Source organism: Gossypium arboreum, chromosome 10 (genome assembly GCF_025698485.1).
Source record: "Gossypium arboreum isolate Shixiya-1 chromosome 10, ASM2569848v2, whole genome shotgun sequence".
NCBI lineage: Eukaryota > Viridiplantae > Streptophyta > Magnoliopsida > Malvales > Malvaceae > Gossypium > Gossypium arboreum.
In genome coordinates this window covers 120,014,645-120,086,733 of record NC_069079.1, presented here as the reverse complement: position 1 = coordinate 120,086,733, position 72,089 = coordinate 120,014,645, and the positions used below count along the sequence as shown (strand labels likewise).

The window sequence follows — 72,089 nt, the reverse complement described above, 5'->3', positions numbered from 1 at the left end:
CACGGGCGAGTGACCTCTGAAATGTTGAAATTTTTCTAAGATTCTAAAATTTTCATATGTTATCGGTTTAGTCCTGAATCATTTCTAAAGCATGTTTAAGGACTCGTATATCCTTATAAGGGACAATATGATTATGTTGAATGATATTTTTATATGAATGCACAAATGTATGAGTTATGTATGCTAAGTGATGTGTATTGATTGGTAACACCTCATAATCCTATTCTGACGATGGATACGGGTTTGGGGTGTTACATTTTATCTTTTCATAATCTCAAAAACCTCTTTGTTACGATTTTGTTCTCAAAACCTTGATGCTGGAAAAAAAATCTTTGAATTCTTGAATCCTTGCAATCAAGCCCTAATCCATCATCTTTATCAAAATCATTGAAGTTTGTGTCGCTTCCTTGTCAAATCCCTATAAATAATCAGTAAGTAGCTCATTCCCTACCAATCAGGACCTTTCAATTTTGGGTAATAACGAGCTTTAAAAAATCTTTCAATTCGTTATTGGATCTTTAAAGTTTTTGTAAAAAAACCCTCTCAAATCTTGAAAACCCCTCATTGATCATCCCATTTTGCCAATTGAAAGGCAATTGTAGGTGTTTGGGTTGAGCTTGAATGTGAGGTAGTTGTCTCGTGTAAAATGATGAGCAATTTTGTGCAAGTGTACACGTCATTCCAAGTAATAAAGTGATGAATGAGTACCCTTCCCATGAGGATCAGATTGAAGCACAAAATTGGTCAAGTTATTGTAATATGGTTAATGTTATGGCAAGAATGATGGATAAGATGCTATGGTAAACTAAGGTAAGTATGCAGTGATAATTCAAAGGAATGATGATGTATATGATAGTTGGAATTGATGAATAATTGGAAATGCTATGAAAAAAGTGAGAGCACAAATGTAATGGTAATAACAAGAGTGATTATCCGAATAGAATGTAAATAAAGAAATAAATAACTAAATATGTTGTGGCAAAGATACTATGATAAAGAATAAGGATAGAGTGATGTTGATTCGGAAGGTCGGGATTACCTAGAATTGACCCTTACTATCAATAATGCCTTGGCAAAATCTATTTTACTGCACAGAAGAGTTCTAAAATGGTCTACCTCTTATGAGAGCAAAACCTCAAGTTATCTTGCCCGTGTCTATAGGCTTTTTAAATATCTTGCATATGTTCATTCTATATGATCGTGACTCTATGTCTAAAGTCGACTACAAATGTCTATCAAATACTTGTTTATTTCATTTAATTTGCATCCAACCAATCTAACCCTTTTGAAATTAGAATCAGTTTATAAGTATGCAAATAGTCTTCTATGTCTAGAGATCGTTTACATTTTAATTAAGAAATAAGAACAATCAAATGATATAGTAAAGTAAATTAGATATATATTGCATCAACAAAAATAGTTTAAGGTTTCATCGAAAGTAATCCCAACCCTATGAGATTTAGCTCATGGGTTGGGAAATAAAATTCTAAACCAAAATATTATCCAGCATTGTGTTCAACTACTTCAATTCAGTCTTTTGAAGGAACACTAATGGAAATAACGAAAAAACTTTTGGAAATATCTTTCACTTGCCCAATCCACAATTCAGCAGCATAGCGTCCAGTGATAGTTAAGAAAGATTGCCTTCGACTTCCTTTCCTTTGCGCAGTTGAACCCTTATTCATGCCTAAGGATCTCTCCCACTTTTTGTTGTTCACTGTTTAGGGTTTCCTCCTTTGGATTTTATAGATGGATTAGGCTAGGGTCGGCTAACAACTTATGATTATCTTCTTCTCTTTTTTGGGGATTTATCAAGTACAAGTTTGAATTTGAGCTGGGACTGTTGCGCGAAAAATGTTGACTTGATCTTCTTGGCATTACCACGGCATCCGTGCTGGCAAACTGTCTGTACTTTGCCCTGACAAAACTTCACTCCTTTATTTTCTCATTCCAAAACCTGTTCCTGCCACACTAACACACAAAAAAAACTCCACCACAAGAAATTAAAAGCACCTAATTCCAACACAGTCCAAGTCCTAATGCAATATTAAAAATGCTAACTAAAATGCCCTAAAATGTACTTAAGTACAAGCAATTAGCTAGGTCTAAAGGCATGAAATATAACTCTTTTCAAGAGCTATTGTCGAGACCATTTTTAAATCGAGTTTTGGAAAATGGGAATCAACTTTAAGAAAAACGAAAACGGGAGTCGCCACCAATCTTTTTAGGTGTGATTGGATCACCTTATAAAATGTTTTGTTTTAAAACATTAATTTTGATCTACGAAAGTCGAGAAAATAGATTTGGGAGTCGGTTACGTACGAGGAAGGGTTAGCACCCTTGTAATGCCCAAAATTTGGTACCTAATTGATTATCAAGTGTCTTTAATGTCAGAAATTTGAAAGTTTTAAGATGCAAACCTCTTTTAATTAGAATGTCTCAATTTTGAAAATTAAGGCTCACTTATTTTAAACGAGTCAAAACATCACATCCAATAAGTTAGGACGCAACATTTTAAAACCTTTGAAACTAAGCTCGTCTTTCGAAAATTTCTATCTCAAAACAACAAAACGCCATATCCAGTAAGTTAGGACACTATGTTTTGAAATCTCGAAATAATTGTTTAAGTTTTGAAAACTCAAAATCACTTAGAAGGGTGCTTGACTATTCGAATTCAACGAGAAAAGTCGCAACCCAGTAAGTTAGGGCACTACCTTTCTCGAAGTTTCCAAACATCAAGCATTGCCTTTTATTTTTTTAAAAAAAAACCTTGGAATATTATTTTAAATGACGTTTTAGGATGACATATTAATGCTGTCGAGACCATTTTTAAATTGGGTTTTGGAAAATGGAAATCGAATTTAAGAAAAACAAAAACGGGAGTCGCCACCAACCTTTTTAGGTGTGATTGGATCACCAATAAATCATTTTGTTTAAAATCATTAGTTTTGGTCTACAAAATCAAGAAAATAGGTTCGGGAGCCGGTTACGAATGAGGAAGGATTAGCACCCTCGTAACGCCCAAAAATTGGTACCTAATTGATTATCAAGTGTCTTTAAGGTCGGAAATTTGAAAGTTTTAAGATACAATCCTCTTTTATTTAGAATGTTTTGATTGAAAAATTTAAGCTCGCTTATTTCAAACGAGTCAAAATATCACATCCAATAAGTTAAGAAGTAATATTTTAAAACTTTTGAAGCTAAGCTTGTCTTTTGGAAATTTCTATTTCGAAACAACAAAACGCCATATCCAGTGAGTTAGGACACAAAGCTTTGAAATCTCGAAAATAGTTGTTTATATTTTAAAAACTCAAAACATTTAGAAGGGTACTTGAATGTTCGAATTTGATGAGAAAAATCGCAACCCAGTAAGTTAGGGCACTATTTTTCCTGAAGCTTCCAAACATTAAGTATTACCTTTATATTTTGGAAAACTTTTGAGTAATTTGGTAAAAATGAATTTCTTTATTTAAAACGTTGACTCATGCAGAAAAATGGCGTTAATACATATCACAAGACAAATATACCAAAGGTAATAATTACAACATATTACAATTCATAATAATATAGGCAAATAAGAAATAACCTAAAATAATGAAATATACACATCATAAGATGATTATGCTAAAAGATAAACCTATATACAATGTTAGTAAATAGAAATACAAAACAATTCATAATAAATTAAAGAATTAAAAATAGAAGTGGAAATCAAAATTTATAATAATAAAACGTGACAAAATAACACTTAAAAAACAAATACGAATAATTAAAACACCAAATCAATATTGATAAAAGGTAAACAAAATAATAATAATATTTAATATATGTATATAATAATTAACATATTTAAATGAGTAATATATGTAAAAAAATTAAAAGAAAGGAATATAATAATATATAACAATTTAATATACATAGGAAAATATTTTAAAAAATATATAAAATTTTTTATTATTAAAACAATTAAAAATATTATACATGCTAAATATTTTAAATAAATAATATAAAACATTAAGATTTTTAAGAGAATAAAATATATAATAGATAATATTTTTTAAAAAAGGATTATATGCACAAAATATATATAAAATCTTTAAATCCATTTAACATATGATATAATATACATAATTTTAAAACAATTTATAATAAATACAAAATATATAAAATATGTAATAAATAATTTTAATAAAAAATAGAAGATGAAATATATACACAATATAATAATAATATAATAAATAATACAAATTTAAAAATATAATACTTAATAATAATTTCAAAATAGCATTTACTAAATAATATAATAATAATAAAACTGATATATATATAAGGATTAATGCATAATAAATAACAGGTGAAAATAATTGTATAATTATATAATAAAATATATAGGTTTAGAATAAAACAAATAATATATAATATAAAATTAATAAAAACACATAGGATTAAATTTAAAATTTTATAAAATTACAGGTAAATTAGAAATATAAAACTGAATCTGGGATTTAAATGAAACGCGCGCAAAAGGTGAGGGACTCATCGGGCAAAATACCCTATTCCCAAGGAACGACGTCGTTCCGTATCTTACCCAAAATGGCCCTAAAGATTAAATTGAATTGAAAGACAAAATTCTGGGCCAAATTAAAAATAAATTGGATTTAATTACAAAAATGAAAAAAGCGGAAGGACCAATTGGGACATTTCCCCAAATATCAAAAACACGCGGATCCTCCCCGGGTTACGGGTCAACACGCGGATCTTGAGGCCTTGAAACGACGCCGTTTCGGTCACTAAACGATCACCCCAAAACGACGTTGTTCGGGAAGCTTATAAATACAAAAAAAAACTTTAAAATTTCATTTCTATATTTGTTTTTAAAAAAAAAATTTAAAATCCTCTGAGAGAGGAAGGAAAAGGGGACCCTCGGAGCTCTGGCCAAGCCTCCGTCATCAGGCGGTTCACGCGCCTTACGAGCCCACGCGTCGTCCTTTACGCCGTCGTATGTGACCCTCGGAGGTTAGAAACCTCGATTTTTTACGCAAAAATGAAAGGTAAAACCCTTTTTCGCGTTTTAAAGCTATTTATCAAACTGTTTGTATATGTATATATGCTTTGAACACGAAAAATAAAAAATAAAATAGAAGATTCACCTCTTTGGAAAAAAAAACTGTTTGTATTTGCTTTTTATTTCTGTCTATGTATGCGTATCATTTATAAGTTACAAAGGGGCTTTTTATAGCCACTGTTTTTAGAGTTACAGATTAGGTAAGTATTTTTCTTTCAATTTCTTGCTATTTCTGCCGTGCTTTGTCGTTCTTCTTTCCCTTTTTGCAAGTACTCCCGAGGATTACGACGCCAATCGAGCATTGACTGGGCGTTGGGTTGCGGCGCAAGGGCTTTACGATGGGTGCTTGGGGCGCTAGGGTTTGCTGGAAACCCTAGCTTCTGATTTGGGGTCCGTGTGTTTGGGGTTCGTTGGGCCTACTAAAATTTGGGCCACGATTGTATTTTGGTTGTGGTGTATTGGGTCACTGTAACGGGCTATGGGGTAGTATTTTAGGTACTAATTTGGGCTTTGGCTTGTTTGGCTTTGTAACTATAAATGGACTGTTTAAAAAAAGACTTTTATTTTAATTTGGTTTATTCAACTATTTTAAAATACAGCCCTGGCAAAATATGGTTCATACAGCTATCACACCTCAAAACCTGAGTTATTGATTGTTCTCAAGCAAAATACACCAATATGCATGAATGCATCCATTTTGCCTTGGCAAAAGAAACCTTCTTGTACTGCTTAGCTATTCAAAAAATAATTTATAGCTCCATTCTTAGGAATCTTCTCTTTTCCTAAAACTGATTCGAATGTCGAAAGTTTGTTCAGCAAAGGCTGTGTAAAAATTTCTCCCTAAAAATAAAAATTCCTAAGTACCCATGCATTCTTTTTTTCGTCCCATAGCAAATATCTTTTTATTCACTTAGTTCATTCGTTACCTAAACAGAAGTCACTTACTTTAATCCCATATCAAAATATATTATTCACATTTTCATATATTTATTCTCTTTTTTCTTTCTTTCTTTCTTTCTTTTTTTCCTTTTTTTTTAATGGAAACCCTATTAGGGGATTTAGTAATGTCACAAAATTGTTTTTGAATTGACAATCGCGATGGAGCAAACATCAAATTGTAGAGTACCTCATCATGTCACAATTTAAGCCAAAATTCACTCATGAATCTAAGGCCTTTAACTAAAATGATGGATGGGGCATACAACTACCTCCTTAGCTACTCAGTTCTTCGCTATAGCAGAATGCCCCTAAAAATATATCACACACTCTTACTTAGACCTTTCTTTCTAATCAACAATACGATGGAGCAAACACATTGATGCTGACTTACATAACAACTCTAAGTATTGGAGTGCATACTTATTTAAACAAAATGTCATAGCAATTGAACTAATGTTCGCTTTCAAAAATCCCTAAGGGCATTAAAATATACTTACTATATTTCAAAAAAAGTAGAGTATAGTACATCCCATTTTTAGAAATCAATTTCCTAGCAACATAGCCTAAGCTAACTTCACTCAATCCATTGTTACATGTTCTAGGTATATTGAAAATATTTAAGCTCATCATCGAACATCATAAAGAAAAATAGTACTTCTTATAGACAAAACAACATTTCAATAGTTACTATGCCATGGCAAAATATCTTATATACCAAAATGAACATACTAAATACAAAATGCAACCTAGATGCATAATACACCCCCAAACTTATGGGATGCATTGTCCTCAAAGCATGTAAAATCATGAACAATATATAACAAGTATGAATATGCACACAAACAATAAAAAAATTGTATGCAATGCATGAGAGAAAAACAAAAACAAAAACAAAAACTTAACTCTCTTGCACTGGAAAGTTGGCACTTCATTCAATTTTTTTTGTGGACTACTGAGCACTGACTTTGTATCGCATCTTCCTTTTTCGTAGGCCAACTTCCTCACCTTCTATGTTAATCTCCGTTAGTTCATCGATCAGTTGATCGATTGCTTAATCCTGTTCAATCATGGAGGTGGGTGAAAATGTTGGTATAGGAGTTTCACCTTTTTTAGTGGCAGTAGCAGGTGTAGTGGCATAGACATTTGTTTCTTCCTTTCCTTCTTTTGCATCTTTCTCTAGTTCGGCAGGCTTAGAACTACTTCTTAACGAAATCAAAAAATTCAAACATCACAAAGGCTAACACTTTGCTTGTCACGCTCTATAGGAGCACCCTAGTAATGCTTCAAGCATTGTACATTAACCTTGAATATAGCCCCTGTTCTTATGTCTTTAACAACAACAGTACCATGCAGATACACTTGAATTACTTGAAAATGTCCTAAACATCAAGATTTTAACTTACAAGGAAATAATTTGAGCCCGGAATTGAACAATAATACATGCTGTCCAGGTTCAAATTGCCTTGGTAAAATTCTGGCATCATGCCATCACCTGGTCTTTTCCTTATACAAATAAGCATTCTCATATGCTTGTGTTCGAAGCTCTTCCATCTCATTCAATTCTAGCAGTCTCTTACCACCAGTAGCAACCCAATCCATGTTTAGCTTCTTAATTGCCCAAAACACTTTATGCTCAAGTTCAACAGGTAAATGACATGGCTTACCGTAAACAAGTTTAAAATGTGACATCCCTAATGGTGTTTTAAATACAGTTCGGTATGGGCATAGAGCTTCATCCAATCTAGTAGATCAGTCCTTTCAAGATGGATTCACCACTTTTTGCCAAATTTGTTTAATTTCTCTATTAGAGATTTCAGCTTTACCATTTGTCTAAGGGTGATATCTTGTGGCAATTCTATGTTTCACCCCATACCTACGCAAGGTATTGGGTATTAGTTTGCAATCAAAATGGGATCTCTCATCACTGATAATGGCTCTCAATGTACCAATTCGTGTGAAAATATACTTATACAGAAATTTCAATACTAAATTAGCATTATTAGAGGCTAGGGCTACTGCTTCTACCCACTTAGAAACATAGTCTACTACGAAAAGTATGTATAGCTTGTCCATGGATGGTGGAAATAAATCTATTCCTCATACATCAAACAGTTCAATCTCCAATATACTTTACAATGACATTTCTTGTCTCCTGACACATTTCCTATAAAATTCACGAGCATCTTTAACTAAACTTGGTCAATAGAATCTTGACTAGAGTATATTGGAAACTATTTTCATTCCTCCAAAATGTCCTCTATATAAGACTGAGTGACAATGTTGTAAATATTATGCATCTCATCATTGGGGATGCACTTCCGAATTATTTAATCTGCACAATGCTTGAATAAGGAATGATTCATTCAAATAGTACGGTTTGGTATCATGAAGAAATTTTCATCTTTTATGAGCATTGAAGTTAGGTGGCATTACACCATTTACTAAGAAGTTTTCTATGTCAGTATACCAAGGTAATTCCTTGGTGATGAGCAACTGTTCATCTGGGAATTCTTCCTTAATAAGTTTCTTGCTTTCATCTTCATTTATTGATTTTATTATTGAAAAATGGTCAGGCACTTGATTTTCGGTTCCCTTCCAATCTCTAATGTCCAAATCAAACTCTTGTAATAAGAGTATCCACCTAATTAATCTCAGCTTGGCATCATTCTTTCGTACGAAGTACTTGATAGCCAACTGATCTGTGTAGACTGTGACCTTTGTTCCTACTAAATAAGAACGAAATTTGTTGAATACAAAGACAATTGCCAGTAATTCTTTCTCTATAGTAGTATAATTAAGCTGAGCCTTTGTTAACGTCCTACTAGCATAATATATTGCATGTAGTACCTTATTTCTCCTTTGACCCAACACTGCCCTTATAGCATAATCACTGGCGTCACACATGAGTTCAAAGGGCAATGTCCATTCTGGAGCAACCGCAATCGGTGCTGCTACAAGTCACTTCTTGAGTTCCTCGAAAGCCTATAAATATTAGTCATCAAAATTAAAAGGTTTATTCTATTTAAGTAAAGTACATAAGGGTTTAGAGATTTTCGAAAAATCCTTAATAAATCTTCTGTAAAATCCTATGTGTCCTAGAAAACTTCTAATACCCTTAACACTGGTGGGCGATGGTAATTTTTCGATCACTTCCATTTTCACTCTTTCTACTTCAATTCCTTCTTGTGGCACCCTATGTTCCAAGACAATGCCTTCACGGACCATGAAATGACATTTCCCTCAGTTTAATACTAGATTTGTTTCTTCACAGCAACATAAAACCATCTTTAAATTCCTTAAACAATCTTCAAAATCATTTTCAAACATAGAGAAGTCATCCATAAAATCTTCAAGGAAATTTTCCATCATGTCCGAGAATATGGCCATCATACAACACTTGAAAGTTGCCAAGGCATTGCATAACCCAAACGAGATCTACTTGAATGCAAAAGTACTATATGGACATAATATTTGTCTTCTCTTGATCTTCAGGTGCTATGACAATCTGGTTATATCCTGAGTAACCATCTAGGAAGCAATAAAAAGCTTTACCAGCTAATTTGTTCAACATTTGATCGATGAATGGAAAAGGGAAATGATCCTTCCTAGTTGCCTTGTTAAGCATGTGGTAGTCCATAGACATCTTCATCCTGTAACAATACGAGTCGGTATGAGCTCATTGTTGTCATTACTTACTACTGTGATAACCCTTTTCTTGGATACACATTGTATAGGACTTACCCACGAGCTGTCTGAAATTGGGTAAATAATGCTAGCATCAAGCCACTTGATAATTTCTTTCTTGACAACTTCCTTCATAATTGGATTCAGTCGTCTCTATTGTTCAATGGATTTGTAATGACAATCTTTCAACAAAATTTTGTGCATACAAAATATAGGGCTAACTCCCTTTATATCGACAAAAGTCCAACCTAGTGCTCTTTTTGATCGTTGTAACACTTCTAATAACCTGTCCTCTTTCTTAGGTGTTAATTTAGCATAAATTAAAATTGGCAAAGTATTGTTATTTCCCAAATACGCATATTTCAAATGTTGTGGTAAAGGCTTTAGCTCTAGTACAGGAGATTCCTCTACAGATAGTTTAGGAAGCTTAAAAGATCAATCTGATAAATCTAGGGATTCAAATTTCTTCCCTAGCCTATCCACTATCTACTAGGCTTTCATAAATTCACCAAGCTCTTCAAAACATACTATGTCACCTTGCGTCATCAAATCGTCTTCATTGTCAGAATTGTCGTAGAAAAATTTTGCAACTTCATCCATTATTGTTTCCATCAAGTTAATGGCGTGACATTCCTTATTCTCATCCACACATTTTAATGCATCAAACATATTAAAAGTAACCTGTTGATCATTCACTCTCATGGTTAGCTCGTATTTCTGCACATCAATTAGGGTCCTGCTAGTAGCAAGAAACAGTCTTCCAAGAATAATTGGTACATCATGGTCAGCTTCACATTCTAAAATAAGAAAATCTGTAGGAAACATAAATTTATCCACCCTTACCAATACATCTTCAATTTTACCTTTTGGATGGGCATAAGATTGGTTAGCCAATTGCAACATCACTATAGTAAGTCTCACTTTCCCAATTCCTAGCTTCCTAAAAAAAGACATAGGCATTAGATTTATACTTGCGCTTAGATCACATAATGATTTTTGTACATAATGATTTCCAAATGATCGTGGGATAGTGAAACTCCCTAGGTCCTTTAACTTTGGAGGTATCTTTTCATCAACATTTTTGTGCACCCTTCAGTGAGAGCAACAGTCTTAAATTCTCCCAACCTGTATTTCTTTGACAATATGTCTTTCATGAATTTCACGTAATTGGGCATTTGCTCCAAAGCTTCGACTAGTGGTGTATTAATATGGAGTTGCTTCAAAACCTCCAAAAACCTTTTAAACTAAGCCTCTTGTTTGGAATTATGGAATCGTTGTGGAAAAGGTAGAGGTGGTCATCCTTCTAGTTGCTGATATTTTTTTGTTATGGCATTTTTGTTGGCAACCTAATCTGGTTCAGCCACAGCATTTTTCTGCTTAACCTTTTTAAGTGCAGTATGTTTTTCAGATGATTCTGGGATTTTTACCTGGTTGTTACTTGCATTATCCTCTCTTGTCGCGGCATCATGAACAACATCACTCAACTGAGTCCCGCTTTTAAGGGTGATAGCCTTGCACTGCTCCTTTCTTTGTATTCTTGAATTCTCGTTACCATTTCACAATGCTCTTTGTGGTCTTGAATTTAGAACATTTGCTATTTCCCCACTTAAGTTTCAAGCACTTGGAAAGATGTATCTTGACTCTGAATTGCAACATCATTCTTGGCCATATATTCATTTAACAAAACTTCAATGGAAGTAGAAGATGATGCTTGACCGTATTGAGTATTTTGCCTCAACATAGGTTGAACATAACCAGGCGGCGCATTGTTGACATTCTGTCTTACGGCATTGTTGAAATTTCCTACACCTTGATTACCCAAACTAAAATTCAGATATTGCTTCCACCTTGAATTGTAGGTGTTGGAATATGGATTACTATTTCGATTGGAATTACCCATATTGTACACTAACGCTGGGTTTGATGGGCAGTCGTCAAACACATGATTTTCCCCACAATAAAAACATGATATGGATTATTAGGAAGTCTTGAAATTATTTGAAATTTTATTTGTATTTATTAGGAGGGTTTTACGATGAGATTGAGTATAGTTCTTATATATATCTGATAAAAAAAGGTTTATTTATTTTAGAGTATGTTAATTATTTACAGCTGTTATATTTTCTTGATAATTTCGTTGGAAAATTTATTTGTATAAAACAGGTTTAGATTTGAAAATTGATTTCAAAAAGATCGAGCCACTTCGATGGTTGATGTGATCTCTTCGACTCAGGTTTATCGTCTAGGCTGGGTTAGGAGAGTTACAATGGTTAATTTATAGGGTTCTACTCCTTAATACTTTTCTGGTTGTCAGTATTACATTTTGTTTGTAGATGTGTTTTCAAGGCACACGTGGATATATTTTCTTCATAAGAAATCTGATGTGTTGCAAATGTTTTTGAATTTCAAAACTCATGTTGAACTTCGGCTAGGTGTCAAGATCAAACAACTTCAGACAGATAAGAGAGGTGAGTTTCATAGCTTTGATTCATATATCAAGGGTTGTGGTATAGCTCATCAACTCACTTGTCCGCACACATCTGAGCAAAATGGGATGGTGGAAAGGCGTCATTGGAAGATTGTGGAAACTGGTTTGGTTATGCTTGCTCATGTATCCTTACCTTTGTCTTATTGGACTGATGCCTTTTACGTTCCAATGTTTCTCATGAATTTGCTTCCTACAAATGTGTTAAGTGGAATATCTTTGAGTGAAAAGCTTATTGTCAGAAGCTTGATTATAAGATGCTTCATGTGTTTGGGTGCTTATGCTATCCTTTGCTGAGACCATACAACCGTCACAAGTTATAGTATGGGTCCACACCTTGAACATTTTTGGGCTATGCACCAAATCACAAAGGTTATAAATGTTTGGATAAGACTAGTCGAGTGTACATTTCTCAACATGTTCAATTTGATGAAGAGGTTTTTTCCATTTGCCAAAGTTTCATTTTTGAAGTTTGGTGTAACTTTTGATAGTTCCAGTATTGTTACTACTCTTCCAGTTGTTATTGTTAGAATTAAGTGACCCAAATTCTTATTTAAATAAAATACGATGGAAAATAAAATAAAAGTAAAATCCATATAGAACTAGACTTCTTTTATTTTATTTTAGAATAAGGTTTTTAAACCTTATTAAACTCCATCTATTTTATATTGATTAGGATAAGGTGTTTCAATCCTACTAGAATATGGCTTTGCAAGCCTATAAATAGACATAGTCTATTCCTCTTGTATTTGAGTAAAAATTTTTTGACATAGTGAATTTTCTTCTCCTCTGACCGTGGTTTTTTTTCCCGAAAGGGTTTCCACGTAAAATTTATGTGTTCTTTATTTTTATTTATTTTATTCTATTTTATTTTTCACAAATTGGTATCAGAGCTTCCGGGTTATTCATCTCGATCACGGTAATGGCGTCTTTGAAGTATGAAATTCCGCTGTTGGATCGCAACACCGATTTGCGTTGTGGCAAATTAAGATGCAAGCGTTCTTGCAGATGGATCTAGAGGATGCCCTGCTAGGGATAGATAAGATGCCTTCGACATTAACAGATGAAGAGAAGAAGCGTAAGGATCGAAAGGCATTAACACAATTACATCTGCATTTGTCCAACGAAATTTTGCAGGATGTGATGAAAGAGAAAACTCGCCGCTGCATTATGGAAGAGGCTAGAACAAATATGTATGTCGAAAACTCTAACAAGCAAGTTGCATATGAAGCAGCGTCTTTATGCTCATCGTTTGGAGGAAGGTGCGTCTGTACACGAACACTTAACAGTGTTTAAAGAAATTCTCTCAAACTTGGAGGCCATGGAGGTTCAGTATGATAAGGAAGATCTAGGGTTGATTCTACTTTGTTCGTTGCCCCCGTCTTATTCAACCTTTAGAGACACGATTTTATATAGCCGCGAGTCTCTCACAGTTGATGAGGTTTATGATTCTTTAACCTCGTATGATAAGATGAAGCATCTTGTGCGTCTCATTGTTCGTGGGAGACAAGACCGGAATGTTGATGATGATCGTGGTAGAACACAGGAACGGAATCCTCGTGGTAAATCTAAGGGTAGATCGAAATCTTCAAACAGAGGTAAAACTTGCAACTTCGCAAGAAGAAAGGGCACATTAAATCTGAGTGCTATAAGCTACAAAATAAGATTAAAAGGAGGTGCGAATCAAAAGGAAAACAAATTTAAAATTCGGTGAAGGCGATGTTGTAGAAGACTACGGCGATGGTGAACTTCTAGTTGCTTCATCAATGATTCTAAAGTAAGCGAGGAGTGGATACTTGATTCAGTCTGCACCTTCCACATGAGTCCCAATCGGGATTGGTTTACAACTTATGAAACGAAGATCTGAAGGTGTTGTTTTAATGGGAAATAATGCTTCATGTAAAATCGCAGTGTTGGAACAATTAAAGTTAAGATGTTTGATGGAGTTGTCGAACACTTAGTGACGTGCGGCATGTTCCGAATTGAAAAGAAATTTAATTTCATTGAGTACTCTTGATTCAAAAGGGTGCAGATACACGGTGAAAGTGGGGTTTTAAAGATTTCAAAGGGTCCCTTGTTGTGATGAAAGGGCAAAGAAAGATTGCCAAGTTATATGTTTCTGTGGTTCTATCATATCTTGGTGATGCAAATTGCTTCCTCTTCCTTGTCGATGATGATATTACTAAACTTTGGCATATGCGCCTAGGGCATATGAGTGAGAATGGCATGGCGAATTAAGCAAAGAGGACTTCTTAATGGGCAAGGAATTTGCAAACCTGAATTTCGTGAGCACCGTGTTTTTGGGAAGCAAAGAGAGTTCGATTCACTAGAGGAATCCATAACACGAAGGAAACGTTGGAGTATATCCATTCGATCCGTGGGGCCCCGAGTGCCTTCGAGAGGTGGAGCTAATTATATGCTAACCTTTATTGATGATTTTTCCGAGAAAAGTTTGGGCGTTCTTCACGAAGTAAAAGCGATGTGTTTTCCACATTTAAGTCTTGGAAAATTATGATTGAAAAGCAGACGGAAAAGCAGATAAAATACCTCCGCATGCACAATGGCTTAGAGTTCTGTTCTGATGAGTTTAATAGATTGTGCAAGTCAGAAGGGATCATGAGACACTTGACAGTTCGTCATACTCCACAGCAAAACGGCGTTGCAGAACGAATGAACAGAACGATCATGGAGAAGGTTCGATGTATGTTGTCAAATGCCAACTTACCGAAGTCATTTTGGGCAAAATCAGCCTCTACTGCATGTTTTTTGATCAACCGATCTCCATCCGTTGCCATTGAGAAAAAGACTCCACAAGAGGTATGGTCTGGTAATCCTGCTAATTATTCTGATTTAAAGATTTTTGGGTGTCCTGCGTATGCTCATGTTGATAATGGAAAATTGGAACCGAGATCCATTAAATGCGTTTTTCTTGGTTATAAAGTTGGTGTAAAAGGCTATAAGTTATGGTGTCCGAAAATAGAAAAGTTGTGATTAGCAGAGATGTTGTTTTGATGAAAGCGCTATGCTACCTAACTTATCTCTTAAAGACTCTTCCAATAAAGAAAACCAAAAGCGGTGGAGCATCGATTAATACTGAATCAACTCCTCAAGCCGTACAAAATTGAGAATAGAGTTGCTTCTTCACCGCAATACTCTATCGCCAAAAACAGGACAAGAAGAGAAATTAAACCTCCAAAGAAGTATGCCGAGGTTGATCTAGTTGCTTATGCTTTAAATGTGGTGAAGATATAGATGCGAATCAAGAGCCATTTAATTATTTCGAGGCGATTAGTGTGAAGACTCGAAAAGTGGATGTTTGCTATGCAAGAGGAGATGGAATCACTCCACAAAAAATGAACATGGGATCTTGTAAAACTTCCTAAAGGTAAAAAGGCTGTTCGTTGTAAATGGGTGTTTAAAAGAAAGAAGGGACTCAGGAGTTGAAGAACCGGATATAAAGCAAGGCTTGTTGCAAAGGGTTACATCAAATTCCGAGTGGACTTCACAGATGTGTTCTCTCCGGTTGTTAAGCATAGTTCGATTCGAGCTTTGCTTGGTATTGTTGCCATGCATGATTTGGAGCTTGAGCAGTTAGATGTAAAAGCGCATTTTGCATGGAGAACTTGAGGAAGATATTTACATGCAACAACCGAGAGGGTTTTATAGTCTCGAAAAAGAGGACTATGTTTGCTTGCTGAAAAAGTCCCTTTACGGTTTGAAACAGATCACCAAGACAAGTGGTACAAGAGGTTTGATTCCTTTATGACTTCTCATGATTTCAAAAGAAGTAGTTTTGACAGTTGTGTCTACTTTAAGAAAAAAGTGATGGTTCTTTTGTGTATCTACTTCTTTATGTTGATGACATGTTGATAGCGAGAAAAGATAAAGAGAGATAAGAAAGGTTAAAGCCCAACTAAGTGAAGAATTTGAGATGAAAGATTTAGGACCAGCAAAGAAGATACTTGGAATGGAGATTCTCAGAGATAGAAAAGCAAGTAAATTGTACCTAAGTCGGAAGGGTACATTGAGAAAGTTCTTTTGTGTTCAATATGCAGAGTGCTAAGCCTGTTAGTACTCCTTTAGCGACCATTTCAGACTTTCATCGGCCTTATCTCCTCAATCGATAATGAGATTGAGTACATGTCACATGTTCCATACTCTAGTGCGAGAGGATCTCTCATGTATGCTATGGTTTGTTCACGCCCGATTTATCATATGCGATCGGTGCAGTTAGCGAGATACATGGCGAATCTGGTAAAGAACACCGGAAAGCGATTCGATGGATTTTAAGATACTTACGAGGCACTACTAATGTTTGCTTACAGTTTGGAAGAACTAAAGATGGAGTTATAGGGTATGTTGATGCTGATTTTGCTGGAGACCTTGATAGAAGAAGATCTCTCACGAGTTACGTCTTTACAATCGGAGGTTGTGCAATTAGTTGGAAAGCCACTTTGCAAACTACGATCGCTTTGTCTACCAATCGAAGTTGAGTACATGGCGATTATCGAGGCTTGTAAAGAAGCTATTTGGTTGAAGGGACTATTTAGTGAACTCAATGAAGACCTTCAAATCAGCACAAGATTTTGTGATGTTAGAGTGCCATCTTTCTTACAAAAGATCAAATGTTTCATGAGAGAACAAAACACATTGATATTCGGTATCATTTTGTTCGTGATATTATTGCTCGTGGTGATATTGTTGTGAGCAAAATTAGCACTCATGAAAATCCTGCAGATATGATGACTAAGTCACTTCCTATAACCAAGTTTGAGCATTACTTAGACTTGGTTGGTGTTCATTGTTGAAGTTAAACCCTTAAGGGGTTTTTGGAAGAGGTGAAGAACTTGTTTATTGAAAGTTCGCGATGAAGAACTTGTTCATTGAGAATTTGTGTCAAGGTGGAGATTGTTAGAATTAAGTGACCCAAATTCTTATTTAAATAAAATACGATGGAAAATAAAATAAAAGTAAAATCCATATAGAACTAGACTTCTTTTATTTTATTTTAGAATAAGGTTTTAAACCTTATTAAACTCCATCTATTTTATATTGATTAGGATAAGGTGTTTCAATCCTACTAGAATATGGCTTTGCAAGCCTATAAATAGACATAGTCTATTCCTCTTGTATTTGAGTAAAAATTTTTCGACATAGTGAATTTTCTTCTCCTCTGCCCGTGGTTTTTTTTCCCGAAAGGGTTTCCACGTAAAATTTATGTGTTCTTTATTTTTATTTATTTTATTCTATTTTATTTTTCACAGTTATGTTTCCCTCACTTGTGAGTACTCATCCTATGGTTTCTATACCAGCTCTTTCTGAATCTTCTATGCAATCTCCTCATAGGACTCTATTGTTTCAGGCTTGTCCGTATCAAAATCAAATGACAGTCAGCATACTCAGATTGTAATTCCTTTTGCCACTTCAACAATGCAAGGTTCGAATTAGAGTAATATTCATCCTATGATTTAAAGTTAGGGTTTACAAGCCAAAGGTTTACACTACTACTCTTAGCTCTATTTAGTCAATTGACATTCATGAAGTTATGGCCATTCCTGAATGGAAGGATGTTGTTCATGATGAGCTACAAGTCTAGTAAAAAAAATATTTTTGATTTATTGTCAACACCAGCTAACAGATTCCTTGTTGGCTGCAAATGGTTGTTCAAGATAAAAAAGAAACCAGATGGTAGTGTGGCTCGAAACAAAGTTCATCTGGTTGCTCAAGGTTTTTCTCAAGCTATTAAATTGGATTATCATGAGACATTCGGTCTCAAAGCAAACATAGTTCGAACTATTCTTGCGCTAGTTGTGTCGAGAAAGTATAAACTACACCTAGTTGATGTCAATAATGCTTTTCTAAATGGTATTTGGCTGAAGATATATACATGAGACAATCACCTAGTTTGGAGGTCTTGGATGTCAATGGGAAGCGTTTAGCTTGTTGACTGAACAAAGCTATCTATGCTCTTAAGTAGGGATCGAGAGGATGGTTTGAAAAATTAAGGGTTTTTTAGTTCAACAACTGAAATTTTAGGTTTCACGAGCTGATTCATCATTATTTTTCAAACAAACTCTATCTAGTTGTATTTTTCTTCTTGTATATATTGATGATATAACCGTGACAGGTGATGTATGCTCTGAGTTAGATGATGTGATTCGATGTCTGAACCAAACATTCTCCTTAAAGGATTTAGGTTGAAATATTTTCTTTGCCTTGAAGTGGATTCAAATGAGGATTGTATGCATGTGTCTAAGCAAAAGTATGCTCGAGAACTCTTGGAGCAAGCTAATATGGCTAATGCTAAATCAGTTAATAAACCTATGGTAAAATCCCCTATGCTCACTTCGTTGACTGGTTCTCCACTTAAGGATGGTACCAAATATTGGCAGGTTTTTGGTAGTTTGTAGTACCTGTGTCTGACTCGACCTTACATAGCATTTGCTGTTAACAAAGTTAGCCATTACATGCATTGTCCACATGATGTTCATTGGACAGTTGTCAAACGGATCCTATGTTACATTCGAGGTACACTAACTCATTTTCTGGTGTTTTAGCCTTCGAGTGTCTCCTTAACAGGTTTTTCTTATGTTGATTGGGCTAGCTCTCTTGAGGATTGTAAGTTAACATCGAGGTTTTCTGTGTATCTTGGCAACAACCTCATCGGGTGGACTTCTAAGAAGCAAAGTGTTATATCTCGATCCACCTAAAAAGTCGAGTATAGAAGTCTAGCTAATGCAACATCCGAAGGTACATGATTTCGTTGTCTACTGGATGAAATATGTGTGAAGATTAAAGGTACACCAGTAATTTGGTGTGATAATTCTAGTATGATGTCTTTGGTAGCAAATCCAGTGCTACATGCTCGTCTCAAACATGTTGAGCTTGACTTACGTTTTGTGTGTGACAAGGTGCTTAACGAACAACTTCAGGTCAACAATGTTCCTTGGAATGATCAAGTAGCTGATGTGCTTACGAAACCGTTAAACATTGGTGCTTTTTCTTCTTGTCGTGAGAAGATGAATGTGATTGCTGCTGATGTTTTTCAAAGCGAATATGTAGGAGGAATATCAATAGTAACTAAGTAATGTAAATTAGTTAAGAACAGTTCATTATTAGTTAAGTAGTTAAGGATTAATGATTCATTTTTGGTTTATAAGTATTGGAGATCAAATTGTATTTGTCAAGTCAGATTAATAAATTTCCTATTTTTCATATTTCTAATACTTTCAAAGAAATAAATAATTTACTATAGAACATACTTAATTCCCGTAAACGAGATTTAAATTCTTTTTATTACTATAATATGTACGTTTGAAACAAATAAAACAGTGATTTAAAAGTATCGTGAAACTTTTAAATTTTACTAAATATACTACTCACGTTATCAAAAATATATAAAGCTCCTCTGCACGTGAATTGACTTTTTCAATGCACCAAGTTGCTTAAAATCAATGCCATTCACATTCTGACAAAACAAAACCCAAAAGCCATATATATTTTCTCCGATGATGCCTTCCACTCTACTATTTTAATGCAATTAATTATTGATTGAGGACTTGGATTTTGGGTCTTCAAAATTTTTTTTTTCTTTAATAAGATTTCAATATTGCAGCCTGATAAGAATGAAACGTTATCCGATAAACAAATAATAATATACGTGATCATATTTTAGTTTGCTTATAAAGTTCAAGTCAATTTATTAATTTTTTTTAGTGAAGATTATTTTCATTCAAACGGAAACAACCGTACAATTATAATGTATGTACCACCTTAAACTCAGTTTAGATATTATGGTTAGATCTGGAGATGCTACATAAAATAATTATAAATCTAATTTTTGTATATGTTAAAAAAACATCGTAAAATTTTGTTACTTAAAAACTTGTTTTATTAGAAAACATTTTTGACATAACAATCCAAATTTTACGAAACACTTAAACACAATTTAAAATAGTTAAGAAGAACGAAATACTAATATAACCGAGCTCTCGACGCACCAACCCGCCTAAGCCTATGAATTACCTAAAAGTGACAGACAAACAGAGAATGAATTTTTGTAACTCAGTGTGTAACAACCAACTCAAACAGATAATTATTACCAGACAATTTAACAGTACAGAATCTTAACAAAGCAATTCAGATACAAACATACATATATAATTCCTACTCCCAACTGCTACACACTATCTCCGATCATCCCAACACACCATATGGGGTTTGAAACAATCATCCAACTCTATACACCACTTAGTGTCATTAAGACACTTACAGAATATTTGCAGCAGTGCTGCCAATGTAGAGGGCGAGACGTCGCCTCTCACAGAAACACTTCCTCCACATAATATATATAACCCATTCCAGAATCAAATATGATCATAGAAGAAATCATACATAACATATCAGACACAAATCACGTATATAACTTTGCTCTCGATTTTATTTATCATATGACATCCTGTTCTCGGTTTTAATTATCATATGACATCCAGATACATATGTGGATAGCAGAAAATATACCAACAGATGACCAAATTTCATGTTTTATAATATATTTAATCACATATCGACCCTATGGAAGGCCCACAGTTGATCAGTATGACCTTAGGGGAAATTTCTGAATTTTGCATTGATGATATGTTTTGATGATATAAATTGTGGTACCAATGAGGGTACATTGGTTAGGCACCTAAGATGATTGTTTTGGCATGTTTTGAGTACGTTTGATCGTATTTTGAATAAGTTCAATGATTGGTTTTTGAGTTGCTTAATACCCAAGAAAGTAGGAAATGGTAAACTTGTTGTTTAAGGTACATTTTAGCTCCACACGACTAGACATACGGGCGTATGACTTGGCCGTGTGAGACACATGGCTTGACAACATGGCCATGTGTCATCTGTTGAGTGCTTAAGGTGCAATTCAGATAGCACATGGCCTGGCATACGGGCATGTGACCTTTCTTAATTAGTTACACCGGTTGGGACACGACCGTGTGTCTCAAGTTCGAATGTTTCATGGGCATAGACACGGGCTGGGATATAATCGTATGTCCCTATTTCGATTGTTATGAGACACAAACATGTGTCTCAGCCGTGTGAGGCACACGGCCCAGCTATACAGTCATGTGACCCCTATTTTCAAAATTTTGTGAATTTTTCCTGAGGTTTTCAAATGATTTCAAATTGGTCTCGATTTGTTTCTTAAGTATTTTTAAGGTCTTGAGGGCTCGATTTAGGGACAATATGTGTATGCATGAATGATTTAAGTTATGTTTATGCTATTGAATGAAATTAATTATAGATGTTATGATTGTAAGGTAATGCTCGTACCCCTAATTCATGTCGAAGAAGGGTTAGGGGTGTTACACTACTGTAAAAGCCCAAATTTAACCGGGCTGAAAGCAGAATATGAATAAATATTTATTTAAAAATGTCCATTAAAGTCTATTTACAAATAAACAGGCCTCAAAGCCTGGTGAGCCCAAAACCCGTTACACTTGTAACCTAATCAGGCCCAAACTACCCAACAGACCCACAAACACCCGTGACCCAATTAAAACTAGCTAGCCCAAATTCAAAAAGCCCAATTGGCCCAGCTTGTTACACCAAGGCAGGAAACCCTAGGGTTTCTGCCTTTCTCCTCGCGCCGCAAGCAGAAGCTTCCAGAAGCAATTTCAACGGATGCGTTTGCTCGTCTCTCACGATGTTTCATTAACCCTCCATCAGCGCCGTGATCAGTGCACGCGTCTACACCAGCATGGTCACTTCCGGATCCCTCGCTTGATTGCCTGCAAGAAAAGGAAACAAACAGCAGATACGCGAAAAAGCAGAGTAGAAAATGGCAAGGAAATCACAGCACATCAGTCAAAGATACAATAGAAATCAGAGATTTCTTTCCTTATGTAACAAATTCGTAGGCTATAAAAAGCCTTTGTAACTCTTGTAACGATTACAGACACGCATACAGAAATAAAAAGAGAATACAAGCAGTTTCAAAGAAAAGGTGATTTAACTGTGTGTTTTTTTAAAACATATGCATGTATGTACATTATTTTTAGCAAAAAATAGTAGCTTTTAAAAAGGGGAAGAGATTACCTGTGGAAGGACGAGGATTTTAACCCTCAGACCACCGTACAGGACGGCGCGTGAGCGCGTGAGGAGACCCCTGGACGGAGGCTCAGCAACTCCGGGATCGGCCCCCGAATCCTCCTCCAGAGGATTTTTTTTTCTTTTTTTTTTAAAAAAACGGATGTTAAAATGATTTTTAAGGGCGAAATTTGACTTATATAGTCTATTTAAAACGGTGTCGTTTTACAACTGTAGGATCCGCGCGTTGACCCGATTACCTGGGGAGGATCCGCACATTTTTGAGAATTGGGTTAATTGCCCAATTGGTCCTCTCGCAATTATTATACTTTTAATTTCATTTTATTTATTTTTTTTATTTGGTATTAATATTTTAATTCTGTTTCAATTCGACCCTCTCAATGATTTACAATCGTATTAGGGGAAACGGTGACGTTTTGGGAATAAGGCTATTTGCCCAGTGACGCCCTTTGATTTCGCGAATGTTTCAAATCGGGTCTTAATTCAGTTTTAGCTTTGTAAATTTGCCCCATAATTTTGTTAAACTTTAAATTTAGTCCTATATTTATTATATTATTCTATATATATATTTATTTTTTATTTTAATTTTACGTTTATATTATATATTATAAAATTATTTTATTATGAGTATTATTTTTAATTATATATTATTATTATTTATTATATATATTATTTTCCTTAAATTATTATTTTACATCCTTTTTATATATTATTATATTTTCACATATATTATATTTATTAATTACTTATATATATATATATATATATATTGTTTTATACGTTACTTTATATTATATCTATTATTTTTCTTATATGTTTATATTACATTTTATTATATAATCTTTATTATGTTTTATTTTTATATTATTTATTGTTTTTTTATATATATGTTATGTATATATGTATCATAAATTATATTATTTTATATATATATTATTTTAAAAATGTAAAGTATTATTATTAAATCATATTTTTAACCCACACTATATACATATTTTTATTAATTATTTATTTATTTACTATATATTATTTCTTTTTGAACTAATATTGTTATATTATGAAATCTCTTACATACTTCTAAACCAATATATTATCATATAATTATTATTCTTTTATTCTTGTTATTATATTATCTATTAAATACTATTTTAAAATGGTTATGAAATGTCTTGTTTTTAATTGTATGTATATTTTGTTAGCAATCAATTACTCTTTTTATATTAGTTTTTTTTATATGTTTTATATTGTATGTATCATGTATGTGTTAAGTTTATTTTATTAAAATTATATGCTGATTGACACTATATTTCTTTTATTTGTATATCATACATTATTTGATTTATGTTTTTTTATATCATGCATCATTTAAATATTATTTCGTATGTTTATATACTTTGTTTATTCATTTTCAATACATGCTATACATATATCTTTGTTTGCATTTTTTTGCTTCGTATGTATTATTCTTTATATCGTAGTATTAATTTTTATCTACCTAGTACAATAATATATTATTATGATTTATAATGTAATACAATTCTCCACGCATCATCTTTAAAAGACAAGGCTCCAAAATTTTCAAAAATATAAAGGCAATACTTGGTGTTTGGAAATTTGAAAAAGTAATGCCCTAACTTATTGGGTTGCAACTTTTCTCGTTAAGTTCGAATAGTCAAGTACCCTTCTAAAGTTTTTAAAGGATTTCAAATATAAGGACTGTCTTGGAATTGCAAAGTGATATGTCCTAACTTACTGGATGTAGCATTTTGATGTTTTGAGATAGAGATTTCTAAGGGCTAACTTATAGTCGATACTTTGATACAAGTAAACCCAAATTTTCAAATACTTTAAAGAGGATTACATCTTAAAATTTTAATTTCCGACATTAAAAACATTTTGATAATCAATTAGGTACCAATTTTTGGGCATTACGAGGGTGCTAACCCTTCCTCGTACGTAACTGACTCCCGAACCCATTCTTTTGATTTCGTAGACCAAAACCAACGATTTTAAAACAAATGTTTTAAAGGTGATCCAATCACACCTAAAAAGATTGGTGGCGACTCCCGTTTTCATTTTTCTTAAAGTCGATTCCCATTTTCCAAAACTCGATTTGAAAATGGTTTCGACAGCTTGGCGACTCCACTGGGGACTAATAAGAGAGTCAAGCCGTGTAATTGATTATCTCTTGTCTTAATGTCAGAAATTAAAAATTTTAAAATTTAATCTTCTTTGCATTACATGTGTTTGTGTTCTTGCATATGTTGCTATATTCTAATACGCATTGCATTTGCATGACCGTTGTGGTCACACCCTTAAGTGAGAGTGAGAAGCTACGCCTTCGTGAGGTTTTCACCTCCGTGCAGGATAGTGGATCACTTTCGGGATACATCCGTACCTATGGTTTCGTGAGATTTTCATCTCCGTAGCCATAGGAAATGTGTCCCCTAAATGAACTCGATTCAAATGAGCCTATAATGGGTGAGGATCGAGGAATCTGCTGGTTCAGGTACCTCAAACTTTAGAACCAACCTCATATAAAAAAAAACATAAGAGCCCAACTTAGTTAGAGTTAAACTTTAGATATTACCCTTATAAACTATTGTTGAGATTTATTGATATTACCCTTATAAACTATTGTTGAGATTTATTGATATCATGTGATACTGACTATTTCTTTTCTTTTGTTTGCATGACATTTTGCATTTACAAAGGTATCGATTCACGGTCAGTTTCTAAGCTAGAGAGTTTTATTATGGAGGACGGACTTCTTGATAGAGTGGAGGGCAACGCCAACGTCCATAGATGGTCTGAGCAAACTCAGTTGGAAAAGGGAGATAGTATAGCTGCGGGATATGTGTCGGAGCTGTCAGGATATACTCGCATCAGTGTTACGCAGAATAATCTCCAAGAGCTTAAGGAGATTTGGGATCAATGGGGCAACGAGATTAAACAGTTATTCTACGGTAATTACGGAGACTTACCTTACTTGCTCGATGTTTAAATAGATGAGCACTTGTTCCGAGCCCTCGCTCAGTTTTGGAATCCAGCGTACAGTTGCTTTACTTTCGAGGAGGTAGATTTGGTGCCTACCGTAGAGGGGTACACTGCCCTGTTACGTTGTCCCAGGTTCCAGGAAGATAGAATCTATTCTAGAGCTGTTAATGTCCCTACCTTTTGGAAGAAATTGATAGCTATTACAGGGATGAATGAGCAGTGGATTACTGCCAGAATTAAAGAGAAGGGCGAGTGCAAGTGCATTTCATGGGATGCTTTGAAGGATCTGATTTTGACACATCCTGATGAAGCAAAGAGGGTAGATGTTTTTGCCTTAAGTTTGTACGGATTGATGGTGTTCCCTAGGGCTTTGGGATATGTGGATGAGGCAACCACGGATCTTTTCCATAGACTCAGTAAGAGGGTCACCTCTGTCCCTGCAATATTAGTAGAGACATTCAGGTCCTTAGGCACATGTAGGAAAGCTGGCGCAGGTAGGTTTGTTGGTTGTGCACAATTGCTTCTAGCTTGGTTCTATAGTCATTTTTGGTTGATAGATAAGGTCGTTTGTCGGGTTTTCTTTGAGGATTACTCACCGCTAAAGGACATAGTCGCTTCAATTAGGAGAGTTGATGCTCTAGAGGAGAATTGGATTGCACTACTTTAAAATCTTCAGTCGAAAGATGTTGAGTGGAGAGCTCCGTGGATGATTCCTGGTGAGATTCTTTACCATTGCGGCAGTTTCAATTGGGTCCCTTTATTGGGAATTTGGGGTGCCATTGGTTATGCTCCCTTGCTCGTGTTAACGCAGTTCGGTTTAAGGCAGTTCGTGCTAGCAACTCGTGGGCTAACTCAAAGTGAGTTCGCATATAGAGGAGCTGATTACAAGAAAAGGGTCGGTAAGATCTCTAGCGCTTGGAACAAGACGTGTCGGTTGAAAGGAGTAGCTATTGGCCTTGCTACGACTCCAGAATATGTTGAATGGAGAGGAAGAAATACCAATGATAACATTCCTGAGCTAAATATGGAAGGAGCCCAATCGATGGAGGAATATCTGCAAGTGATGCCCTCGGAGTTAGAAATTATAAAGCAAGAATTTGAGAGGAAAAATCTGGAGCTCGAGAAAAGGATAGCAAAACTTGAAGAAGAAAAGATGTACTTGAATTTAGATATCAATGTACAGAAGATGGAAGTCGAAAAAGAAAGAAAAGAAAAGAGGAAGATTGAAGAGGATAGAGATGACTTGAAGGAACACTACAAGAAGACACAGGTATCCTTGAGAAGAGCGAAAATAGGAGGGTCTTCAGATCAGTTGCAGAAAGAGGTTCAAGAAGGAAAGGTTAGAGCTGAGTACTGGGAAAAGAAGTTTCAGGAGATGCAATCGCTGAATTTGGCATTAGAAGAAGAGAATAAGGGGTTGAAGTCTAAAGTTACTGAGCTTAGAAGATCCCTTCGTTGGCATCGCAACCATGATTCTACGGACGAGTTAAAAGAGCTAAAGAGTAAAGTTGAAGATTTGGAAGTAGCATTGCAAGAAGGTAAACTTCAGATCGAGTAACTCAAGACGCAAGGAGATTATCTAAAAGGAGAGCTTCATCAGTCAAGAGGACAAATTAGAGAAAGGGATCATCTCATGGAAGAAGCCATAGCTCAGATTCGAGAGGTTGCTGAATATGTGCAAGACTTGGCTGTACGAGTCGATGTATTGAGTATGATGTGTGGGTCGTTGTCAGACATAGGGAGAGAGTTAGCCCTTTTATTAGATAGAGTTAAAACTTTGGGCATTAGGGCGAAAACGTACTTGTAATCCATTTATATGTAAAGATATTCTTTTTCTAAATAAAGTTCTCTAAATGAGATTGAATCGAGATTGATGCCTTTGTTACATTCATACATTTGCATTACATCATATCATATGCATTCAAGGTTATAGAAAGACCCTAATTAGTTAAAGTTTCTTTATAAAGGTAGAAAAGAAAAACTGGAAATTACACATCCTTACGGCACTCACACTAAAACTAAGAGCATGGATCAAAGGTTTGAGCAGTTGCAAAAGGATATGCAAGACCAGTTGCAAGAGCGATTAGCTAAAATGCGAATGAGATGAGGAACAAATGATGGAAGCTCAGAGGAATATAATGGCGAAATGGCTCGATTCTTTGAGGGCCACCGATAAAGGAAAGGCTCCTATGGCCATCATGAAGAGGAAAATGAGGTCCTCCTCCGTGTTTTACACATTGCATGTATCATTGCAAACCGAGGCACCTCCTAGAAGGCCATCTACTCTTGTGAGGCCTCGGCATGGGCCGATTGATGTTGGTGTCCATGTGAATTTCCCGGTTGGTTCAGGCCTTAATATGGGTGACAATCTTACTAATCCTCTTGTTCTCGATCTAGATATGGTGGAAAAGGAGGATTTGAAGGCCGAACCTGCAAGGCAATTGGATGAATGCTGCAGATGGTTAGAAGAAAAGTTCAAGGCTTTGGAAAGCGCTGGCAATAATCATGGGGTTGATGCCAAGGACTTAAGTCTGGTCCCAAACCTAGTGTTACCTCACAAATTCAAAATGCCAGAATTTGAAAAGTACAATGGCACTACTTGCCCAGATGCTCATATCACAATGTTTTGCAGAAGGATGACGGGGTATGTAAACAATGATCAGCTGTTGATCCATTGTTTTTAAGATAGTTTGATTGGAGCGGTAGCCAGATGGTACAATCAGTTGAGCCGGGCTAGAATAAGTTCATGGAGGGATCTTGCACAAGTCTTCATGCAACAGTACAATCATGTAACAGACATGATCCCTGACAGGATTACCCTGCAAAAATGAAGAAGAAGCCTAATGAGAATTTTAGGCAATATGCACAGAGGTGGAGAGAGGTAGCGATGCAGGTCCAACCACCACTATTGGAGAAGGAGACCACTATGTTATTTATTAATACTCTGAAATCCCCATTTATTACTCATATGATTGGAAGCACTACTAAAAGTTTCGCGGACATAGTTATGGCAGGAGAGATGATAGAGAATGCCATAAAAGGGGGAAAAATTGAGGGGGAAGTAGCCAAAAGATCAGCCCCAAAAAGAAAAGACAACGAGGTAAACAATACAAGTGATTTTAATTCAAAAGTAGTCACAGTTAGCCAGCCCAAAGTAGCCACAGTTGGGCAACAAGGCTCTCAAAAGCAGGAATCCAACACTAGGCATGAAAGGATGCAATTTACGTCTATACCTGTGACGTATAGGGAGCTCTATCAAAATCTATATGATGCACATGCTATAGCCCCTTTCCATTTAAAACCATTACAACCTCCGTATCCTAAATGGTATGATGCAAATGCTAGATGTGAGTATCATGCTGGAATATCGAGGCACTCAATCGAGAATTGTACTGGATTCAAGAAAGCCGTAGAGAGGTTGATCAAGAATGGGGTTTTGAAATTTGAAAGTACCTCAAATACTGAGAATCCTTTGCCGAACCATGACAATTAGGGAGTAAATGCCATTGGTGAAGCCGGTGAAAAAAGGGAAAAAGAAAAGGTTGATGAGATAAGGATGCCTATGAGGGTAATCTGGGAGGAGATGATGAAGAGAGGTATGTTAACCCCTAAAAATATGAAAGAAAGAACGTAGGATTACAGTAAGTTTCGTGAAGATTGCGAGGAATTCAAGGCCTTGATACAAGGCTTCATAGACAACAAAGAGCTACAGGTTTATGAAGGTAGCTCTAGTGAAAAGCAAGTATGTGTGCTGGAAAATGAACAGCAAAGAACCAGTAGACCAAAGATCATTATCTCCCTGCCAGGGAATAATAAAATGGGGACACCAGCAGCGCCCAAGGTTATTATCCATACACCTACTCCTTTCCCTTACAAGGATAGCAAGAAAGTACCATGGAGTTATGACTGTAGTGTGACGGTGCCGGGAGAAGGAAACATAGCCAGTGCATCAAAAGATGTATGAGATGAAGGTTCCCATATGCGGAGTAGGAAGCGTTCTGATATGGGGGACGTCAGAGTGGAGCCCGCAAAACCCAAGAATGTTGAAATTGAGAAAAAGAGTGAAGTACCTATTAACGAGCCAGTGAGGGAGAAGGAAGCAAAGGAATTTCTAAAGTTCCTTAAGCATAGTGAGTACAGTGTGGTCGAGCAGTTGCGTAAGCAACCAGCACGCATATCGATTTTAGCCTTACTGCTAAGCTCTGAAGTGCATCGAGAAGCGTTGTTGAAGGTACTCAACGAGACATATGTCACTCATGATATATCTGTCAATAAGTTGGACCGGTTGATAAATAACATCAATGCTGATAATTTCATCTACTTCAATGATGATGAAATTCCACTTGGGGGCATAGGGTCACCTAAGGCTTTGCACATCACCACTCGTTGCAAAGGATACACGCTTCCAAGTGTACTTGTTGATAATGGGTCCGCTTTGAACGTCCTTCCATTATCTACATTGAACAGATTACGCATCGACAGTTCGCACATGAAGACATGTCATAATGTGGTTAGAGCTTTTGACGGAACTGAAAGGAAAGTAATGGGACGAATTGACATCCCTCTAGAGATTGGACCAAATACATATGAAGTTGATTTCCTGGTAATGGATATCAAGCCCTCCTATAGTTGTTTGTTGGGGAGGCCATGGATACACTCAGCAGGAGCGGTGCCCTCTTCACTGCACCAAAAATTGAAGTTAGTGACAGATGGACGCTTGATAACCATCAATGCAGAGGAGGACATCATAGCAGCTGTCACCAGTAAAGCCCCTTATGTAGAGACAAATGAGGAGGCTATCGAGTGTTCTTTTCGTTCCTTGGAAATTGTTAATGCTACCTTTATTTCGGAGGGAAGCGAGGTACCGGTTCCCAAAATATCTAGAGCAACAAGGATGGCCCTGCAAGTAATGATAGGGAAAAGAGCATTGCCAGGAAAATGACTAGGAAAACAGTTGCAAGGAGGGGTTCAAGTCCCAAAATTGATAGAGAAGAAGGATCGTTTTGGTTTGGGTTTTAAGCCAGACCATAAACAAAAGAGACGGGAGATGGAAAAGCGTCAAGCAAGAAGGAAGGCGCGTTTGAACGGAGGAGAAGTAGAGTGGGGCGATGACATTCCCACCTATATCCAAAACCTTTAAGTCGGGAGGGTTCTTTGGTAGAAGAGAGTCATCAGATCAATGTTGTACATAGTGAGTGGTTTGGACAGGAAAACCTCGAGAGTATTCGCCCTTACGAACTGGGGAGTTCTCTAAACAATTGGACTGCGGAGGATCTTCCTGTAGTCTTTAGAAATATTTCAGAGTAATTCTCGAAACATGTTTATTACTCTAGGGCTTAGGAGTAGTAAGATTACATTTGTGAAAATAGGCTTACGTTCATCTATTATTATTAAAATAAAACATAACTTTTACTAATTTAAAAGAGTAGTGCCTTATTTTTATCAACCAATATTCCTTTAAATTCTAACAACTCTTATTCTTCTATTCATAGCACATAAACGATCATTCTTAAATTCATTCATTCTTTGTATATTCTTTCATACCCCTCACAGGTCTCTAGATATCAATGATATGAGCGCTAATACTGCCGCTCCTGATTTCTCTTGTAAGCAAGACATGTGTTTAGAGGAGCCTTAGGATTTTGAAGATGTTCAAGATTGTGACGTATCTCTCGATCTATTAAGAATGGTAAGACAGGAGGAGAAACAAATCATGCCACATGAAAAAGAGGCAATAGAGAATATAGCCCTAGAGGAAGGGAAGGAGGTGAAAATTGGAACACTGATCGCTAATGACACAAGGCGTAGCTTGATTGAGTTGCTTCAGGAATTCAAGGATATCTTTGCATGGTCTTATCAGGATATGCCCGGATTGAGTACTGACTTTGTAGTACATCATCTTCCGATAAGACAAGAATGTAGACCGGTCCAACAGAAGTTGCGAAGAATGCGGCCAGACATTGTCCTGAAAATAAAAGATGAGGTCAAGAAGCAGTTTGATGCAGGATTTCTGCAGGAAGTGAAGTACTCTGAATGGGTAGCTAATATTGTACCAGTCCCTAAGAAAGACGGAAAGGTACGAATGTGCATTGATTACAAAGATCTAAACAAAGCAAGCCCAAAGGATAATTTTCCTCTGCCACACATCGACACTTTAGTAGATAACACAGCGGGATATTCGTTGTTCTCCTTCATGGACGGCTTCTCAGGATACAATCAGATAAAGATGCATCCAGAGGATATGGATAAAACTACTTTCATAACATTGTGAGGCACCTTTTGTTATAAAGTAATGCCGTTTGGGTTGAAGAACGCAGGGGCAACATACCAACGAGCCATGGTAAACTTGTTTCACGACATGATGCATAAGGATATTGAGGTATACGTTGATGATATGATCGCCAAGGCGCGAACAAAAAAAGAACACATTGAGGTCTTGAGAAGATTGTTCTTAAGGTTGAGAAAATTTCAGTTGAAGCTCAATCCAGCAAAGTACACCTTTGGAGCCAGATCGGGGAAGTTATTAGGCTTCGTAGTCAGTGAAAAGGGAATTGAAGTTGACTCAGACAAGGTCAGAGCCATACGAGAGTTGCCTCCACCACGTACTCAAAAAGAAGTTCGAGGATTCCTAGGGGGTTGAATTACATTGCTTGGTTCATTTCACAATTGACTGAGAAATGTGATCCTATCTTTCGTCTCCTCAGAAAGCACAATCAAGGTGTTTGGGATGAAGAATGTCAGAATGCTTTTGAGAAAGTCAAGCAGTATTTGTTGAATGCTCCAGTGTTATCTCCGCCTAGTCCAGATAAACCATTAATACTATACTTGTCAGTGTTTAGCAATTCTATGGGATGTGTGTTTGGTCAGCATGACTAGTCAGGGAAAAAGGAAAAGGCAATTTATTATCTCAGTAAGAAATTCACTGACTGTGAAATGAGATATTCGCCAATCGAAAAGTTGTGTTGTGCGTTGATTTGGACCACACGGAGATTAAGACAGTACATGCTATACCATACTACTTGGCTCATCTCAAAATTAGATCCATTAAAATACATGATGGAATCAACGACTCTAAATGGAAGAATGGCGAGATGGAAAATTTTGCTTTCAGAGTTCGATATAGTCTATGTAAGTCGGAAGGATATCAAAGGAAGTGCGGTGGCAGACTTCCTGGCCAGTAGAGCTTTGGAGGATTACGAGCCATTGAATTTTGATTTTCCAAATGAGGAGCTAATGTGTATAGCAGCAACTGAAGATTCTCTATGAAAGCTAAATTTTGATGGGGCTTCTAATGCAGTCGGAAATGGAATTGGGGTAGTCTTGGTATCCCCGAATGGTGACCATTACTCGTTCACGTGCAAGTTGGATTTTGACTATACAAATAATATGGCTGAATACGAAGATGCATCATGGGGCTCCAAGCAGCCATAGAAAGAGGCATAAAAACCCTAGAAGTATATAGAGATTCTGCGTTGGTAATTTATCAGCTAAGAGGTGAATGGGAGACAAGAGACCCTAAATTGATCAATTATCGAATGGTAGTTTTGGTGTTACTACGAGAGTTCGATGACATCACCTTCAACTATCTCCCACGAATGAGAATCAGATGGCAGATGCTTTAGCAACCTTGGCTTCAATGATTAAGGCAAACAAAGAGGAAGAGATGAGACCAATTCAAATGAGTGTCTATGAATTTCCAGCTAGCTATTGTAACCTTGAAGAGGAAGAAAAGGATGACAATCCTTGGTATCAGGATATATTGCGATATGTAAGAAATCGTAAATATCCAGCACAGGCATCCGAAAATGACAAACGAACCCTGAGAAGATTAGCTTGTGACTATGTTTTGGACGGGGATGTTCTGTACAAGAGAAGGAAAGACCAAGTACTTTTGAGATGTGTTGATGCTGTGGAAGCTAAGCTAATTCTAGAAGAGGTTCATGAAGGTGTATGTGGTACGCATGCAAATGGGTTCACGATGGCAAGACAAATCATGAGGTTTGGCTAATACTGGGCCACTATGGAAGGAGACTGTATCAACTATGCCAAAAAATGCCATAAGTGTCAGATTTATGGAGACAAAATTCATGTACCACCCTCACCTTTACATGTCATGACGTCTCCATGGCCATTTTCCATGTGGGGCATGGATGTCATCGGACCAATATCGCCGAAAGCTTTGAATGGACATCGGTTTATTTTCGTAGTGATTGACTACTTTACAAAATGGGTAGAGGCTGCTTCTTACGCAAATGTTACCAAGACAGCTGTAAGTCAATTTTTGAATAAGGAAATCATTTGTCGGTATGGAATGCCTGAGACGATCATATCCGACAATGCATTGAATTTGAACAACAAAATGATAGCAGAGGTTTGCGACAAGTTCAAAATCAAGTATCACAACTCTTCACCCTATCGTCCAAAGATGAATGGGGCAGTGGAGGCTGCCAATAAGAACATTAAGAAAATAGTGGGAAAAATGACTGAGACTTATAGGGATTGGCATGAAAAGCTACCGTTTGCACTCTTGGCTTATCGAACGTCTGTTAGAACTTCTACTGGGGCAAATTCGTTCTCGTTAGTTTACGGGATGGAAGCAGTTTTACCTATTGAAGTGGAAATACCTTCTCTCCGAATTTCAACAGAGATAAGGTTAGATGAAGCTGAATGGGTTCAGTCTCGATATGACCAGCTAAGCTTGATTGAGGAAAAGAGGCTGAAGGCTATCCGACATGGTCAGATGTACCAGAAGCGTATGATGCGAGCTTATGATAAAAAGGTTCGTCCAATGGAATTCCATGAGGGGGACCTTGTGCTAAAGAAAATCCTGCCCATTCAGAAGGACTTTAGAGGAAAATGGATGCCAAATTGGGAGGGGCCATACGTTGTGAAGAAGGTTTTTTCTGGTGGTGCATTGATTTTGACAGAAATGGATGGAAAGAGCCTACCCAATCCGGTGAACTCAGACTCAGTCAAAAAGTACTTTGTCTAAAAGCGAAAAGAATCCAAGGAGAAAACCCACAAAGGGCGCCTTGAATTAAAAAAAAAATGGAGAGGCCAAGGTGAAAACTCACAAAGGGCACCTTGTGACCAAAGGGATTTTGAGTTGAAAACCCGAAAGGGCAGCTCAAATTTTGAAGGGCACACAGCAACCTTGCTATACTTGACTTGACAGAGAGTGAGGCACAGTGTACATTGGGGCATCAACAAAGTACTTTGGATCTTTTAAACACATGTCGAACTCAAGAAAGGCTTCGAGGAGCTAATGTATAGATGCTCAAGCGGCGATATTTAGAGCATCCGATTTTTATCCTGTCTGCTATCTTTAGATTCTATTTCTTCTTAAAGACATGCTATCAGATTTATTTCCTTTGTACTGTTAACAATTCGAATCCAATTATTACTCATCTCCCAATAGTTTTTAAGTATGTTGCATTGAAATAATGATAGATGAACTAAAATATTTTCACAAACGAAGTTTTGCACATCACTTTGGAATTTCTGGATAATACAAGAAACTAAAACAGGACAATTGTTCTAGAAATTCACGTAAGTAAGGAATGAAGGAACTTGAGGGATTTCTTTTTCAAAAAGAAATGGATGATTCAATTATTACAGACATCCTCAGTAGATCATAGCATTGGAGGAAGGCCTACAAGCTGAGTAGGAATAAAGTTTTGAGAAAGAGAAATGACTAGGGGTCATATTCACAGCACTTTGCATCATAGCATGTTAAGGGCATTCGACTCATTTCAATCATAGCATACTTAGGCATAAGCACATACTCATCTTACAGGTCATGAAGATCAAGGATTTCAACATGGCGGCCTTATGCTTATGGGAAATAAATTGAAGACAGCAGATCTAGACTTCAGACATTTATGTTGAAGCAGATCCAAGATGATTTGGTATTCTTGTGTTTACAAGGAACAAATGGAGGACATAGCAGATTTGACTCTCAGACATTCTCAAATATAGCAGATCTAACCTTCAGATGTTTATATTGAAACAGATCCAAGATGATTTGGTATTCTTGTATTTACAAGGAACAAATTGAGGACATAGCAGATATTGACTCTCAGATGTTCTCAAACAGACTCAAGATGGTTTGGCATCCTTGTGCTTACAGGGAACAAATCGAGGACATTGCAGATATAACCCTCAAATGTTGTCAAACAGACTCAAGATGGTTTAAGCACCCTTGTGCTACAAGGAACAAGTCGAGGACCTTGCAGATATGAATCTCAAATGTTTTCAGACAGACTCAAGATGATTTGACATCCTTACAAATCGAAGAAGTAGACTCAGTTTGATGGAAAGCAGATTGAAGATCATGGAACCGGTCAAATTTGGGTCTTACTATGAGTCTTTGCTCAATTCCTATTACATAGAAATGAGCAAAGAGGGGAAGCTGTAAAAGCCTAAATTTAACCGGGCTGAAAGCAGAATATGAATAAATATTTATTTAAAAATGTCCATTAAAGTCTATTTACAAATAAACAGGCCTCAAAGCCTGGTGAGCCCAAAGCCCGTTACACTTGTAACCTAATCAGGCCCAAACTACCCAGCAGACCCACAAACACCCGTGACCCAATTAAAACTAGCTAGCCCAAATTCAAAAAGCCCAATTGGCCCAGCTTATTACACCAAGGCAGGAAACCCTAGGGTTTCTGCCTTTCTCCTCGCGCCGCAAGCAGAAGCTTCCAGAAGCAATTTCAACGGATGCGTCTGCTCGTCTCTCACGATGTTTCAGTAACCCTCCATCAGCGCCGTGATCAGTGCACGCGTCTACACCAGCATGGTCACTACCGGATCCCTCGCTCGATTGCCTGCAAGAAAAGGAAACAAACAGCAGATACGCGAAAAAGCAGAGTAGAAAATGACAAGGAAATCATAGCACATCAGTCAAAGATACAATAGAAATTAGAGATTTCTTTCCTTATGTAACGAATCCGTAGGCTATAAAAAGCCTTTGTAACTCTTGTAACGATTACAGACACGCATACAGAAATAAAAAGAGAATACAAGCAGTTTCAAAGAAAAGGTGATTTAACTGTGTGTTTTTTTAGAACATATGCATGTATGTACATTATTTTTAGCAAAAAATAGTAGCTTTTAAAAAGGGGAAGAGATTACCTGTGGAAGGACGAGGATTTTAACCCTCAGACCACCGTACAGGACGGCGCGTGAGCGCGTGAGGAGACCCCTGAACGGAGACTCAGTAGCTCCGGGATCGGCCCCCGAATCCTCTTCCAGAGGATTTTTTTTTCTTTTTTTTAAAAAAAACGGATGTTAAAATGATTTTTAGGGGCGAAATTTGACTTATATAGTCTATTTAAAACGATGTCGTTTTACAACTATAGGATCCGCGTGTTGACCCGATTACCCGGGGAGGATCCGCGCATTTTTGAGAATTGGGTTAATTGCCCAATTGGTCCTCTCGCAATTTTTATACTTTTAATTTCATTTTATTTATTTTTTTATTTGGTATTAATATTTTAATTACATTTCAATTCGACCCTCCCAATGATTTACAATCGTATTAGGGGAAACGGTGACGTTTTGGGAATAGGGCTATTTGCCCATGACCCCTTTGATTTCATGAATGTTTCAAATCGGGTCTTAATTCAGTTTTAGCTTTGTAAATTTGCCCCATAATTTTGTTAAACTTTAAATTTAGTCCTATATTTATTATATTATTCTATATATATATTTTTATTATTTGTTTATTTTAATTTTACTTTTATATTATATATTATAAAATTATTTTATTATGAGTATTATTTTTAATTATATATTATTATTATTTATTATATATATTATTTTCCTTAAATTATTATTTTACATCCTTTTATATATTATTATATTTTCACATATATTATATTTATTAATTACTTATATATATATATATATATTATTTTATACGTTACTTTATATTGTATCTATTATTTTTCTTATATGTTTATATTACATTTTATTATATAATCTTTATTATGTTTTATTTTTATATTATTTATTGTTTTATATATATATATATGTTATGTATATCATGTATCATAAATTATATTATTTTATATATATATATTATTTAAAAATGTAAAGTATTATTATTAAATAATATTTTTAACCCACACTATTTACATATTTTTATTAATTATTTATTTATTTACTATATATTATTTCTTTTAAACTAATATTGTTATATTATGAAATCTCTTACATACTTCTAAACCAATATATTATCATATAATTATTATTCTTTTATTCTTGTTATTATATTATCTATTAAATACTATTTTAAAATGGTTATGAAATGTCTTGTTTTTTAATTGTATGTATATTTTGTTAGCAATCAATTACTCTTTTTATATTAGTTTTTTTATATGTTTTATATTGTATGTATCATGTATGTGTTAAGTTTATTTTATTATAATTATATGCTGATTGACACTATATTTCTTTTATTTGTATATCATACATTATTTGATTTATGTTTTTTTATATCATGCATCATTTAAATATTATTTCGTATGTTTATATACTTTGTTTATTCATTTTCAATACATGCTATACATATATCTTTGTTTGCATTTTTTTGCTTCGTATGTATTATTCTTTATATCGTAGTATTCATTTTTTATCTACCTAGTACAATAATATATTATTATGATTTATAATGTAATACAATTCTTCACGCATCATCTTTAAAAAGACAAGGCTCCAAAATTTTCAAAAAATATAAAGGCAATACTTGGTGTTTGGAAATTTCGAAAAAGTAGTGCCCTAACTTATTGGGTTGCAACTTTTCTCGTTAAGTTTGAATAGTCAAGTACCCTTCTAAAGTTTTTAAAGGATTTCGAAATATAAGTGACTGTCTTGGAATTGCAAAGTGATATGTCCTAACTTACTGGATGTAGCATTTTGCTGTCTTGAGATAGAGATTTCTAAGGGCTAACTTATAGTCGATACTTTGATACAAGTAAACCCAAATTTTCAAATACTTTAAAGAGGATTACATCTTAAAATTTTAATTTTCGACATTAAAAACTTTTTGATAATCAATTAGGTACCAATTTTTGGGCGTTACGAGGGTGCTACCCCTTCCTCGTACGTAACCGACTCCCAAACCCATTCTTTTGATTTCGTAGACCAAAACCAACGATTTTAAAATGAATGTTTTAAAGGTGATCCAATCACACCTAAAAAGATTGGTGGCGACTCCCGTTTTCATTTTTCTTAAAGTCGATTCCCATTTTCCAAAACTCGATTTGAAAATGGTTTCGACAACTACTAAAATTAAGATGAAAATGGGACAATTAGGACACTCTTAGATGTTAGGTATGTACCTAATTTACGAAAGAATCTCATCTGCTTGTGTATCTTAGACTGAAAAGGTTGCAGAATCAACATTGAGTCGAGCGGTATTAAGGTGTCTCGTGGGGCTTTTTTTTGTTAAAAGGTAAAATGATCGATAGTCTTTATATTCTAGAAGGTTCTACAGTGACCGATGAAACCAGATGTCCTTCATCTATTACGGAGTCGAACTCAACTCGTTTAGAGCGGAGGCAACTTGGTCATAGGAGGGAAAAAGGTATGATTGTTTCGTTGAAGAAAGGTTCTCTTTTGGATGCAGGTTTTGAAAAGTTAGGGCACTCTGTTCGTGAAAGTCAGACCCGGGTTAGTTTTGATTTAGCAATGCACAAGTCAAAGGCTAGAAGTCTTCCAGCTTCTCAGCATAGATTCGACTTAATTAATTCCCTGCATAGATTCGACTTTTAACAAAGATGAAATTGTGGAAATACGAGTCAAGGTGAAGATTTGTTGAGTATGCCTCATATTTCAGTCAAATTTGAGAGGTAACCTCCCAGTTAAACTCTGTTTATTTGTTTCAATTGAACTTTGATTAGTCTAGATTATTTTATTATTATTTGACCAACAAATTTAGCCTATAAATAGACTCTTTTATAACCTAAGAAAATACACCCGTTAAAAAAGATTAGAACTCATAACACTTTTAGAGAATTTTGTGTTTGCATTTTGAGGATTCTTTGTTTTCGGGTTTTGGGGTTTAGTTTTTATCTCCATCTTTTAAACTCTTCATTCTTTTGCCAGTATAGTAAAATTACTTTTGCACGTGGTTTTTTATCATCTTTAGAGGGGTTTTTCCACGTTAAATTTGTGTACTCAATTTCTCAATTATTTCTGCTATTCTTTACTTGTTTGTTACTTAATCGGGACAATCCTACATATTCATATAAAAGAAGATGTATCTTTGTATAAAGAATAAGTATAAATAATATATATATATATATATATATATATATACACATAACATAGCAAAAAATAAATTAATGTCATTACTCAATCACTTTAACAAGCATGCGATTAGATAATTTTTAATACCGTAACACAATAAAATACAAATTATTATAAGGTGACAATAAGATATTAAACTTGCAGCTATAGATGTTTAAAATTAAAATTTTTAACCTCCAACTCTTATAGCATAATTTTAATTCAAATTTTATTATCATGCAATATGGAGTCTTTTTTTTTTATTATAAGACTTTGCCAAATTTAATGTTTTAGACATACTACAAGCATGTACACGATGCATTCATATTTATCATAATGTTTATTAGCATCATCCTTTTTTAGCCTTATACTTTTCCACAACTAATAGAATTATAATGTCAATATAAATTGTGATAATTTATAATTTCATTGTCATTCCTTTTATTTTGTATCTACTATGAAATTTACTTCGAAAATGTCTAAATCAATGAGAGGTCCATAATGTCATTAACTGAACAAAAGAAATATAATTTCTATAAAATTATGTGCAATACTCACTTCAGGGATTATGTCAAAATTTTCAAATATCCAAATTGATTTCAATGATAAAAGATGATAAAATGTGATAAATCAAATGTGTATATACATTGTTCCCTTTCATTTTTTTTATCAAACCTTGGCAAAATACACAATCAATAAGCATGTGTCAAATGATTTTTAAGTATCACAAAAATATTTTTGTTCTCTTTGAAGGGCTATTTGGAAAACTTTAGTGATTCTCTTATTTAAATTTATCATTCCCTTTATAGGGGAGAAAAGAATTATTATAATCACTACAATTATAGTGATTATTATACCCATAATAGCTCATCAAAACCATGCTCATAACCGCAGTTATAAATTTGTCCTTTTAAGATTGATTATGTAATGCTATATTCACTTTAGGGAATGAAATATATCTAATGATAATTTTTTATTATAATTTTCTTTCAAAATTGACCCATAATTTTAAAGAATCTTTTACACACTTTCTTAGTGAGGTTGTAGCAAAAATTCATTATACAGTTCTCAAGCATGTATAAATTTAAACACCAAACTAATTATTGCATATAATACACCTTTACAATAGATAAGAAGATATAAGAACAATAATATATTTTAATCAAAATTAAAACTAATCCAATCAATTCTAAAAAAAAAAACATATACCTCCAACGTAGAAATCCCAACAATTAAACTCAAGAAGGGATTGATAAATTCATAGAGATGCAAATAGAGAATTATATATATTAAACTTCTTAATAGAAATCGAATCAAATTTCAAAATATATATATATATATTAGACTTACTTAGGTAATGGTGGATGAGAAGTAGAGACTATGAGCATTCTTTGTAGTGAAGATAAAGTGGTCGTCCCCAAACAAATCTGTAGCAACCACACATGATTTTTTGAACCAAACAATTAAATTTCAATGCTTAGAGCCCAACAAACTTTGACACAAACTAAGAGCTTATTACTCGTTAACAAAATTGTACTGATAACGTATTATAAAACAAAAAGAAAAATAGAATGAACAACAGAGAAGGACAGAAAATTAAAATGATTATTCAATTTTAATTTTGGGATATATAAAAGACTTATACATATCCTCTATTTTTAGGGCCTCAACCACCATAAAAATATAATTAAAATTCTTTATAAATTTTTAGGAGTACAAGAGTTGCAAGGAAATGAATTCTTGGGCAGGGGCTACATGAACATCTATTTTACAACAACAAAAATATTATACTAATAATATCAATTATAATTTAAGAGAAATGATATTTCTTTAATTCCATAATTGTTTTGTTTTAAAGGTTGACTGAAGACAACATTGGATGGAAGATCAATTCGCCTTTGCAATATCTTTAATGATATTTCTTTATGCTAGTGTTGGGCTCATTTACTATTATTACAATGAACAGATTTAACTCCAATATTGAGACGTTACAGCATGGGAACCAATGGCCACGAAAAGGCATAAAAATATTCTAAAAATAGAAAATTTCAGTGCTGTGCGGATTCAGAGTAAAGCCATACTTACAGATAAGTTTCACGGTCTATAAATAGCAAATTCCAGTGCGTGGGTTCAGAGCAAGGCCGAAAGACCTTGCCTAAGATGGATATGGTGAATGCGAACGGAGAGCATGTTAATGAGCTATTTCAAGCTCAAGCTCACGTTTTGAACCACATTTTCAATTTCATAAATTCCATGTCTCGCAAATGTGCAATTGATTTAGGTATCCCAGATGTTATTCAAAATCATGGCAAGCCCATGACCATTACTGAGTTGGTTGCTGCACTGCCACTACTCAACCCTACCAAGGCATGCAACATCTACCGGCTCATGCGTATTTTAGTTCATTCGGGCTTCTTTGCACAACGAAATTTATGCAATGATGCTCAAGAAGATGGTTATGTTCTTACGAATGCTTCTCGTCTGCTAAATAATGATAATCCGTTAAGCGTAACACCTTTTTTGAAAGCTATGTTGAATCCTATTTTAACAGAGCCTTGGCATTGTTTAGGCACCTGATTCTAAAATAATGATCATACTCCATTTGATACCATACACGGATAGACATTCTGGGACTATGCCGACATGACCAAAAGCTAAACAGTTTGTTTAATGAAGGCATGGCTAGCGATGCTCGATTGGTTAATAGCATTCTTATTGACAAGTGCAAAAAGGTGTTCGAGAGATTGAATTCTTTGGTGGATGTTGGAGGTGGTACCGGAACATTGACCAAGGCCATTGTTGATGCGTTTCCACACTTGGAGTGTATTGTGCTTGATCTTCCTCATGTTGTTGCTAACTTACAAGATAGTGGGAACTTGAAATATGTTGCAGGTGACATGTTTAAGGAAGTTCCAGCTTCAGATGCAATTTTACTAAAGGTTTTTTGCTAAATCTTTTATCAATTATCTCTGTTTTAACAATAATGTGCAATAGATATAATCATATCATTTTGATCAATGAATGGGTTATGCTTTTGTGTTAATTAAACAGTGGATATTGCATGATTGGAATGATGATGAATGCTTGAAGATTTTGAAGTGATGTAAGGAGGCAATTTCAAGACAAAACAAGAAGGGAGGAAAGGTGATGATAATAGATATGGTATTGATGAAGAATGAGAAAATGAATGGTGAAGCCTTCAACTCGACAGAAACGCAGCTCTTCTTCGATATGTTGATGATGGTTTTGGTGACCGGAAAAGAGAGACAAGAAGAAGAATGGGCTAAACTATTTTTTGCTGCAGGGTTTAGTAGCTACAAAATTACTCCTATTTTAGGTTTGAGATCTCTTATTCAAGTTTTTCCTTAATTAAAAATCCTATGTTAGGGAGAGAAGTCATGAACACGAAATATCAACACTAAAACAGATATTCTAAATACTAAAAAATTTCCTCTAATTATAATTTATCTCATAATTTATCAAATAAAATATCGCTTTGTGTTTTGGACCAATAATGACATTGCAATTAATGGCTACAGTAAGCTAAATAGAATGAGAAAGAAAATAATCGAAATTTTTATTAAAATAAATAAATTATTACGAGAATATATATGATTTAAATTATTTACGAAAATAGAGTTTTTTACAATGTCATTAGGTGTAGCAAAACTCTCATTCAATAAGTGTCAAAAGTAAATAAGCATGTGATTCAAATTGAATTAAAATTAGAATTATATGTGCATGGATTGAAGTAAAACAAATTACGGACAAAAACACTAAACTATTTAAATAAAAATTAAAAACTGCATACCCATGATTTTTTATAAAAATTAAATTAGGTTTGTTAATGTGTTAAGTGATACTACTAAAAAATTTCTCACCGTAATAATTGACATATAATTGAGTAGGATTTAAAGTGGTTCCATTTGATAATTTGATGGCACCCAATAAAATTATAAAAAAAATACCCATTTTGTAATTAATTAAATTATTTATTTCCTTCAAAACTAATTGACTTGGATTGTTATTTCTTTACCATGTTAGGCATTTTTTATTTATTAGAATCAATTAAAATTATATTAACACAAATCATTAATCTCATTTAAACTCTATTTACTAAAAAATCACCATTTGAGGGTTGGCACTGACACCTACTAAGAAAGATTTAGTTTGGGTCATAGTGGATAGATTGACGAAGTCCGCCCATTTTGTTTCTGTTCGTATGGATTATTCTCTTCAAAAGTTGGCTAAGCTTTATATCTCTATATAGTGAGATTACATGGTGTGCCAATGTCGATTATTTCAGATTAGGATCCTCGATTCTGGAAGAAATTGCACGAGGACTTGGATACTCGATTGGATTTCAGTACAAGTTTTCATCCACAATCCGATGGTCAATCGGAGAGGGTTATTCAGATTCTAGGAGATATGTGCAATCGACTTTCAAGGTAGTTGGGAAGAACATCTACCAATGGCAGAGTTTGCCTACAATAACAGTTACCAGTCAAGTATCGAAATGGCTCCTTACGAAGCTCTTTATGGTAGTAAGTGTCGCTCGCCTTTCTTTTGGATTGAAGTGGGTGAAAGAAAGTTGATTGGTCCATAATTAGTCATAGAGGCCGAGGATAAAATTCGGTTGATTCAAGATAGATTGAAGGCAGCTTCTAGCAGACAGAAGTCTTATGCCGATTTAAAGCTCAAGGACATCGTATTCAATGTGGGGGATTTGGTTTTTCTTAAAGTCTCTCCATGGAAGAAAGTTCTGAGGTTCGGTCAAAAGGGCAAGTTAAGCGTTAGGTTCATTGGTCCTTATTGAGTGCTTAAAAGAGTTGGTCTTGTGGCTTACCAACTAGAATTGCATTCTGAATTGGATCATATTCACAATGTGTTTCATGTCTCAATGTTGAGATGGTATCGATCGGATCCCTCGCATATTGTCCCTGTTGAGGAGATTGAGGTTAAATCGGATTTGACATTTGAGAAGGAACTAGTTCGAATATTAGATAATGAAATCAAAGTGTTAAGGCAAAACCAATTCCATTAGTTAAAGTGCTTTGGAGAAATCATGAAGTTAAGGAGGCTACTTGGGAGCCAGAGGACTTGATTCAACTTTAATATCCCCATCTTTCCGAATTAGGCAATTTCGAGGATGAAATTTCTTTAAGGGTATAGAGCTGTAGCATCCCAAAATTTAGCTTAATGATAATGCAAAATTATATAAAAAATAAGAAGTTAGCTAAGTGGTTAGTTGTTAAATGTAAAAGCGTGGAATTTAATTTGAGGTCCTAAGTTCAAATTCCTTTCATTATAAAAAAATTAATTCTTTTTTTAAAAATCCCTTGTTTTTAGTGTGTGTGTGTGTGTCATCCATAACCTTGTAACCCTAGGTATAAATGTTAATTTTAGACAAAATAATGAACCTTTATTATATTTTTTCCTCACCCTAACCGTTCCTCCCTCCTCCTTTCTTCCTTGATCTTTATTTTTTCTTTCTTCCTCCGTTGTTGTCGTCACCCATAACACCTAGTTTTATCATCTTTTTATTTTCTTTTTTCCACAAGATTTTGCATCATCTCATCTATTCTATTGCTGTCATTTTTCTCTAATTAAAACAACCTCAAATCTATAATAGTGAGTCTCCAAGTTCGATTCCTATCGTTGCCAAGAAGTGTCATTGTCTCTCATAGCATCTAGCTTGTGTAAGATCTCTTTCTCTCTCATTTCCATATTTTTAATCAATTCCTAAAGTGGTTTTAAATCAACCCCTAAATTGGCCACCGCGGGTGGTGGTGCGTGTGCCTATAGGCAAGAAAGGGGGTTGTTTTTCTTTAATTCTTTCCTATCTTTTTCCACCATAATTTTGGGTTCTTGAACCCCTCCTAATCAGACTTGAAACATGTTTTAATTAGGAAAAATCGTTCCTGAGCAATTGGCAAATCGGATTTGACAATTCGAGAAGTGTAAGTGTGGGTAATTGTAAACTAGTTTGCTGTTTCGAAATAGATCTTGGGAAAAGGTTATGGATTAATTCAATGAAAGATTTTAATTAAGATTCCCTACAAATTTTCTAGTATTTAAATTCCCTACAAATTTTCTAGTATTTAAATATGTTAGGTGTTGACCTGAATGCTTCAAAAATCATCAGTAAAGCCGAAAGACGTTCGCGCATACGGTTCGCCTCAAATCAGTGTAAGAAATTTAACTAGTTTGAATTCGAAAAATAATGAAAATTGTGACGATTGGATTGAACCCATTAGTGGGTGTTTAGGATCTGTATAAGGGGTGTAATTATTGAGTTATATACTGATTTCTTTTAATTAGTTAATTTAGGTTAGTTTTAAAGTTTATTAAAGAAACTGCAAGATTCGCTAGTGTGCTACACAAAAAACATAAATAAGGGGTGGGACCTAAACTCAATAACTTGTTTGGTAATAATAAATATTATGATTAAATTGATGATTTTGATTGTTGATTGAGTTTGGCTTAATAGCTAAAAAATTAAATTTGTAAGTGGTCGAATCAGGTACGTTTCGAGCCCTAACTTTTTGGCATGGTAGCATTGTTGCTAGTTTGATTGAATGATTGACATTGTCATGGATATTTTGTTGATTTAACGTATGATTGGTGGTATGTATGGCATGTTTATGAATGAAAATAAAGTTTATGAATGATGTATTTGTACAAGTGAATTTCTATGGTATGTTTGAAAGACTGTTGTACATGCACACAAAAAAAATGAAAGCAAATGAAATTATGTTTTGGGAATAATATCGTCTTTATGGTAGTTTGAAAGTTGGATTATTGATTCCATATTCTGAAAGTATGTGATAATTAAGTACATGTATGAGAATACCAACTAAATGTGAAAATTATTGATTTATGGCTATGTATAAGATAGTCTGACATATTGTATGTGCATGGGATGAGATTATGTGGATGATGGAGGAGTTTCGTGGAGTTTTGGTGGCATATTAAGTCTGCATAGTCAGTGCACTGCACCTAGAGTACCAAGGGGATTGGCGATTTTATCACATTATATGATATTGGCAATTTTATTGCATTATATGTTATACGATAGATTTTCTACATTTATATTATATGGTGATTTCTACCACATCAAGCTTTGCTTGCATACGTTGGGGTTCAGCAGATGAGTTTTGCGGAACTCATGGTGTGTAACGGATGGTTTGGGTATGAATTCATATGTGCATTATGTCATGGTCATGTTACATAAAAATGTTATTATGAATATTGATTGTGTTGTTTGGTTCTATAAGAAAATGCTTGAATGTATGTAATATGCTTGACTGTTTAGACTCACACTGAGCTTGTTAAACTCACTCTATTACTTCAATTTCTGAGGCAAGTAACGAACTTAGGATCGAAATTAGTATACGGACGTATGACGGACATCGGACTTGAAACACCATTATGATGTAATTTATTTAGTTTTCTTTCATATTACTATTCGATTTTTAGACTGTAAAATTACTTAAAACTGTGGCGACCAGAATAACAATTCTTATTATAGGAATGAGCAACACAAAGATCAAATCCTAGTAAACAAGTCGAGCCAATGATGTCAACAGGTAATGACATCACTTCAACTAAGACTTTATCGACATTATTATTATTATACTAATAATGCAATAACAAACGGCTCTTAGGGGTAAACCTCAATGACAGATGTAAAACCCACAATAGGAGTAATTTTGTAAGAACTAAAGCCAGCTGCTAAAAGTAGTTTAGCCCATTCTTCTTCCCGCCTCTCTTTTCCAGCCACCAATACCAACATCAACATGTCGAAAAAGAGTTGTGTTTTAGTTAAGCTTGAGGCTTCATCATTCACTTGCTCATTCTCCCTCACAACGATGTCAACTATGATCAACTTTCTTTCTACCTTATGATCTTGGCTTGAAATGGCCTCTTTACATCGCTTCAAAATTGTCAAGCATCCTTCATCATTCCAATCGTGCAATACCTTCTGTTCAATTATCATTCATAATTAGCTCAAAAAACATAAATCATTAACTAACCCACACACTATGATTACATTTACCTTCAAATCTTTGAATAGTAATTGTGCATTATTTACAAAAGTAAAAATATCAGAAAAAAAAATGAGAATAAATTTAGTAAAGCTTAACCTTTAATAAAATTGCGTCTCCTGTTGGAAATGCCTCAAACATGTTGCCTCCAACATATTTCAAGTTCTTACTGCCTTGCAAACCAGCAACAATATGAGGAAGATCAAACACAGTGCACTCCATGTGTGGAAATGTATCAGCAATGGCCTTGGCCGTAGTTCCTGTGCCACCTCCAACATCCACAAGGGAGTTCAATCCGTGGAATGCCCCTTTACACTTGTCAACTAGAACACTAGTAACCAATTGAGAATCACTAGCTAAGCCATCATTTATCAAATCTTGTAGCTGAGGATCATGGGTAAAATAGTCCCACAATGTCTCGCCATATGCAGTAGCAAATGGGGTATGCTCATCATTTTGGAACCAGGTCCCTAGAAAACTCCAAGGCTTTGTTATAATAGGATCCATTGTAGCCTTCAAAGTAGGTGTTATGCAAAAGGGATTATTCTTGAGCAAAATACGAGAAGAGTTGGTAAGAGCATAGCCTTCTTCTTGAGCATCATTGCCTGGCTTTTGGCGTGCAAAGAAACCCGAGTGAACTAGAATGCGCATGAGCCTATAGATGTCGCATGATTTAGTAGGGCTGAGCATCTGTATCCCAGCAACCAGCTCGGTAATTGTAATGGGCTTGCCATGATCATGAATGATATCAAAGATGCCTAAATCAAGTGCACATTTTAGAGACATGAAGCTTACGAAGTTGAAAGCATGTCTCCAAATGTGAGCTTGTGCTTGGAGTGCCTCAATAGCATCCTCCCCATTAGCATTGCCCATATTCATCTTAGCTGAGGTCTTTCTATTTTGCTATGAATTAACATACTACTAAATATGCTATTTATAGGCTATAATGCTCATCTTTGATTGAACTAGATACCTATGTTCATGTGAGGCGGCCTCTTCCTCAAGTTATGCTCTAAAAATGTATTTAAAAAGTAAGTGGTTGAATTGATTAAATTTTTTCTCTAAAAGTTTAAATGTCCATGTGATACCGTATGGGATGCGACTTTTTATTGGTGCCTTCAAGCTAAACTGTAAGTTCAAAAGTACACTACGGCACCAGAGCATGAACCTGACCAATTGTAAAATGATAAACAAAAGGTAGAATACATACAAAACAAAGTTTAGTCAAACTCACGCAACATGAACTGTACCGACTGTCGAATAGCTTAGATTAATGGGTTTTTTGTTTCATCGGTTTGACGAATTCAAACATTTAAAGTAAATATATTGTTAAAAGATATTTAAAAATTATAAAATTGGTTGAATTTTAACCTTAATGATAATACTCTAAAATGACATACTTTTATATGTTAATTGCATATATATTTTGAGTATGATTCTATTAAATTGTGCTTTTTATGGTTTTTATCTTGTAGGGACTAAATTGAAGGCAAAAGAAAATTTAAGGCAAAAAACGTGAATTTAAAGATAAAATGGGTCAGCATGCGAAGTAGGAAAGAAGTGCAAAAAATACAAAGTGTGAAAGACTTGTGGGCAAAAATTCAAAGAAGGGATTTATAAACAATAAGACTATTTAAATTTGAATTTTATTAGGATTATTGTTGGATTATTATTCAGATTTAATTTCAGCTTTTATCTTTATTTATCTTTTAGAGTTTTAATAGAAACAAATTAAGTTTTCTGTGTACTATAAAGAGGGGATGGAGTGAAAAAAAGAGGGACTTATCTTTTTTATACAAAACTTTCTCTCCCTAAAGCTTTTAGCTTTTGTTCCTTTTATTATTCAATAAAATTCCATTTGATTAAACTTATTTCTTTTTTCCCAAAAAGTATGAGTCACTAAACTCATCTAGCCAAAGGTTGTCGAGATTTCTCAAAAAAGGTTCATGAGGCTTAGAATCCGCACTTAATCTTCTCAACGAGTATTCATCGTTTCTCTGCATTAAGGGACTGACACTTTCGTCCATATCCTTCCAAAAGTGATTTTTTCATCTTGTGCAAAGTCAATCGCTTTGTATGTTTTGGGAAGGTTACACAGCCGATTCGTTAGCTTATTATGTTAGTGGTTGTCGAGCCCAAGAGACAAGATAGCATGGCATTCGCCATTGAGAAGTGATGATCTAGTATAAGACAGTCCCACAAAAGTGATGGTTGGCTATAGTCAAGTTCCTCTAAATTGTAAGGCTAAAATCTAAGTGGAGCTGGTGGCCGTAGGCGTCCTCTTCCACTATAACTGGTTTATTTTGTCATGAGAAGGATCACTTAAAAGCCTAGAATTGAACCCAAGGAGGATTGAAACAACTAGAGGCTAGAATCTCTCAGTCAAATAATCTTTTTTCTCAATTTTGTTTCTCTTTACAATTTCAATTTCAATTTATACAATTCCAACCCCTCCATATTTTTAATTCTGTTTTTTTGTTTTTTTTTTCAGGTACGCTGCTTTTCTTTGGGCACAACTGTGCTTGGGATCTCGAGGAACAAGAAGTTGTGCAAATCCAGTCCTTGAGGATTTAACCCTACTTCCCTTATACTATTCTTTTTTGTTATTTCATAGGGACAGGTTATTTTTTGTGCTTTCAATGACACACCACTTACCGTTAATTCCATTTTTTAACTTTTTTTAAACTATCTATATTAATTCATTTGTGAATCGATCTTTTATCTCTTATTGAACTAATATCTTAATCGATTTCTAATCAAATTAGACAATTAAGACTCAATTTGTTTACATATAAAAAGTTTTACGAAAAACATTTTTTGCATTTTCTTGAGTTTGTTTCACAGAAAACAGCTTGACCAATGGAAAATGGCTTACAAGTCAACGTAAAATAAGCTCTTTTTTTCCTGTAAAATGACTTATCCTTCTGACAAGCGTAAGTCATTTTTTTGGAAAAAGAAGAAGAAGAAGAAGAAGCTCCTCTATAAGTAATATTATTTTTATATAAAAATTAACTTGAATCAATGCTAATATTTATTATATAAAGTTTATTTTTATTTATAAAAATATTTAAAATTATTAAATTTTTAATATAAAATATTAAATCATTTTGTAAAAATCATTAAATTTTTAATATAAAAGTTAATACCCAACACACCCAATAGGGTATTCATTACTCATCCAACCCTACACACCACTCAGTATCAGTCTGGCACATTTTAAAGGTTGCAAGTTAGCTGCTAGATTAATATACGGATACCAAGGATTTAACTACTAGTTCAAAACAGAATACTTCCTCTTGATTCAATTCTCATCCAATGCATATACATACTTCACATAACATTTAATACAGAGTTCTATACGAATATTCAAATATACTCATATTCGTGTACAATAGATCAATTCTAGTAATTTTAGTCAAACACAATGCACATATTGATAATCAGTAGTCAAGTACTAGATCACAGAATAGCAGTTTATGTAGTTAAATTCAGTTCAAAAGACCTCACAGAAGGCTTGTATACAGCTCGAGTTATATTCGAAATATAACAAAATTTCACAAACTGGCCTACACACCCGTGTAGTCTCACACGACTTGGGTAGTTGGCCTGTGTGGCCCCACACGGCCTGATACATACCCATGTTCTTGCTCGTGTATCTTACACGGCCTAACACACGGCCATGTCCTCCACTCGTGTAATCATTATTTTGTAATAAGTGAGTTACACGGCCTAGATACACGCTCGTGTCCTTTACCCGTGTGAACCTTGCACTAACATGGCCACACACAGTCTAGACACACGCCAGTGTCCCTTGTACATGTGGCTTTTACTTGGTAAACAGTAAGTTACACAGCCTACCATACGGCTTGGCACACGGCATGGTGTCAATAGCCATGTTTTTCGGCATCCAAAACTTGAAAAAGCTCGGGTTTTCGGTACGCACCTGAAGAAATTTTGACACGAAATATGCAGAGAAAATCCAAAGCCTAGGTTGACTAAAACCATGAATTTCACATAATCAACACTTTTAGCACTATGTCAAAACTTTGACGAAAGACCTCTAACAAAACAAACACTTACCAGCGATTCAACTACACCCAATCGAAATAGATTGTTGGGAAATGCTACTTCCAACACCTACTCCTAAAGTAAGGAAACCAAAAATTGTTTAACTAAAAAAATTCATCTATTAGTACGACACTATATCAACAAAACGAAACTGTTGTTTTATAGAATTCCCAATTGAATTACATAGCTAATTTCCAATTGATAATACAGGAAACGTACCTACCCGACCCGGACAGCAGATCAAAACAAGAAGTCCAACAATTGATAAAATAAAAGAAAAAGAAAGAAAAACAAAAGGAACTAGAAGATGGGAGGAAAAAAGAGGAAACGTTTTAAAAAATTATTTTAACCACCAATAAGTTTTCCGACAGTAAGAAAAAATATTCCCTAATGCATACGCTAAGACTCAAACACAAGACAAAATAGAATATAGAAGTTTAACCAATGAACCAGCAGGCTCATTCTTGTCACAAATTTACATAGAATTAAATTGAAGTCAACAGCTCAAGAGCAAATATTAGTTAAAATTGAATTAGTAAAACTTCTAAAGACGCGACTCGAACTCTCAACCTCAAATGCATAAGAAAAGCACATAGCCATAGATACAGAGAATTAATTACTATAGAATCCCACAAGTAAACATTCAAATTTTTGGGGCGTTACATTAGGTTATTGGTTAATATATTTAAAAAATCCTTAAATTATTATACTTTGTTTAAACAAGTTTTATGTTATTTTTATAGTTAAATAAGTCCTCAACCTATAATTTTTACCCATGAAAGCCTTTCATTTTTTTTTTTTTTTCTCAGTCAATACAAAGATAACAAAAAAATAAAGATGTTGGAGAAATCCAACCTCTTTCAAAAACAACAAGATTACAAAACACCCATAGTAACCTTACACGCTAAAGAACAACCCGGTATGAAGTAACTAACTACGACTCAAACAATCACAAAAATCGCCACCAAGCTTTAAACAGCGAAGATCTCCTAAAACTTACTTTTGCCCATACAATTGCCTTGATAGAGTATAATTATGAGTTGAGCCTATAATAGTTTATTAAAACCACAAACAATGCTAATGACTAGATCCCACAACATCCATGGTTTATAACTCCAATCTAACAACCACTTTAGAAAAGCACACAAGTCAAACTCAATAACTAGAGGAACTTTCCCATGCCCTCCCTTACTATAAAACATCTTCACGATTGTTTTTGTGGCTCTTACTTCAACCATTCCCGATTCTGCAACTTTTACCAACCCAATGAACATCACGTAGTGATAAGTCATAAAAATAACATGTTTTAATCCCATTCTTGATGCATTTTTGGATGATTTATTATATAATTTAGTGAATTTGATGCTCCTAATCCTTTAATTTCATGATTCTATACTTAGGAGAGCATAGAGGAGCAAAAGGAGCGAAAAACGGGACAAAATCAGACAAAACATGCTATTTCAAGGATCCACATAGCCAAACTATTACCATACGGGCTGAACACACGCCCATGTGCCAACCCATGTCGATATCGCTCCCTGCTTCCCAAACACGTGAAAAAAGCCAATTTTTAGGGTTTCTGAGCATTCTAAAGTCTATAAATGCATACTAGAAGAAGACTTAAGGGAGCACGCAAAGTAAAACGGAGAAATTACTCAAAGAACACCGTCGAAATCAATTCAGAAGCAGGATCTCCTTCAAGATTGAAGATCTCTAGTCAACTTCTTTAGAATTTTTTGGGTTTCTTTATGTTTTGTTGTTTTCCTAATTTTGAGATGTTTTACTCTTTAAGTATGAACTAAATTCCCTAAATACATAGGGAAGATGAAACCTATGACGTATCTTGTTATTTAATTTTCTGAATTACATGATAAATACTTGATTTATTGATCTCAATTATGTGTACTTATTCCATGTTTTAATGTTCTCAAGATACTAATTCATGATTGATGTGCTTAATTCAGTGGAGCAAAAGTCCCTGTTTAAGAATAGATCTGGCAAAATTGAATGGAGTTGTATGTAATCCTAGAAATAGGAAGACATAAATCTATCGGATTAGAGTCAAATCTAATAGGGAAATCCATAGATCGAGTCAATACGGCGATAGGGGTTTTAATTAGAAAGAGATTTCAATTAATCAATCTAGAGTCAGTTATTTTTACTCTCGAAAGAGATATTAATATAATTTAGGGATTTCTACTGATCAAGGCAAGTGAATAAATCGTTTAATTCAGATTTAGAATAATAAGTGAAGTCTAGGTGGATTCTTTTCTAGGTATTGTCTCTCTCATTGGTTTATTCGATTATTTTTTTACTTTACTCTCTGTCGAGTTTTTGATTATTAGTTTAAATAATTTTAGATTAAAAACAAACATCTTCAATTTACCTACTAGATAATAGAAAGATAACTTTTAGTCCTCATGGATACGATATTCTCTACGCACCATAGCTATACTATTATTCGATAGGTGTGCTTGCCTTTGTCGTGATTTTAGTTAGTTAAATGAATCATCATCAAGTTTTTTGAGCCGTTGCCGGGGACTAAAATATTAGGAACACTTAATTTTTATTAATTTAGCCATTTTTATTTTTATTGCATTTTATTTTTATTTTTAATTCTTATTTTCTAATTTTTCTTTTATTTTCTTCTGGCAGTTCCTTTAGTTTATGACTAGAAGAAACTCGTCAGAACTACTTTTATTTGACAGCGAAATTGAAAGTACAGCTTGCAAAAATCATAGAAAAGTAAGGCAGAGCTGACAAAGTACAGTAGAAGAGCAAGAGGAAGTTATTAATACTGAGGAGATAGCAAAAAATCAGAATAATCAGCTACTTCATGCAAATCCTGTAAATCCAAATCCTGCTCCTCGTACTATGTTCGATTATGCCAAGCTCACTCTCACTGGGGCTGAATCGAGTATTGTTAGACCTTCTATTGCTACAAATAATTTTGAACTGAGACCTAACACTATTCAAATGATTCAATAGTTTGTTCAGTTTGATGGTTTGTAGGATGAAGACCCAAATACTCATTTGGCTAATTTCTTATAATTTTACGACACTTTTAAGATTAATGGCGTTTCTGACGATGTCATTTGCCTTCGTTTGTTTCCTTTCTCATTGAGGAATAAGGCTAAACAGTGGTTGAACTCCCTACCACGAGGTTCTATCATTACATTGGAGCAAATGACTGAGAAATTTTTGCTGGAATATTTTTCATCAGCTAAGACAACCAAGTTGAGGAATGATATCTCTTCCTTTGTGAAAATGGATTTAGAAACCCTTTATGATGCATGGGAGAGATATAAGGATTTATTGAGAAGGTGCCCTCACCATGGGTTACCTCTATGGCTACAGGTTCAAACTTTCTACAACAGTTTGAACCCCTCAACTAGGCAACTAATCGATGCAACCGCTGGTGGTACTTTGAATAATAAAACACCTGAGGAGGCTTATAAGTTTATAGAGGAGATATCACTAAATAATAATCAGTGGCAAGTTATGAAGACAAAGCTGACAAAAGTAGCTGGTGTTTTTAACTTAGATGCGGTCACCATGCTATCAAACCAAGTAGAACTCTTGAATAAAAAGATTGATGGTTTATGTGTTTTTGTATGTAGGTACATCCGGTGATGCAATGTGAATCAAATGGAAGTGGAATAAACAACTTGGAATATTTACCCTACGGTCCTAGCATAGAGAATGAGCAAATAAATTATATGGGTAATAATTTTAGACCTCAAAATAATCATTGTAGTAATAACTATAATGCAGGACAGAGGAACCACCCAAATTTCTCATGGGGAGGTCAAGGAAATCAAAGACTACAACCCCTTCTAGGTTTTCAACAACAACAACCTTATCAACAAAAGAAGAAACCGAACCTTGAAGAAATGTTGGCAAAATTTATTTCGATGTCAGAGACTCGTTTTCAAAACATCGAGAAGGCCTTGAAAAAACAGCAAGCGTTGATTCATGGGCTGGAAAATCAAATCGGACAGCTTGCTAAATTAGTTTCAGAAAGGCAACAAGGTAGTTTGCCTAGTAACACCGAACCCAACCGAAAAGAGCATGTGAAAGCAGTTACCCTAAGGAATGGGAAAGTGTTAACTAAACCTGAAAAGAAGCTACAACAGGAATCTGATAAGGAAAAAGACGAGGAGGTAAAACCCGAAGTGAGTAAAATACCAGTACTTAAGGAATATAAACCTCTAATTCCATATCCGGAAAAGTTGAAGAAAGACTGCATGATGCACAATTCGATGAATTTCTTAAACTTTTTAAACAGTTACATATTAACTTACCTTTTGTTGAAGCTATTTCTTAGATGCCTACATATGCAAAATTTTTAGAAGAGCTATCCACTGTGGAACTCAACAAAGAATGTTCAGCTATTCTTAAAAATAAACTACCAACCAAACTGAAAGATCCAGGAAGTTTTACTATTCCCTATTTAATTGGTAGTTTAAATATTGAGAAAGCATTAGCTTATTTAAGTGCTAGCATTAATTTGATGCCTTATAAAATGTTCAAGCAGCTTGGTCTTGGGGAACCAAAACCCACTAGGATGAGTATTCAATTAGCTGAAAAATTTGTTAAATATCCTAGGGGTATTATCGAAGATGTACTTGTAACAGTAGATAAATTCATATTCCCTGATGATTTTGTTGTGCTTGACATGGATGTGGATTTTAAGGTACCTTTAATTTTAGGTCGTCCATTTTTAGCCACTACTAGGGCTGTTATTGATGTGGGTGACAGTAAAAGTGTGCTTAGGGTAGGTGACGAAGAGATTATTTTTAAAATCTATGATTTCATGAGATTCTCTAGAGAACAAGATGATTCATGTTATTCTATTGATTCTATTGATCATGTTATTCAAGATTCTTTACAGGAAATTGTTTATAAGGACATGTTAGAACTGTTTCTTGTTCAAGTAGAGGAGGTGGATAACGATGATGCTGTGATAGGTAAGAAAAAAGTTGATTTAGATTCTAATGAGTCTTTGCTGAGACAAAATAATTATGAGGGTATTGAATTAAACGATGAATTGAAATTACAACCCTTTATTGAAGAACCTCCAAAGTTGGAATTGAAGCAATTACCAAATCACTTGGAATATGCGTTTCTTCGAAATAATTCTACATTACCAGTTATTATTAGCTTAGAATTGTAGCCAAGTGAGAAAGATGAGTTATTACAAGTATTAAAGGAGCATAAAAAGGTCATAGCTTGGAAGATTTTTGACATTAAAGGGATCAGTCCTTCTTTTTGCACCCATAATTTTTTTAAAGGAGGATGTATACAAACTATGTGTGCAAGCTTAAAGATGACTGAATCCTAATATGAAAGAAATCATTAAGGCTGAGGTAATTAAACTTCTAGATGCTGGAGTTATTTATCCTATTTCTGACAGTACTTGGGTGAGTCCTGTGAAGGTTGTTCCTAAGAAGTGAGGCATGACTATTGTAGCAAACGAGAAGCATGAGTTGGTTCCAACAAGAACAGTCATAGGATAGAGAGTTTGCATTGGCTATAGGAAGTTGAACGATACCACAAGAAAAGATCACTTTCCTTTGCCATTCATTGATCAAATGTTGGAAAGATTATCTAGACATATGTATTATTGTTTCCTAGATGGACTCTCTGGCTACTTTCAAATCCCGATAGCTCCCGAGGACCAAGAAAAAATGATATTTACATGTCCATATAGTATGTTTGCTTACCAAAAAATGTCTTTTGGATTATGTAATGCTCCTACTACTTTTCAGCGATGCATGTTCGCCATTTTTGATAAACTCGTAGAAGACATTATGGAGGTTTTTATGGACGACTTCTCGGTATTCAGTAATTCTTTCCATCTTTTTCTTAAAAAATTTAAAACGAGTTTTAATGAGATATGAGGAAACGAACCTTGTACTTAATTGGGAAAAATGTCACTACATGGTTCGAGAAGGGATTGTGTTAGGTCATAAAATTTCTAGTAAAGGGATTGAGGTTAATAGATCGAAAATTAAAACCATTGAAAAATTAGCTCCCCCTAGTTCAGTTAAGGCTATTCGAAGCTTTTTAGGACGCATTGGATTATATAGAAGATTTATTAAAGATTTTTCTAAAATAACTAAGCCTTTAACGAATTTGCTAAAAAAAGATATGCCTTTCGATTTTAGTCAGGAATGTTTAGAAGTATTTAATATCTTAAGGAAAAATTAATTAACGCTCTAATTGTAGATGCGCCTAATTGGAATTTACCCTTTGAACTAATGTGTGATGCGAGTGATTTTGCAGTAGAAGCAATTCTTAGACAGTGAAGAGATAAGGATTTTCAACTGATTTATTATGCTAGCAAGACATTAACAGTTGTACAAGAAAACTACACTACTACAGAAAAAGAATTGCTAGCTGTGGTCTTTGCATTCGATAAATTTAGGCCATATTTGATATTATCAAAAGTTTTCATCTACACTGACTATTCAGCTCTTCATTATCTCTTCACTAAATCAGATGCAAAACCTCGACTTATAAGATGGATTTTATTATTGCAGGAATTCGATTTAGAAATTCAAGAAAAAAAGGGAGTTGAAATTCTTGCAGCGGATCACATTTCCAGGTTAGAGAATTCATATTTCAAGGAGCTTGATGAAAATGAGATAAATGACTCGTTTCCTGAGGAACAACTCTTGGTTATAACTGACTCTGAAGTTCCTTGATTTGTGTATATTGCGAATTACCTAGCTGCTAACATCCTACCAAAAGGGTTGACATATCATAAAAAAAAAGCGATTATTTGTCGATGTGAAAAATTATTTTTGTGAAGATCCTTTTCTTTTTCGTGTATGTGCAGATCAAGTAATTCGAGATGTGTTAAAAAATCAAAAGCGAGAAGAATCTTGGAACACTGTCACTCAGGACCAACAGGAGGACATTACAGTGGGATTAGGACAGCATATAAAATACTTGAATCAGGTTTTTATTGGCCCATACTGTTCAAAGACGCTAACAGGTATGTTACTTCTTGTGATAGATGCCAGAGAGCAAGTAAGATCTCTAAACGTGATGAAATGCCTCAAACTTATATGTTCTCATGTGAAATATTTGATATCTGGAGCATTGATTTTATGGGTCCATTTCCTAGCTAGTTTGGTAATAAATACATACTAGCAGCAGTCGATTATATGTCAAAATGGGTAGAAGCTTAGGCTTTACCCACTAATGATACTAGAGTGGTAGTTAGATTTCTTAAGAAGCTCTTTTCTTGATTCGGAACACCTAAAGCAATTATTAGTGATAGAGGTATGCATTTTTGTAACATTTAATTTGACAAAGTTCTTAAGAAGTATGGAGTACATCATAAGACAACTACCCCTTATCACCCTCAAACCAGTGGACAAGTTGAAGTCGCAAATTAACACATCCTAGAGAAAACTATAGAATCAAATAGGAAGGATTGGGCAATAAAAGTAGATGATGCTTTATGAGCCTATAGAACTGCTTTTAAAACAGCCATAAGAATATCTCCTTACAAACTTGTTTATGGAAAAAGTTGTCATTTACCATTTGAATTAGAGCACAAAGCATTATGGGCTATAAAATTCCTAAACTATGATCTCAAACTTGTAGGTGAAAAGAGATTAACGCAGCTAAACGAGTTAGATGAGTGGCGAGCGAATGCTTATGAGAACTCGCGATTGTATAAAGAAGCGACAAAGCGACGCCATGATGCTCGTTTGAAGAAACCCAAACAATTTTCATCTGGAGATCTTTTCCTTTTATATAATTCAAGGCTCAAGTTGTTTCCCGGAAAGCTAAAATCAAGATAGTCAGGTCCATTCATAGTACAAACCGTTTTCCCCTACGATACGATAGAGATAACTCATCCAGAATATGGCACATTCAATGTAAACGATCATCGAGTTAAACTTTATAGTGGTGAGGATTTTAGAAATGATAGAGAGGAGCTTCAACTCTGCGAACCTTCGTAATCGTACGCACAAGGTAAGTCTAGCTTAGACTTTAAATAAGCATTTTTCGAGAGGCAACCCGAGTGTTAACACTACTAACTTTCTTATTTTTATTTCATAGTATTTATTTAAAATTAATCAAATATTAAAAATACATTTTTTTTACCCACACGGCCTGGACAACGAGCGTATGACACGACCGTGTGGACCACACTACCTGGACATACGGACATGTCCTTGGCCGTGTGGATCTTTTGTTTTAGTTTTTAAAATTGAAGAAAATCGACACTGAGTTACACGGTTGAGCAACACGGCCGTGTGAACCACATGGATTGGACACACGGGCGTGTCTTTGGCCGTGTAGAGCCTAGAACTTAATTTTTCAAAAAATCAAAAGAGACACAGCCTAAACCATTCTACACAAGTGTGTGACATAGCCGTGTGGACCACACGGCCTGGACACACGAGCGTGTCATAGGCCGTATGAAACTTAGAGCTAAAATTTTCAATTTTAAAACAAGTCAGAGAGTTACACGGGTAAGGAACACGGTTGTGTGTGCGGTCACAGGGCGTGGGAGAAGCGAAGGAGATTGCACACGGCTGTGCAACAAGGCCGTGTGGACCACACGACCTGAACACATGGGCGTGTCTTAGGCTGTGTGAAGACTGGGCTTGAATTTTTAACGTACACGGGAGTGTAAGACATCACACGGGCATGGGAGAAGTGAAGGAGATTGCACACAGCCGTGTGACACGGTCGTGTGGACCACACAGTCTAGACACACGGGCGTGTCTTAGGCATTGTGAAACCTGGAGCTTAATTTTTCAAATTTAAAACAAGTCAAAGAGTTACATAGGCAAGGCACACGGCCGTATACGAGACACGACCATGCCACATGAGTGTGTAGAAAGTCACACGGGCATGGGAGAAGCGAAGAAGGTGCCTCACAGCTTGGACACGGGCATGTCCTGAGCCGTGTGAATACTGGGCTATTATTATTAATCGACACTAGCTGGGGAAAAGACCACACAGGCGTGTGACACGGACGTGTGGCCCAACACGGGCCTCACACAACCGTGTCACCCCATAAAAAACCTTAATCCCTTTTTTTCTTGTTTTGTATTCTTCTCAAACTCCCCAGCCCTAGCCGCCGCAACTCCTTCCCCCTTTCCCACCGTCCGACCACCAGACTCCTACGACCGTCGTCCCACTAACCCACGAACTATCCCTTTACCGCCCCACTCTCCCTTCCCCCAACCAATAACCCCTTTCCCTCTAATTCTTCTTCTTCTATCTCCCCTTCCCTCTCCCTCGTCCCTCAACCCCGACCCCAAGAACTACACCAGCCACCCTTCACACCACTCCAACTCCCTCCATCCGCGTTAGCCACCCAAACCCCACCCTTAACCTATCCCTTACCCCTTTCCTTCACTCTCTCTCTCCTCTTCTACGACACACGAGCCACCATTCCTTTTTCTTAAACCTCATTTTGCTCTGATCTAAGCGAAGCCCTGTCGACCCAGCCCCTAACCTTCCCTCATCCATCGATAAATAGGTTTCCCCCATTTTCTTTATTTTATTTTATTTATTCCTTTGATTCTTCCCATTTTCTGTTCATTTTTATTATTTTGTTAGTTTTAGATTTATTACTATTCGATTTTATTGGTAATCTTCTACTTCTTGTTCTTACTATTATTTTACCTTTGTTAGGAATAGTATTGAATTCTGCTTGATTAATCATTTTGCCATGCTACATCTTGTCATTCGTTCTTTTCATTGTTGATTATAGTTCTTTTTGGTAGTTTTTTGGATTTCATTAGTCGTCAATAATGTTAGGATTTTTGCTATTATTTACCTATGTTCATTATTAAGTGAATTGGCTTGTCCCTGTTAGTTTAGTTGCTATTTCCTTTTACTATTATTATTGCTAATTAGTTTTGTATTTTGTTAGTTTAGATTAATATACTATCAGTTTTTTCATATAGGAATAAATTCTACATCTCAGCCACTTTTATTTTACCACACTAGAGTCGTTCAAGTCATACTTTTGTCTTATTCACATGTTCATTCATAGGCTTTTCGGTATGTTTGATTGGTTATTTTTTTCCCTATTTTACTGATACTAGATTGTTCTATTTTTCAGGCACACAATGACAAACACTCGTGGCAAGTTTAAGACTACCGTTCCAGCTTCTAAAAAGCGAAAGGGCCCCGGCGTGACTTCCTCCTCGAGCGCTTCTATCAAGACCTGTCATCCTTTCCTCCGATTTTTGGGAGTCCCTCAGGAGGATTTATATCAACTCCATCGAGCATGACCACTCGGACTAGGCCGCTACATTGATTGGGCCGCTTTGGAGCAGGTCCGACTAGCTGATGGCGTGCGCGCCTTATCGCCATAGCTCTGTGAGGCAGATTCTTCGAAATCATCGAGCCCACCTACACAGAGCTTACCTTGGAGTTCTACACTACATTTTCTATACAGCAAGTCATGACGTCCCATGATGAGCTAGGCACCATCACTTTCCACCTTAGTGGTTTGGTGCAACAAATGAATGTCCGAGAGTTCGGTGTTGCTATGGGACTAAACACAGAGGAATTTATGAGTGCCGAGGACTTCTTTCAACTTTATCGGCATATCCACCATGCGCCATCACGTTGTTGGACCAATCTTACAGCAAGCTAGAAACCATATGACGTGAGTCGCTCGAAGGCGACTTCTCTCTCTCCGGCCTTACGGTACATTCACGTCCTTTTAGCCCACACTTTCACAAGTCAGAGAGAAAGCACTGGAGTCATGAGCACTCATGATGCTTATTTCTTACGGAACATGATGCACAGGCATATATTTTATTTAGCATACTTCATCGCTCTAGCCTTCCGCCATCAAACTAACCGCCACAGGAAGGGCCCTATCTGCTTAAGCCCTTATGTGACTCGTCTCGCTCGACACTTCGGTCTCCTCGACACACCAGAGTAGTCTTCCACGTTCACATTTGTCGGCCAGATGTCCCCACAGGGCATCTCGAGTATGATACACATGAGAATGATCAAGCGGTGTCGTGGAGTAGATCCTCATATGTACAGATTATTTCATTCTAACGCTCAGAATGAACCAGAGGACTTCATTGATGATGTTCCTCCTTATCGTGAGGACCCACCACAACCTCTACCTTTGAGTCACCAACCTATTCCTTCTACTTCTAACTTCCGAGGAGTATCCACCGAGGATTTTACTAGCTTCCGTCAGTACTACGTTTAGAGGTTTGACAGTATTGATGCGACATTGCAGCAGATTTGTCAGCATTTTCATATTGCCCCTCCTGAGCCGATGACTCACAATGCTGATGCAACTGATGATGAGGACCATTGAGTCTATGTATCATTTATTTTATTTTTAGTTTTATTTCTATTTTTATGTTTATTATTATGTTTTTAGACTTCTTTTGTTTTTATATTTTAAACTATATTTTCTTAATTATTATGGTTGTTTCTAATAGAGTAACCCTTTAATCTTCTTCGGCATTATGTTTATTTTCTTATCAGTTGCTCAGAATCATGCACTACATCTACATTTATCTACTATCCTACTTTTCAGTATTATAGGCATTTAACCCAATATTCATGGCAGTTTCAATTCTCTCTCTCTCTCTTATGATATTTTGTTTTTACTATGATTTTCTATTTTTGTACATTGAGGATAATTTACATCTTAAGTGTTGGGAGATTATTTATATGATTATTAGAAAATCCCCGAATTATGTCTTGTGTTCAAGTAATTTTCTCATTTTACTATTAGAATGAATTCTTATTGATTTGTGATTTTTATTGATATGTTTTAGATTAAATTCATAGCTAATTGTGCATTGATTATTTAAAATTTAAGACATTAGAGAATCAAGCATGATAAGTCTATTTTCAAAAAAAAATTTACTAGGTTGTTTCCCTAAATTGAGGTATTATGTTAAAGTTTAAGATTTGCAAGATTGATATCAAAAACCATAATTTTTGTGAGATTTTGAGCCTTTAGAGCATACACTTTTCTTGCTCATTTTATTATTGGTTATAAGTGTGTCAACACTGATTGGTTAATCTAGAACTTGCTTCAATTATACATGTCGAGACCACACCTTTGATTTGATATACTGAGATGATAAAGGCACCTTGGTTTTAACCCAATTATCCCAAAAAGCCTACCTTTATAATTAGCCCTTAGTGAACCCCTTTGAGCCTAATAAAACGTTTCTTAATCTACCCTTAATATTAACCCATAACTCATTCTTTTTGATTCATTAAGAATTTTCCCTATTTTATTGACTCCCTTTTTGTCGAGATTTGATTTGGTCAGTTGCCTAACTATGTTCTTTTGTTTCAGTTGTTAAATTATCTCTTATTATCCATAATTCAAAAAAAAATGATTATTACTAGTTCTATGTTATTTGAGCTTAAACGGTTAATTTCACATTTTTTAGAAGAAGCTCGTACTATTATTGATAATTTCGATTGATGTAATTATTCAACATTAGTTTATTTTTCTAGTTAGGTAATTTATCAATTCAATACCGATTGTAACCCCCTTTTCAGCCTTTATCCACACCTTTAACCTAAGCCTCATTACAACCCCTTAAACGCCTTTTGATTTGTGTATCATCTCATTTTATAGTAGTGGAGATTTGATTTTCATACAAGCCTATGGTAATGACTTTTCATATTTGACTTTTGAGTGCTTACTTTTGAACCTTAAACACCTTGAGTGGTTTGAGTGAATCTTTAGTGAGGATGTCAATTCTTTGTCAATTTTGAATTAAAGGTAATTACTTAGATAAGGGGAACTACCTATGTTTTCATGCTTTAAAAAATGCGTGACTTTGTGCTCTTTTAGTTGAATTATCAATGTATGATTATTTGTAAATTATGACAAAACATTATTGATGAGAATTATAAATTGAGAAAGTTTAATTTTAATTGTGAGTTGAAGATTGAAGATTTTGCTTGAGGACAAGCAAATGCTTAAGTGTGGACATATTTGATAAGTCATAAAAATAAAATGTTTTAATCCCATTCTTGATGCATTTTTGGATGCTTTATTATATAATTTAGTGAATTTGATGTTCCTAATCCTTTAATTTCATGATTTTATACTTAGGAGAGCATAGGAAGCAAAAGGAGTGAAAAACGGGCCAAAATCAAACAAAATGGGCTATTTTAAGGATCCACACGGCCAAGCCATTTCCACACGGACTGAGCACACGCCCATGTGCCAGCCCGTGTCAATATCACTCCTTGTTTCCCAAACACATGAAAAAAAGCTAATTTTTAGGGTTTCTGAGCATTCTAAAGCCTATAAATGCACACTAGAAGAAAACCTAAGGGAGCATGCAGAGTAGAACGAAAAAATTACTCGAAGAACACCGTCAGAATAAACTTAGAAGCAAGATCTCCTTCAAGATTGAAGATCTCTAGTCAACTTTTTTAGAAGTTTTTGGGTTTCTTTATGTTTTGTTGTTTTCCTAATTTTGAGATGTTTTCCTCTTGAAGTATGAACTAAATTCCCTAGATACCTAGGGAAAATGAAACCTATGACGTATCTTGGTATTTAATTTTCTGAATTACATGATAAATACTTGATTTCTTGATCTCAATTATGTGTACTTATTCCATGTTTTAATCTTCTCAAGATACTAGTTCATGATTGATGTGCTTAATTTAGTGGAGCAAAAGTCCCTGTTTAAGAGTAGATCTGGTATAATTGAGTGGAGTTGCATGCAATCTTAGAAATAGGAAGACATAAATCTACCGAATTAGAGTTAAATCTAATAGGGGAATCCATAGGTCGAGTTAATACGATGATTGGGGTTTTAATTAGAAAGAGATTTCAATTAATCAACCTAGAGCCAGTTATTTTTACTCTCGAAAGAGATATTAATATAATTTAGGGATTTCTACGGATCAACGCAAGTGAATAAATTGTTTAATTTAGATTTAAAACAATAAGTGAAGTCTAGGTGGATTCTTTCCTGGGTATTGTCTCTCTCATTGGTTTATTCGATTATTTTCTTACGTTACTCTCTGTCGAGTTTTTAATCAGTATAAATAATTTTAGATTAAAAACAAACATCTTCAATTTATGTCTAGATAATAGAAAGATAGTAAGTACTAGTACTTTTAGTCCTCGTGGATATGATATTCCCGACTTAGCTATACTATTATTCGATAGGTGCGCTTGCCTTTGTCATGTTTTTAGTTAGTTAAGTGAATCATCATTAGTAGGCTACTCTTTTATCCTCTCTCAAAACCCACCACAACCTGTTGCAACATCCATTACAATGCCTGTAACATTGAACTTCATCCCCCTAGGGGAAGGTGGATTCCATAGAAAAATTTTCTCGGTTGAGTATGCTTCTCAATGACTACAGTTCTTAAGTCAACACCAACAATATCATTCAAAAATTGAAAGTCAGTATGAGCCATCATTGCCTCAACATGATGCCTAAATTGATATCAACCATAATCTTTTATCGAGTCCTATCAAATTCACAATTCAACATAGCAAAACAAAATCATCAAAACACCCAACAAGTTTCCATTGGAAACCCCACTAAGGTGACCAAGTTCTTTACCAATGTTTTCAACCTACTCAATATACATTTTTCAGATCCAATAATGGCCTAGAGAAAATATCCTCCTGTTGAACCTCACTTAACGTATTAAAGATGCCTTTAATGATCCCTTGGCTATCAAAAGAATTCTTTAACTCTAAAATATCCCTCCCTAGTAAATTTTTATCTGAATCCCAAATGGGTGCTTAAACATCAATCAATGATGCTTCCATTCCTCACCAAACCCTCTACCTTCCACTAATTCAATCTCTTAGAAATGAAATAATTACCTTTTTGAAAACTACTCTTATCTCATATTTTATAACACCTCCAGAAGACCCCTCTACCACATAAAATCTAGAATCAAAATTATTATCACCCTAGGCCTTTCTAAAGATGTCAATAGTAACCGAAACTAATTTTGGTTCCTGGATATACAACATATTCTCTTTAGCTTTGCATATCACTCTTTAAACTAGTCTTGCTTAGCCTTTAAAATCATTACCCATATATTTCATTACAACAACCACATTTTCCACCCCAAATAATGAATTATAGAAACAAAAAGAAAACCATACAATTAACGAATACTAGCCTTCTTGGTTCAAAATTGCAACCTACCCTTCCCTCTACCACAAGACTCTATAGGTCTTCAAACCTCATAATTTCATTGAAAACTTCTCGCTTATCTCACCTAACACTAAATCCCAATTTTTTCCAACTTCCCACACGTTCTTTGCCTGCTTGAGAATCAAACTCTTCCTATTACTAATATCAAAATCAGCTAATGAGTCCACTTGTACAGGTCTGCCATGCTCTATGGCCTTTTATCTGTAAATAAGTACTGCACATGGTCATTTTGCACTCCCATGATAGAGGCATTTATTTCCTACTGGTCCTCCAAGTTTTTTGTGTTGGGGGTCGTTGGATAAAACCTTTTTACATAGTCTTGAAGGGATTTTCCTTCCCACTGTTTCACTGACATCAATCTCATAGACGTGTTCATGATTGCTTGGTGGGATCTAAATCTGCCTAAGAACATCCAGCCTAACTATGAGAAGTTGCAGACTGAACCTTGTAAGAAAGATAGGTACCAATCTTTGGCACTTCCTTTTAACATTGTCGAGAAAGCTTTGCACTTTGCTGCATCCGGCACCCTCAACATGTTCATATAATTTTTGCATTGCATTAGGTGAGCTAGTGGAACCCTCATTCCCTCGAATATGTCTTTTGGAACTTGAAATCTTGTGGTAAACCTACTGTCGCAATTTCAGCGGCCAATGGGTTGTTGGAGTAGAACAACCAATTCATGTCCTATGACTCAGGATGTAATGCCCGTACATCTCAGCATAGCTCTTCCATTCCATTTTTCATTCTTTCACTTTGTGCTTGGGGCTTCATCCTGTGTATTCACCTTATCTTGGAAGCTAGAGTTTTTCACGTGCATCTTTATTCGTAGGTCCTCATTCTATCTCAGTAGTTCTTGCTAGAAGGTATGCTGTTCTACAAAGTCGTGCTTCTTGAGCGGCCATCTGCTCTCTCATGAACTTCATCTACTCTAGAGGGCCAAAAACTACTGCGGAGGTGCCTTCTGGTTGAAAGGAAGCAATAATCCTTAACCTATGGAGAGGTTCAATGATGTGATGTCTCGTGATAAGTTTTATATTTATGATTGATTGTACTTGAAAACTAACTATTATCACGATAAAGGCAAGCACACCTGTCGAACAGTAGTATAGTTTATAGCAAGAACGGAATGTCGAACCCATAGGAACTAAAAGTACTAGTATTAACTTTCTTTTTATTATCTTGCCTAAAAATAAAGAGGTTTGTTTTATCTAAACTAATTAACTAAACTAAGAATGCACAGGAAGAAAATTGGGGAAATACTTTTAGGAAAACTAATTGATTTGGACAATACCTAAGGAAAAATCCACCTAGACTTCACTTATTATTTGAGTCTGAATTAGACGATTTATTCACTTGAATTGATCCGTAAAAATCCCTAATTTATATTATTATCTCGCCCGAGACTAACAACATCTAACCCTAGGTTGATTAATTGAAATCTCTTTCTAATTAAAACCCTTACTGTTGCATTAACTCGATCTATGGATTCCCTTATTAGGTTTGACCATAATCCGACAGATTTATGTCGCCCTATGTCTAGGGGTGCAATCAAATCCGCTTAATTATGCTAGATCTACTCTTAGACAGGGACTTTTGCTCATCTGAATAAGTACATCAATACTTGAATCAATATCCTAGAATATTAAAGCAAGAATTAAGAACACATAATTAAGAACAAATCAAGTATATATCATATAATTCTGAAAATAATAACAAGATCCATCTTAGGTTTCATTCCCCTTAGGTATTTTAGGGATTTAGTTCATATGTGTAAAAGAAAACATCTTAGAAGAATAATGATAACAAAACATAAAGAAACCCAAAAATCACGAAGGAAATTAGAGCGAGATCTTCAGTCTTGAAGGAGAATCCGGCTTCTCAGATGGATCAATAGGCTTTCTTCGAGTAATTACCTACCGGCTTCTCAGATGGATCAATAGGCTTTCTTCGAGTAATTCCCTACCTCCTACTTCGTGTGTCTTTTCTAGGTACCTCCTGGGGTGTTTATATAGGCTTTAGAATGCTTCAAAACCCTCAAGAATGCCCTTTTTCGAATAGGACTAGACTTTAGCTCGACAGGGACATGCCCGTGTGAGGTGGCTTAGGCCGTGTTTAGAGTCTGCTAACTAGACACGGCCGTGTGGTGTGAGCTTAGGCCGTGTTACAATCTGTTAAATAGACACGGGCGTGTTGTCTACCAGTGTGAGGTTTCTCCGTTTTTGGCCCGTTTCTCGCTCTTTTTACTCTTTTATGCTCACCTAAGTATAAAACATAAAATTAAAGGATTAGGAGCATCGAATTCCACAAATCTAATGATAATTCATCCAAAAATATGCTTAGCATGGGATAAAAATATGTATAAATTACGACTTATCATTCAGGTCCAATGAAGGAGAAGATCCCCGACGAATCACATTGTCAAGGTTTTCCAGCCTATCGATGAACCATGCAGCAAACAAGTCTGTCTCATTGTGTTGGGCACTGGAACTCGATGCTCTAGCCTGTCCTAATGAAATATTGAAAGGGGAGGTTTCACTTGGGTGAGCCATTTGCTTCAAGTGTCAAGGAAAACTTAATCAAACTAGAAGAAATCTGATGATCGAAAGTAAGTCCACATTCATCACACCAATTGTTGAGTAATATTTTGCTTGTCTTATTGATATGAGTATCCACGTATTTACACATGTTGTTACTGCTACCATTACAGCTCATGATAGGACCCCCACTATTTTTTCTTGACTCTGTTGTCTCTAGTATTGACATTCTCTGCGAGCTCCAGGTTTGCTGGGCACATGTCTATGAAGCACACAGTCCTTTTTGTTTCTAGGACTAGCGTTCAGGGTGAGCCCTGTACCTGCTGAATGCGTGCCTGGGTGGCCTATGGAGTACGTGGCAGTTCCTACGAGTTCCTTGGGCACATATGAGGTGAGACTGCGACCTTCCCTAGGTCTCCGCGAGCTGGTTCTGCAAGTTGTACCTGCGATCTTGCCCTATGAGCTTGTGCATGGTTCCTGTGAGCTGGGTCTGTTGCCTCTCACTACGATCTGGTTCACCTTGTTGTCCTCTCGTAGTTGGGTCATGGGTCGGAGGTCCAGATCATTTCTAGGGTTCGAGTCTCAGGCTATTGACGTATAACAAAAATAATTAATTTTTCTATTAAATAAAAAACATGCTTTTTTTCTCTTATAATTTTTTCATTTTTTTCATTTTTTTAAAATTTAATTTTCTTTTATTCTCTAGGTAGCCAAAATTTTCATTTTTTTTAATTTTCTATTTCAAACTTTTAGTTAAACACCAAAATTTGATAACATCACCAATGATGGTTATAATTTTTCAATTTTTATTTTTTCCTAAGATTTTCTTAGTTTATTTATTTATTTATTTTTAGTTGTTGATTTCAATTTTCTTTACATTAAATTTTCCGCTTAAGATTTTAGCATTTTAGCATTTTCAATTTCCAATTATTTTGTTTATGTTCTTTTTGTTGCATATTAGTTTTAAGGTGTTTGTATTTTTCATAAAAAAATAATTTTAAATAACTCAATTAAAATTATTTGAAAAATTAATTTAATTAAGTTTAAATTAAATTGAAAATGTATTATATATGGATGAGTGTATAATAATATTTATACATTTTAAAAGTTGATAATGTAGTACTATTTTATCGGCACCTAAAAATTATGTATTTTAAAATTATCCTAATATAAATTATTTTCTAAAATATATAAATTATTTTGATAGTTCAAATATAGTACTAATAAAAATTCCTATTATTAAAGATTTTGGACAAACAATAAAAATGATATATTATAAACTAAATGCTTCCTATTCAATTTTTATTTTTATTTTCTTAATACTCAATAAATAGACTATAATAATTTTTAAATAATATATAATTAATATGTAGCAAAAAATAACATTGTGAAAAATAGAACGTTGATAGTGACAATGTATTGCAAAAAAAAATAAAGAACATACAAATTTTTACGTGAAAACCCTTTAAAGGAAAAAGCACCAGTAGAGAAGAAGATAATTCACTAAGTCAAATTCGAATGATTACAAGAGGAGTAGATTATGTCTATATGTAAAACCATATTCTAATCAAAATAAAATAAAAACCATATTCTAATCAAAATAAAATAGAACTAATGTAGTATGTTTAAAACACCTTATTCAAATCAACATTAAATAGAGGAAGTCTACTTCTATTCGAACTTCTCTTGCACACTTGTATTTTATCACTTGTATTTTATTTCATCATGAATTTGAGTCACATCTCTAATAAATATCAAGTAAAAAATAATTTTTTAGATGACACTAATCGTAAAAGCTTTTTATATCAACTTTTATTTCAATTATAATTATTTTACCTAAACTCTTTTTAGTAATTGTAAATTAAATTATAAATATTTTTAAATGTAAAATTATCTCAACTTCTATTAAATTATAATTATTCTTAAATGTATAATTATCATAAATTCTATTTTTATTAGCTTTTTTAATATTTCTAAAATAAATATCATAATTATTTTTAAATATCAATTTAGTAATATGATAGAAAATAAAGGATATTCTTATTGGTTCAAAAGTTTGTTCCAAACTGGTGTTTAAATATATATATATATTATAGATTAATCACGAGTGGGATTTGAGTTTTATTACTACTATTTGATTATGTGAAATTGATTATGTGAGTAAAAATTATATAACAAATGTATTTATAAAATTAATGTAAAAATAATGAGATTTTGGTTGAAATTGTAAAGTCTGAACATTAAATTTTATTAAATTTAGGTTCAAATCTCATTATGTGTATAATTTTTTAGATTTCATATAAAAAATAGAAAGACAAAATAAGTAAAAAAATATTTGTTATTTTGTAAAATAAAATTTTTCTAATAATTTCATAACTCACTTAATACTTAGTTAATGAATTACTACAACTTGTATAGATGCAGATTTCAAACAAACAAAACTGTATAAGTGGTTGAACTTCCGAAAAATGGCAAGTTTCACTCTTATGTATAAATTGGATTAATTTCACCAGATGCCCTGAAACTAGGATTTAGATTTTAAATTGCTTCCAAGCTTCAAAGTATTAGTTACATATCAATTAAGACCATTCCATCAATCTAGTCATTAGCTTGAACATTAAATGTTAGCTCAAATCTAACATATAGCATTTTTAAAATACATTAATCAAATTATAACCA

At 34.8% G+C, this 72,089-nt stretch overlaps 2 protein-coding genes and 1 non-coding gene across 3 annotated transcripts; 1 reads left to right on the top strand and 2 right to left on the bottom strand.

Moving 5' to 3' along the window:
* Window positions 1-41,710: 41,710 nt before the first annotated feature.
* LOC108488922 (probable O-methyltransferase 3) lies at window positions 41,711-43,027 on the top strand. Its single transcript, XM_053019675.1, has 2 exons — window positions 41,711-42,511; window positions 42,624-43,027. Exons 1-2 carry the CDS (start codon window positions 42,251-42,253, stop codon window positions 42,672-42,674), a joined length of 312 nt encoding a protein of 103 aa, XP_052875635.1. The 5' UTR covers window positions 41,711-42,250; the 3' UTR covers window positions 42,675-43,027.
* Window positions 43,028-47,060: 4,033 nt separating this feature from the next.
* LOC108488881 (trans-resveratrol di-O-methyltransferase-like) lies at window positions 47,061-48,522 on the bottom strand. The gene is made up of 2 exons (XM_017793159.2): window positions 47,720-48,522; window positions 47,061-47,556 (listed from the first exon to the last, which is right to left on the bottom strand). Exons 1-2 carry the CDS (start codon window positions 48,497-48,499, stop codon window positions 47,236-47,238), a joined length of 1,101 nt encoding a protein of 366 aa, XP_017648648.1. The 5' UTR covers window positions 48,500-48,522; the 3' UTR covers window positions 47,061-47,235.
* A 6,400-nt stretch (window positions 48,523-54,922) lies between these two features.
* LOC128282920 (small nucleolar RNA R71) lies at window positions 54,923-55,029 on the bottom strand. Its single transcript, XR_008273270.1, has one exon. It is a non-coding gene; the product is annotated as a small nucleolar RNA R71 (small nucleolar RNA).
* Between the last annotated feature and the right edge of the window lie 17,060 nt (window positions 55,030-72,089).

Bases quoted from the DNA above. Each gene is read 5' to 3' on its own strand.
- LOC108488922 (XM_053019675.1), top strand. From the start codon at position 42,251: ATGGCTAGCGATGCTCGATTGGTTAATAGCATTCTTATTGACAAGTGC. The intron at 42,512-42,623 runs GTTTTTTGCTAA...TTAATTAAACAG, and splicing joins CAGATGCAATTTTACTAAAG to TGGATATTGCATGATTGGAA.
- LOC108488881 (XM_017793159.2), bottom strand. From the start codon at position 48,499: ATGAATATGGGCAATGCTAATGGGGAGGATGCTATTGAGGCACTCCAA. The intron at 47,557-47,719 runs GTTAAGCTTTAC...ATAATTGAACAG, and splicing joins GAGACGCAATTTTATTAAAG to AAGGTATTGCACGATTGGAA.